A 70,866-nucleotide genomic window follows, 5' to 3' on the forward strand; every position below is an offset into this window, starting at 1 on the left:
CGAACTCTGCTATGAGATAGTAAGAATCTAATTTCCAAAGCTCTTCCTCCAACCTTAAGGTACCAACACATGTTCCTTGTGTAAATCTGTGTAATCATTTACATATGTAGAACAAGGATGTGTGTTGAGAGGGGAATGAAGCATGGGGAAAGCAACTCACCATTTCCTCTCACTTAGACATGCGACATACTGTCAACATGTTCCCAGAATTCTCTCTCTTTGACAAACTTAAGAGCAGAGACGATATAAGTGAACCCCACACAAGGAACACAAACAACACACTTAATCTACTTCATAGATTTCATTTGCTTCCTGAAAGGCTCTCATCTGTTATATGTATGCACATCTTAACTTAAGTGAGCAGCCCTTCCACAGCAGCAGTGTTACGTGGCCTTTTCTGTACAAGCCCTTCAGCCAATACAAACCCCAGCCATAAAAGATTGATGCTATTGTAATGTAGCCCCTCTATCCATACACAAAACATCTGCTGTTATTTAAAATGACAGGTTTCTTCAAAACACAGGGGTATGGTTGTGCATTTGGAGCAAGAGTTTCCCTTAGGAATCACTGAAGTGTGATAGCTACTGCAGATAAAAGAATTCCTGCCCCAGTCCCTAGGAAACTTCTGTGCCACCCTTTGGGGATACAAATACTGTGGCATTTGCTCTGCCTCTGAATTTACTCACAATACTGTGCTCCTCTTATTTTACAGCGGCTCAATAGGACATTAATAATTTTCCATGCAATTTAACTAATCCATTCAGACAGGGAAAGCTGTAAAGATCAGTACAGTGGTACCTCGGGTTAAGAACTTAATTCATGCTGGACGTCCGTTCTTAACCTGAAACTGTTCTTAACCTGAAGCACCACTTTAGCTAATGGGGACTCCTGCTGCCACTGTGCCGCCGCTGCACGATTTCTGTTCTCATCCTGAAGCAAAGTTCTTAACCCGAGGTACTATTTCTGGGTTAGTGGAGTCTGTAACCTGAAGCGTCTGTAATCTGAAGCGTCTGTAACCCAAGGTACCACTGTACTGCCAATGAGTCTCTGCCACCCCACCCCACGCTTTTTCTGCTGCTGCTGCTGTTCTATTGTTTACACACACACATACAGACACACACAAAAACAACCATGTGTAATATTTAAAGCTATGTAACAGGTAGCTGCTACATTTCTTTCAATTTTCTACAGGAAATTGATACATATTTTGTCATAAGGACTAGGAGCAGAATGATTGCATTTATGCTTACTGCTTTCAGGAAGAGAAACTGCATTGCCATCCTCAACTGGGTTGAGATTTCTTAAAAACTATTGTTTCATAAGACAAGATGAGAAAGGTTGCCTGACAGTTCAAAGCAAGAGGAAAGGAAGTGATGAGAACATGTTTTTAATCACTTAGAAGCCTGAGATTCTGTTACGTGGGTTCTGGGGCCACCTAGGGGAATGCCAGGAAGGCATAAAACACTGTTTAATATGGTTGCATCAGCATTAACCAAGCATTCTCCTTCAAATCAATATCTGAAAAGGCACAACATCCCGAATCCTTTTAAAGATCATCTTTATTGCTTTGGATTGTTAATTTACTAGGATTTTCAGACTACCCTTGCAAATTACCCAAAGAAGGTACAAAAATTATCTGAACAGACTACTCACAAGTTTTCTAGTGGAATGAATGGCCTGAAGAGAGCAACCATCTGGTGGGAATTTTTAGGGTCAAATGGGATATTTCACATCCTCAATCTCTAGGGATCATATGGGTGAAACTGTCTCATGTGCTCTTCCTACATCTTTGTCTCCACACTGACTTCGTATGAAACCTTATACCCAGGTAACTACATTTACTGACCCAGCTGTGTTTCCAAGACAAGCAGCCAGGAGCTGCTCTAGAATAGCCAGTTCTGATATGCAGTATATTTCTTTGCCCATCGCTTCAGCTTCAGTCAATGATGCCAAAGTTCTCTGGGTCCCTTGTCCAAGCTGTATATTTGAGCAGAATGTGTCCTTGTTCAGGATATTCCACAGTGCTGTTATCGGTTTCGGGGGCAGGGACCCCCTAATCCCTAAAAATTAATAAATGGTATGATTCTGATTATTTGGGATATGAAGGGAGTACAACCTGCTGAGGAGTTCCTGGGCTATCCTATGCAGAATGACTTGGCCAAGCCAGGGCAATGAAGAAACAATACAGGGCCTCTGAGGGCCATTGGCTATGCAAAATAACTGTCCTTCCCCCTCACCTTGAGGTGTGAACAGACACTGGAGATTTCGAAGGTTGCCAGGGTAACTAGGCATGATTTCACAGGAAGAGTTTAGGGCCTTTGGCAGGAGGCTTAGACTAGATGAAAAAGGCCAGAGCGATCTTGGCTGGCTGGCTGAAGGCAGAGTTGAAGAGATCCTTTGGGCTTGTGCTTCACTGCTGGACGTGTGGGGGAGCCCCACTTAAGGTGACAAGGTTGTAAGATCTGTACTCCCTCTGTACTTACATCTGTACTAAAGGTGTAAATATGTGTCAATTAAACCATATTTCTAAAAGTACGATGGTCTGTGCTGCGTCTTGATTCTCTCTGGAACACATAGCCTGGAACCCCCTGGAATCTTGCCATGTTTGGCAGAGATTGGGTGGGTGTGGTGTCTAACTTTTGTAACAGTTCTTTTCCAGGATTCTGTGCCGCTTCCAGCCTGCATGGCATGAGGGCTTTTCTTTATTCGTTTGTTTGCTTCAGAGTCTGGTGGATGTTCTCTTCTGCATTATTTTCTTGCTGGTAGAGGTGAAATACCTGTGAACCTACTTGGACTCTGAAATCATCATCTGATGCCCTTCTTCGTGTACCTCCTCCTTGAGAGGTCAAGAGGGTGGCAACATGAGCACAGGCATTTTCTGCATGTCTCCTATTTGTGGCAGTTCGAAAGCACGCAGTGCAAGTAGATAAATAGGTACCGCTCCGGCGGGAAGGTAAACGGCGTTTCTGTGCGCTGCTCTGGTTCGCCAGAAATGGCTTGGTCATGCTGGCCATGTGACCCGGAAGCTGTACGCCGGCTCCCTCGGCCAGTAAAGCGAGATGAGCGCCTCAACCCCAGAGTTGGGCACGACTGGACCTAATGGTCAGAGGTCCCTTTACCTTTACCCCAGGGGTGCTCACCCAGCATCTTCATTATCCACCTTTAGGTGCGAGGCAAAAACATTCCTCTGCAACTAGGCCTTTGGCTGATTAACATCCTGCATCCTTTTAAATGTTTTTGTGGGAGGGGGTTTTGTTTTGTTTTTGTTCTTGCCTTTATTATGTATTTTGTGTTTTTATCTAGTATTTTTATGCTGTGAACCACCATGAGATCATCAGATAAAGGATGGTATACAAATTAAACAAACAAACAACTAATGCTGTGCTGCCTCTAGCTAGACACCAAAAGGGGAAAGATTTCATTGCTTGCTTAGTAAGTATCTCCATCATAAAAGGAAGAAACAAATGCCAAGAGTTTGAGACAAAAAAGGCCAGATCCATAAACAAGGCCTTCACATAGTCAGGATTGCTGCACTAAATTAAAAAAAGAACTATCCTACGCAGGACTGTGTTCTACCAGAACACAACCAGGAAGAACCAGGAAGAACACAAACAGGCAGCCCTCCCCTGTTATTTGTCCCCAAAATCATGTATTCAGAGGTACACTACCTGTGAACATGGAAGTTTTATGTTAATTATCAAAGCTAACATAGCAAGCTTCTTGCTGCTCTCTTCCCAGAAATCCCCATTCTTAAATCCCATTCGTTACAGCTACAGTATCTCATCTTCACTCTTTGTTCTCCTCCAATAGTGCCAGCATTGCCAAACACACAACCAGACCATTACTCTTTCCATCCCTCCTTCAGTTCCTTCAGTCTCTCTCAGTATCTTATTTTATTAGATTTATATACCATATTTTTCGCTCTATAGGACGCACCCAACCATAGGACGCACCTTGTTTTAGAGGGGGAGAACAAGGAAAAAAAATTCTCCCCCTCTCTGCTTAGCGCCCCTTCAGTGAAGCGGCATAAGAAACGGAGCCCCTTCCATTTCTCCTGCCGCTTTGCTGAAGGGGTGCTGTGCAGAGAGGGGGAGAAATTTTTTCTTGTGCGTTCAAGGTGCATTCACCCGAAGCCTCCAGAGCGCAGCAGGAGTTCCTTGGAAGCCTGGAGAGCGAGAGGGGTCGCTGCTCCCTGACCCCTCTCGCTCTCCAGGCTTCAGTGAAGGCAACCCGAAGACTCAGGAGCACGGCGGGAGTTCCCGCTGGGCTCCGGAGGCCTGGGGTTCCTTTTCACCTGCTCTTTGGGGCTGGCGGGGGAGAGGGAGTGCTGCTCTAAGACCGTCAGCCTCAAAGACCAGGTCAGGGAGCAGCGCAAAGGCTGCGCGCCGCCTTCCTGCTGCCCCCCGAGCTTGTGGGGCTGGCGGTGGGGGGAAGCGCTGCTTTGCCCCACCGCCAGCCTCAAAGATCCCTGAAGCCTTCAGAGCGCAGCCCAAAGGAAAAATATGAAGAACAGAAGTTTTGACAAATGGACTATCAAAAACACGTGAGGCAAACGGTGGAAGTCTTTTAGAAATATTTTAATTAAGATAGATAAGAATATGATGAAAATACATAACTGAATATAAATATAGATTGGAAATGGCTGTGTATAGTGAATACTTATCTACTTTTAAAATTCTCATTCTTGATCTTATTCTTTATCTTCTTCTTTTCTTTATCTTCTTGTTCTTTTCTTTTATATTTTACCTTTCATTTCTTTTCTTTATTGTGAATATTGTTTTGTAGAGGTGCAAATAATTGTAAATATCAGAAGAGGTAAAATGTTTTCTAATTTTTTATTGGTTACATGTGTTTTCCTTTTTTTGTATATTTGTATTTTTTTCTAATTTGTACTCAATAAAATTAGTAATAAATAAATAAATAAATAAAGCTCATCACGTGTCCATCTCCTCGTCCCACTTGGCGGCGTCAGGCAACTTCACATTTTGTCACATGAAATCAAGGAACATGGAGGCCTGCAGTAACTGGCCCAGCCTCTGGAAGTGCCGTGTATGGTAGGAGAGACTCCACAGCTGCTTTGATCCCTTCGTATTGCAAGAGGCTCTCTGGCGTCTCATGCTTGAGGAGGGTTTCCACCACTGGCTGAGTCTTGAGGTAGTTCCACCAGTTTGTGTTCCACGTGATGGAAAACTTCAACACAGCCTCTGGAAGAAGGGGTTTGGGGAAGACACGTCAGGAAGGAGTGCAAGTTGCAGGCAGCGTGGCCACCTTGAACCAACACACCTCTCTTGCGAAGCGTGGCCAGGTCTGGGCACACATCTGACCTGCGCCTTCAAGGCAGGGAAGCAGATCCAACACCCCTCCCCACCTAGTAGAAACAATTAATGATGGGAGGGGTGACTGGGTTTATTCCAGACTACATGGCTTGCAGGAATGGGTTTTATAATATTTATAAAAGTACAACAACAACAATATGCATTATAATCGTTGCTCTAGTATTACAGAGCTGGGGGAGCTAATTTGAGGCTGTGTACACACCATACATTAAAAGCATTATCGCTTCTCCCCTGTAAGAATCCTGGGAACTGTTGTAGCACCCTTTACAAACTGCAATTCCCAGGATTCTTTGGGAGAAATGTGCTTTTAATGCCTGTTTTTCCTGCAGCAGGCATGCTCAGCTACCCTCTGGAAGCTCAATCCCACAGAAAGCTGTGACAGCCACCAACTTGGATGGTTTTATGCAGGAAAGGCTATCAATGGCCACTAAGCATGATGGCTATGCTCTACCTCCACAGTCAGTGGCAGTAACCTTTGTGAATAGTAGTTGCTGGAAGATGCAGGAAGGGAATACAGAATGCTCTTGTTTCCACAGGCCTCTGGTTGGCCACTTTGAGAACAGGATGATCGACTAGACAGGCCAATGTGGCCTCAACCAGCAGGCACTTCTTATGTCCTTACGTTGTTCAAGGGTAGAGATTGTGAGAAGGCATCTTCCAAAGCAATCCCACCCCGCAAATAGCTTTGGAGCCTTCTTGCCTCTAGCCTAGCCCTCACCCCTTTTCCTGTTCCCGCTGGAGTCTTCTTTTGCTTGCCACGCCTGCGGGCTCTCTTCCGGCCAACGCTGTCAATGACAGATCTTAAAAACTTGGGGTCGGTGAGATTCGGCAATCGCAGCACCTTGTGCCTGCTGGACCTCCTGAACGGAGCGGGTTGTGTCTTGCTCCTCGTGAAGTAGGGTGAAATGTGAGGAGTGTTGCAAGCCGGTGTAGAGGCAGAAGGTCTGGCCGAGATGGTAGAGCACGGCTTCTCTGTCAGGGGCTTCTTCCTAACCCAGTGGAACACCAGTATCATACGCCTCTTAGATGGGTTGGACATGCTGAAGAACGTGCTGGAGGCCCAAAGACCAGGGTGACTTCAAAGCAGAGGATGCAGCAGGCAGTTCCCTATCAATGGTGCTAAATCCAAGCAAATGTTAGCTCCAGTCCTGTTAAATCGATCCAGCAATTATGAATGTTAAATAAGGGATTAATTCCTCAGGCAGTATGAAAAGACTTTCTGTGGCTTTTGAGTAGATGGGAGCCCCCAACTACTGCCACTGTTGACAGCCTGTTGCCCCTTCACTCTGCTTGAATGGGTGATGTCACAATGGTTCCTTCATCAGGTGTTTGTGAGCATGAAAATGCTGTTGGGAGTTTCAGCAATGAAGGCTCAGGCATAACATACTGTTTGAAAGTCTGAACATTTCCTCTTTTTTTATTTAACAAAATTTATATACCACTTTTATAATTTATATACAAATTATTAGGAGAGTAAGTTAAAAATATACTGTAGTTTATTCACTTATAGGCTAGTTTACACACTTTATTCCTTCTTATGCTTCTATCCCACCTTTCCTCCACAGAGCATACACACTTCAGCCTCCACCTTCTCCATTTTATCCTGACAGCAATATTGTGAGCTAGGGCCATAGCTCAGTGGTAGAACAAGTGCTTAGCATGCAGAAGGCATCAGTTCAGTCCCCAGCATCTCCTGGTTGGACTGGGAGCGCTCCCTCTGCACTTCGGAGGCTTCGCGTTGCTATCGCTGAAGCCAAGGAGCCTGTATTCGCTCCATAGGACGCACACACATTTCCCCTTAATTTTTAGAGGGGAAAAAGTGTGTCCTATAGAGCAAAAAATACAGTACTACCCTTCATCACAAGATCTCAAGGCACTTCACAAGATAAAAATATAAAGTAAAAGCATAAATAAATAGTTAAAACAAAACAACACAATAATACACACGCACCGCAAAAACATTTAAAAGGCTGTAGAATGTTAATCAGCCAACGCCAGGTTGAAGAGGCACCTCAAGATATATAATGAAGATGCCAGACAAATCTCCCTTACACCAGAATGAAACAGATTAAAAAACCTCAAAGCTATCCAAATTCCAAAGCTCATGTTCTTGGATTATGGACTCTAGAATATTCTTTAAGGACTTCCTGACTTTCCACAGAGGACTGTAGGGCAATGAATAGGCAGGTTTAGTCCTAACAACTAGGAAAACAGACCTGCAAGTATTCAGTGTATTCAGAAGCCAACATGAACTGACTGTAGTTTTTTCAGCATGCACTGAGGTGAAATTTGTAGCATTAATCTCTGGCTATCTCTGGACTGTTATCCTCCCTAATTATCCATTGCCTTTGTGCAGCTAGTTTCCAGTTAGAAATGAAACGTTCTCTCTTCATCAACTACAAATTCTGGAGTCTGAATCAGAATATGTTGATTCAAGACACTGAGGGATAGCATGAGACTCTTAATCTCAGGATAGTGGGTTCAAGCCTCACACTGGAGAAAAGATTCCTGCATTGCAGGGGTGTTGGACTAGATGACTCTCATGGTCACTTCCAGCTCTACAGTTCTATGATTCCATGAAGTATTGAAGCCAACAGTGGGGAACATCAAATTGCAATGGGCTTCACTGGAAAAAAGAAAGGTACAATTTACAGGGAGCATGGAAATACTAACTCTCAGTTAGTACCCTTGCCTTGCAAGGGTAAAATAATTTAAAATGCAGAATGAACATTCCATTCACAGCAGGTATCCAAAAGTCTTTTTTTTAAAAAGCAGTAATGAGAAGACATGATCAGTACTTTTGAGGTCACCATCTCTGACTGTGGATACAGAGGACTTAATCTTTAGCCTACCATATCTTTAAAAATATTTTCAGCTAGCAGCTACAGAGGACATTCTCAGTTGCTTCTGGAAGAGGACATAATAATGAGTAGAGGAAGGAGAACTCATGGTAATGAGTTCTTCTTCCTGCGCAGATTACCTCAGCATGAAGCCAAGGATAAAAGAAAAAGTGGTGCTGAAGGCTACAGTTATTTCTCAATCAGCGAATTTGCAAAATCTTATGACTTTCCCGCATCTTTCCAAAAGCCGAAGGACAATTATGAATATCTGAGGTATATATCTTTAAAAGCAACCTGCAGTGTTACCCCAAAGAAGCCCTTTCTCTCAGCAGTTTGAACCCCAATGCTACAAATGGGCATCATGGTACCCTCCAAATGTTGTGGCTCAGGTTTATGAGAATTGTAGTCCACAGCACCTGGAGGGCACCGCTTTGCCTACCTCTGTTGTCCTGTACTGTTGGAAAAAAAAAATCCAAATTAATTTGATTTTTAAAAGACAAATAGCTTTTCCTGCTCTCACCTGAATTCCCCGCTGCATCTCTAATAGTGTGAGCCAGGGCTTTTGCCAACTTAGGCAAGGCAAGAGAGACAGAATTCTTCTTTCCTTTAGTTAAATTAAATACTACTGGCTTCAAAGAAACCTTTGGAAGATGTGAACACACAAAAAAGTCTGTCACTCGCTCACTCCATTTCCCTTTACCTAATACAGCTGTTTTACCCAGGAACTTTTACTGAGACACAACATTCCTAACCGCATCTCTAATCTTAAAACTTTCTTCCTTATACTACTGATGAACAATCTCAAAATTACACTATGAATTAAGGTTACAAATAAGCAGTGATTGTTAAAGGATTATTTTGTTGCCTTCAGTAAATGAAAATGCAGTTTCCAGCTTCAGACACAACAGCATACCAAGACTACTTATAAAATCAGACTTATGCAATAGTATAGTTCTGAATAACTTGACGGTTTTGACTTTTGATATCTTGGCGTATCTTCCTGGATATTTAATCAGGAAAAAATCAAGTACTGAGTAGATTCAACAAAAACATATCTTCCATTCCTGCATTGCAGGGGGTTAGACTAGATGACCTTTGGGTTCCTTCCAATTCTACAATTCTATGGTTCTATGATCCTATTCATATCAGAGTTGAGACTTGATAAATATTAAATAGGCATTGTCATAGCAAATTATGTAAGCAAAAACTCAATTTCTTCCTTTTTAACACATCATATGTAGATAGAATCAGGTAACATTTAAGATACGCAGATACTGACTATATCACAAATCTATGTACATTCAAATCCACAAAATAAACAGATAGTTTCTGTAACTACTAGAACTTCATATTGACTTGTCTTACATGGCTATTGTAAAGATTGCTGTGGACCCTGAAGAAGAGCAGATTTAACATTTAAGCCCTGGCATAATGCAGAGGGTCTTATTTTCAATCAGGGCTGACAAGGTGAGGCAACTGCCTCAGGCGGCAGGATTAACAGGGGCCTTTAATGAATGTACTGCCCACTGCTGCTGCCATGGTGCCACCAACAGCTGTTTCGCGCTCCTTGGAGGCTGGACCTGGTCCCCCATGCCACATCTACAGTGGTCTCTTGGTGACTAGGAGGCACTGCTGGTCTCCTCCACCCTTGCCCCCAATGTAGATCTTCACTTACCCCTTCTTGGCTGGCAGCAGGAAGACGCCATTTTGTGGTTTCCCTCAGGTGACAAAATCTCTTGGGCCAGTCCTGCTTTGGACACATGGTACACAACAGTTTGGTCAATTGCAATAACAAAATAATTAACTAATCAAATGAAAGTTACTCAAGGCAAGTCAGCTCACTTTTCCTTTTACAGTATGGTTACCAGATTTTTTTCAATGAATCCAGGGACACTTTTTTTTTTTTTTTTTGGAAGCTGAGTAGCAACAGGGAGTCAGTAGTGGGGCTAGTGAGGCAAAAGCACACATGCATATTGTATAAAGGTGCAAAGCCCTTCTTTCGCACCCTGTGAAACATAAATGCAGTTTTTTTCAAAACTGGCCAACAGAGCACTGCCCGCCCGTGACTCCCGAGCCTTCCCTGATCTCCTGCCCCCTTCCTCCTTTGTTTTGACTGATCAGGGGAAGCTCAGGATTCACAGGCGGGTGGCTGTTGCCCAGTTTTTTTAAAAAAACTCCGCACATTTATGTTTCACAGGGTGCAAAAAAAGGGCTTTGCACCTTGCCTGGCAGAGAAACCATGCGCCTTGCACCCCTCCTGGGCAACACCCGCCCGCCCGCCTGTGACTCCCAAGCCTCCCCCAATCTGTCAAAACAAAGGGGGAAGGAGATCTGTACCGCTGGACATCCCTGGTTCCTCTTCGGCAGTGGCAGAGGCAGCGAGCAGCTGCTGAAGCCAGCCAGAGCCAAGTGCGCTACCAGGCTGGCTCCGGGCTGCTGAGGCTGCCACTGCCACGTTTCCTGGGGACAGATTTGCAAATCTTGGGACACTCCCGGGTTGGAATTTTTCTGGGTACAGATTTGCAAATCTGGGGACTGTCCCTGGGAACCGGGAATGTATTTTACAGCACTTGGTAACCATTTCTAGACTAGGTGAAAACAGAAGACCACAAAAGATCCCCACCACACTCTCATTTAAGCTTGTAGAATGGTTTCTTGAATTAAGCCAATACAGACATATGGAACATTCATAACTTTTATTCTTGTAGCATGTTGTGTTGACTAATATGTTGTAATGTTCTTTGTTGGTTGTATAATTCTGTTGACCTAAAAAGGAATAAAAACATGTATATAAAAAAACAAAAGTCCTGGCTGGATCAGGCCCTTGGCCCATCTAGTCCAGCATTCGGTTCACAGTGGCTGCCAAGGTGCCTATGGGAAACCCACAAGCAGAACCTGAATGCAATAGTCAGCGCTTTTCCTGCTTGTGATTACTAGTCATTGGTATTCTGAGGCATATTGTCTCCATCAGTGGAGGCAGCCATTGTGGCTAGTAGCCTTATCCTCCATGATTTTTTTCTAATCCCCTTGTCAAATCCATCACTACATCTTGTGGTAGTGAATTTCAAAGTTGAATTTCAATGTGTTGTGGAAAGTACTTTGCTTTGTCTGCCCTAACTCTTATCTGTCTACCTGATTACTAGAAATATGTATCTACAAACACACACATATGATTACCACATTTACCCTTGGCCAAACCTCCATTTTTCTCATGTTGGTTGGGTGTTGCCATTTAACACTCTTACACAGCTCCTCAGCTTACCCAAGTGAAGGGTTGTTACTTCATCCTGGACATCAAATGATCAGTCTGATGATCATGGACTTACATTGGGGTGCTGGGCTTGGTGGAGAGGTTTAAATCTGCCCAACCTGGTGCAATATATTTGCCACCAAGATCTGTAGGGTCTTATCTTATGGGGTGCAGAAAAAAAAATCCTGGGAGTGGGGCATCAGACCTGTGCCAGGGGTTATTCATTCCTATATTATATAAATACTAATAATAATAATAATAATCAACAACGTTATCACTAATCGTTGTAAGAAAGAACTCTACAACTAGGTCACATTTCAGCAACTTGCACTATGTCTAGATGAGATATATGACAGTGAAATAAACCCACACACTGTTTAAAATCCGTATCCCTCTGGAAGGGGGTTGCCACGCTGTGGGTGCACGGCCAAACTGTCGCGGCGCTACGGCCGTCTGAAGAGATAACTACACGGCAGGGAATGAAGACGACAAAATCTCTCAACCTGGCCTACCTCGCAGGGCAGTTGTGAGGACAGACGTAGAAGGGGAATACGCCTTCGCACGCAGCCTTGGCCGATTAAAGCGAAGCGAAGCTGCTAAATAAAACTCTTCCCTGCAGGCGCTGCTCGCTATTTCCTCCGAGGCGAAGCGGCAGGGGAAAGAGACCCCCCGCTTCCGGCGCCATGATTTCCATCTCATGAGGAGACCCCGTGTAGGAAAGGAGGGAGGCGAGCATCGTGTGAATAAACTGCGCTCTTCGCAGCCTGGGGAACGGCGGAGCCGAGCCTTGCCGCGGAGGGAGGTGAGGGCGGTGCGCGGAAAGCAGGATAGGGGGCGGCAGAGAGGCCGCGGCTTCGGCCGGCCTCCAACCTTGGCGGGCGGGGGGGGGCGCGTGAAGGGACAGCAATAGACGCCATCATTGGGGACGGGGGTGGGGAGAAGTTCAGCGCCCTCGGTCGGAGGCGGGTGAGCTGACTCGCGGAACTCCCTGCCTCAGGATTTCGGCCTGGTTCGGAGGGGTGGGGATAGCCAGTGATCGCACCGGGGGGCAAGGAGTACATCGGCAAGCAGTACATCTGCTAGGTAAGCGGGAAGCTAGACTCCCTCCGGAGGTTTCAAAACAGAGATTGGGTGACCCTCTGCTGCGATTCCCCCAAACCCAGAGAGTGGCAAAGCGGCTGCTGCGGCTCTCCCCCTTCCCTCGGCTCGCTGTAGGCTTGGGGGTGGGGGCGCCGAATCTCACTCTCCTTTAGCCTGAAAGGGGGGGGGTCCACATTCGGCCCATAGCTGTCAACTTTCCCCTTTTCTTGCGAGGAATCCTATTCGGAATAAGGAAATTTCCCTTAAAAAAAAGGGAAAGCTTGACAGCTATGATTCTGCCCCGCTTCCACCCACGACTCCCCATGGGGCGAGTGAGGTGGTCTTGCCCAGCCACAGGATCTGCTGGGAGAGGAGTGTACCAACGTCCGGAAATGGGTGGGGAGGCCAAAGCCAAAACGAACTGAAGCAAAGGCTAGTCAGTGTTACCACAGCTTTAAAGCAGAAAGCTTCCAGGGGCGAATAAGCTCAATAGTGGCTGGGGAAAGAGCGGGCACCCCCCGCACCATGATCTGCTAATGGTACGGTCTGAAGAGATTGAGTCCCGCGCATGCGGGAGAGCAAAAACACGGAAATAAGAGAAGTAAAGAGTTAGTCCTAGGAGCTTCACTTCCCTTGCGCTGTGTTTGCGGCTCCTCTTTCCTCTCCTCAGCCTTCGCACTAGAGGAGAGGGTTGGAGGAGCCAGGCTGCAAGCTTATGCACACTTCCCCGCGAGTAAACCCAGTTGAAGTTTGTTGGATTTACTTGCTGAGTAAACATTGCTTGGGGCTGCGCTGATAATAGTCCCCAATTTAAAAGGAAGAGCCAGGATAGACAGCTTTCTCCTCTTTTCCTTAAAGAGAACTTAGTGCACCTTTACCAAGTGCACAATGACAACAACCACACACAAAAAACAACCAGGTGGGGGCGGAGGTTCCCCAGCCTGTACGCGCTTCACCTAAATTTCGTATTGTGCTGCTGCTGTCAAAAGTACGTACAAGCGCCCATCCCTTTAGTAAAACTGCTTTTGGCTAGTTGCCTTGTGATGGCTTTGTGGTACCAGATCTTATAACATTTCTTTTAAAAAAGAGAAACAGCACCCCAGTGTCCCCCTTCAACCAACCAACCAAAAGTAAATATTCCTGCAGAAAGATGCATATTATAAAAAGCAAACCATAGCTATGTCTATAGGAAGAATATTCCAAGCTCCACAGTTTTGCAAAAAAATTGCAAATGGAAAGCAGTGAGGAGTCATGGCCAGGGAGGAAGTGACAGCAGGTCATGAGCTTAATAACCTTTATTAGGGTCAACTTCAGAAGCCACAAAAAAGTGGGCAAGCTTTAGAATTTCCCGGATAATTTATGGAGAACTTAAAAGCACAGCTCGTTTCTGTGACACTCCCCCCCCCTTATTTTTTAAAAAACTGGTCTTTAAATTGCTTGCAACTTCCTAGCTGAAACAGGGTTTCAGGTATGACGGGAGCTGAGCTGGGGAGGGGGCAAAAGGAAAGGTTTTGTGGGAGCTCCTGAAACAGCGATCGGAGGAGTTGATGCACGTGCAGAGGAGGAAAAACACAGGGAGAAATAAATGGCAGGGCAGAGAAAGCTCTAAAAACAAAGAAAAAAATTGCAAATGGAAAGCAGTGAGGAGTCATGGCCAGGGAGGAAGTGACAGCAGCTTAAAATACTTTTATTTAATAAAAAGTAGTGTTCGGGATACTACTGGTGTTCTCTGGACAGCTATTTTGGAGTGGAGGACAAAGTCCAGCAGGGGCACCTGCTTCATCCCCCCCTCCACCAATGCTCTGCTTGTGGGCTCCCCAGAGGTGAGAAAACAGGATGCTGGCCTCTTGCTGGGATTCCTCAGAGGAGCAAGGGAAGGGGAAGAGGAATTGGAAGTCAGGCTAGGACCTGGGAGAACCAGGGTTCGAATCCCCACTCAGCCATCAAGCTGCCTGGGTGACCTTGGACCAGTCTCTCAGTCAACCTTGCAAGGTTGTTGTTGTGAGTGGGTGGGGAGAGCCATACAGGCCACTGTAACCTTGCAGGAGGTGGTGTATAAATGTAAAAAGTAAAAAAATAAAATAAAGGGCCGTCCCTCTTTGCGTGATTTCCCTCTCCCTCTGCCCAGCTTCATCTCGGACTCATGAAAATATTGCAAGCAAGAGTGCTCCTGAGCACATGCAGACAGCAGTTTTTCCTTCAGTAACTACAGCCAGTCCTGGCACATCAAGATTCAGGGAGGAGGGCTAACCCCTAGGTGAGGAGGCCGGGCAAATTGGAAGTCGCTTGAAGGCACCCACAATACGTTTTTTTCGGAAACCCGAGCACCAAGTTTACCCCGTCTCCATTTCTAATTATTATTATTATTATTATTATTATTATTATTATTATTATTTGTTAACTACCCTTCGTTCTAAGGCCCTGGGCTGGGTTGCAGCCATTTAAAATACAGTGTTAAAAGCAATTTTAAAATTACAATCATTAAAAATAAAAAGAAACAGTAGCATCTTATAAAAAATACCATTGCTGGGCTTTATTGGAAAAGGTTCTGTTTTGCAGGCGTTAAAATAGGTGTAGAATGTGATTCTATGTGTGATTATTCAGAAGCAAAACCCAGTATTAGTACTAATGTCTTATTAAAACTCCTGAAGCTGCTAAAAGAATGAAGAATCCAGGACCACTTTAACAAATTTATTTAGGGGTCCATATGGCACCATCATAAACGCTAAGCCATCTTTCTGACGCTAAACTAAAACTTGATGGATTATGATTAGCTTGATAATGGCCTATTTGATGAAATATTCTGCAGGGAGGGGGTTCAGCTGGGTCTCTTTATGGATTATTGAAATAGTGTTACTGAATTGTATTGTTACGGTTTTGTGCTACACCTTTGTGCCTTTTTTATAAGCTGTTTAGAGATTTTTTGTAGTAAGTGACTAATAAGTCATATAGGTAGCAATACTAATATTCAAAATGTTTTATACATTGGAGTAAAATGACTATGGGATGTTTTAAATATAGGCTGAGATTATTATGCATTTATTCAACAGCATTTGCATGCCAATTAATTGTAAAGAAAATCTCTTAAGTGGTTGAGTTTAAAGTATGCAACAAAAACACAATGATCATTCACAACAAAACTAATTAGTGATTACATAATCAGCCTTAATTTGCTATATTAATTAATATATGTAGTTAGATAGAAAACCACTACATTTATAGCTATAGATATAGACGTGATCTTCTTTTTTAACAATATTTTTATTCATTTTCAAGTTGCACATCACACATAAAACATAACAAACAACACATTAACTACATTGCTTAAAATATCAAATCAGATTCTTACAGTTCACGCCAAGAAAAATTCCCACATATTACCATGAGATATCTGGGGGTTAAAAACATGGTCTTCTCATTTAAGGTTGGCAGGGGCTGTTGCCATTGGACAACACCCCCCCCGCCGCCGACCTTGCCCCTGTGGCTTTTTGGAAATCAGGGACCTCTAGCAGCCTAGGCGCTACGTAGGGAGCTTACTTTCCCCTCCAGAACCAGCCCAACCACCCAGCCCAGGCAGGCGGGCAAAGCGCTGGATGCACCCGGATATTGCTGGCAAGGTACAAAGGTGCCTTTGGAGACTGGGCCAGTTCCACTGGGCGGGGGTGACAAAAAAAATTCTGCACTGGGTACCATCTGACCTTGCTACACCTCTGGGCTAGATGACCCATCAGGACCCCTTTCAACTCCGTGATTCCATAATTCATTAACTGCTTCCTGCACTGCAGGGGGTTGGGCTAGATGACCCTTGGGAACCCCACTTCCTCCCTTCCCTTTACGGCGACTCCCTCCCTCCAAGCCCTGCACATTGCTGCAAGGAAAAGCCATGGGTTAGCCAGGTGAGGTTTAGTCCCTTTCTGTAACAGACAACTCACACTCTGGTGTTAAGAGGTGGAGGAGGTGTGGAGGGTGGCGAAGGCAAGTACAGCATGGGCTTAGGAGGAGGCTTCACTCAGAGAGAGAGAAAGGAAAGATCCTGCTGCATGCCATGGGAATTGCTCCCTAGGAAGCATCCTCTCTTAAACCTCCTCTTTGTGGGGATTAGTTTTAGTTCCCAAATTGCATAGTAGTAACCCTGGGCTACTTGACCCTTTGATTAGTTCTGTTTTTCCTCCTGTAGAAACTACGCAATACCCCCTCCTTTAAAAGTTTACATCAACTTCCCAAGTGTCAAAAAAAGGTTATTTATGTATGCCATTACTGCAGCCTGTGTTTGTTAGCCCCAAAATGGAAAACGAGCGAGGTCCCAACTAAAGGAAGAGTGGCATCTTAAGTTGACAGAATATGCACAACTCACAGATTTAACATATAGAATAAGAGAACAAGAAGAACATACGTTTAGAGAAGATTGGGAAACGTTTATTGAATATATTGGGGGGGAATTGTGTACACTTGAAAACGTTAGCAGCATTAAGATAAATTCAGCGATGTAAATAAGTTTTGAATAATGGAATACTGAATGGTTTAGTTTTTGTAAAAATAAAAAAGCAGGGATTTATGATATGCAAAATGAACCATGGAAAGAGAAGAAGTGAATGTATTTTAAGAATATTTAAAGCAGTATTCTAAATTGTAAAAGAAGAAAAGTTACACACACACACACAAAATAAAGTTTGAAACAACACCTGACTTTTACTTAGCATACTTGCAGCTGCAGATTAAATAGGTGATGCATACAGTGGATGTTTCCTGAATTGCTAACACGGTCTTTCCATAGCTGTCAACCTTCCCTTTTTTGGTGGGAAATTCCCTTATTCCAGCGCCGTTTCCGCTGCTTCCCACTGTTATCCCAGATTGTTAGATATCCCGTAGACTGTCCCCGGGACAGGTGAGGCTACTGATCCCTTATTTTCAAATCTGAAAGTTGACAGCTACGTCTTTCGTAGATTAAAGTGTCACAGACTAACCGACTCTGAGGCGGCACAACAGAACATAACCTGCTGCTCTAACTGCTAAGATGTAACTGCCATAACGGTTCCAACTGCCGCAGGGTGTAGGACATCACAGGGTTCTGCAGCTCTTGCGATTAAACCTTTACGCATGCATTTTGGACACCAGCCTCCTGCCCCCCGCACTTCTGTGCACATGGGACTAAAATGGTCAGCAAAGGGTCTGCTTCGCAAGCCAAGATGGGCTGGAATGACAGCTGTTTGAAATACTGTGCTGTGTAAAATAAGAAGAAGGACATTCATGTGGTAGTTGAAGATCTCTGTGGCGTCGCTTAGGGCACGCCATTTTAGCGGGTGAGACATAGCTTTAGCAAATGTCCTCAGTGAGAAGAGGTCTTGAAAACATGTTTTTGGGAGTGAGGAGTCCAAATGCGCTGTTATTTTTGTGATTTAGACAGCATTTCACTTGGTAAACCTACAATGGAGGAAGAAGCCCATAAACTGCTTCCAGAAACCGAATAATTTCAATTTCACCTTCTGAAAAGTCAAGTCAGGTAGCTCTTAATAATAATTATATTACTACATAATATAACTGCAAATATTTAGCAATCATTTTTAATGTTTTCCAAACAATTTTCACACATTTTACTTACAAAACTAAATTATATTAGTTCAACTGAAATATCTTTTGAATTCCCAAGTCATGTTGCAGTTTTTGAGCACCCCTCATTTTTGGAATTTGGCAGGCAGATTCATGCAATCCCTGAACGCTTGCCGAGAGAGAATATGTGTTCCTCATTCTGGTTTTAAATTGTTTGTTTGGAAATAAAGGTGATGCAAGAAAGGACTAAAGAAGTAAAGAAGAATGAAGTTTCCCTGCCTTTCCTTCCGGCAACCTTATGCTGGGTTAGTTTTAAACGAAATAAAAACAATAGAGACCCGTTGGCGACCATTACTGGCCCAGTACGAGTCCTGTACCGTTGCTGTCCACATTGCTTTTAAAGACTGGGACGACAAAGCCTGGAAAGACATCCTCACAAACAGGCTTGGGATGACAGTGACTCAAATTGAAGAGCTATTGGATGCAGGTGAAAGGTTTGGAAGAGGTGTTGTGGCAGGTAAGTGACAGTAGCTCAACTTTTAAACTTCCAGTAGACATGAAATGCTGACTTTGTAGAGTACAGTCATACCTCGGGTTGAATACGCTTCGAGTTGAGTGCATTTGAGTTGCACTCCACGGCAACCTGGAAGTAACGGAGTGCGTTACTTCCGGGTTTCACCGCTTGCGCAGACACTCAAAATGACGTCACGCGCATGCGAGGAAGCGTGCGTGCGCAGACGTGCCATCGCTAGTTACATTTGCTTCTAGATGCAAACGGGGCTCCGGAACAGATCCTGTTCGTATCTAGAGGTACCACTGTATTATTATTGTTGTTGTTGTTATTATTATTATTATTATTATTATTATTATTATTATTATTTTACTTCTGCCCACCCCAGTCTAAAGAATCTGCTCATATTCTATCATGAGGATGGTGAAAGTACATTTGGGAAAGTATATCCTGCACAGAACAAGGGAAAGGGCAGAGAAACTGGAAGAAGGTTCATCAAATGGTGGGTTGTTACTGCAGGACCTTTCAAGGCTATGGCCATAAAGTAGGAAGCAAATGAGCTAAGACAGCCTAGTCCCCTAGTAAATATTCAGGTTACCTCCCTGAATCAAAAAAAAGAAAAGTTAACTTTTGAACCCTTTTACTGATGAAGATTCAAGAAAAAGCATGCAATCTGTATTTTAGCCAGTTGCACACTGTGAATTTAAAGTAATACACTTCTGTATTTTATAAGAAACTTAAAGAAGGCCTTTTGTCTTACCTAGCAAGGCTCATTTACCCTGCTGCCTCAGTGGCTAACCAGACTGAGAATCCACACGAGTGCAATAACACTCCCCTGTTTGTGATCTTTCTAATCCTCTCTTGAAGTTTCTCAAGCTGGCAACTAGTGCTACATCTTGCCATAGCAAATTTCATCGTTTAAGCATGTGCTGCATGAAGACGCACTTCCTTTTTGCCTGTCCTAAATCTCCCCAAATTTAGCTTTATTGGTGTCATTAGGAAACTTGGCCATTCTGTTGCTTACACCTAACTCCTGATCATTTATGAACAAGTTTAAAAAGGCACTGGTCCCATAGCACACTGCCTCCCTCTATTGTGAGGGCTACCTATTTATTCCTACTACTCTGTGCTTCCTGTTCTTTAACTACCGGTAGTTACTGATTCACCATAGGACCCACTCCCTTATCCCATGACTGCTAAGCTTACTACAAAGGCTCTGGCTGGAAGCACCATTTGTAGCAGGATACAAAGAGGACCAATGGTTTCTATACTCCTCTCATACAGACTAGTAAATAGGTTAAAGAGGGGAAAGGAAGCACTGGGGGAATGTCACAAAGCAAGGGAAAATGCGCGAGAGAGCTGGAACTATACCACAAATACCAATTCCCCCATCTGTTAGCCTATTGGGTATCTACTTATTGTGAGAGCAAGCAACTTTTCCAGCTGTAGGGTTCCATTTATGGAGTTTGTTCCTTGGGAAGGCTCATGTGGTGTCCACACTGTTATCGTTTACATTCCAGGAGAAGTCTGCCCACCCAGATCTTTTTAATCTCTTTTATCTCCTGACTTTTTAAAGTTTGATGCTGTCATTAAGCATTGTATTCTTCTTTGTCTTATTACTGTATTTTATTACATTCTGTAAACTGCCCCAAATGCTTCAAACTGAAGGGCAGGATAAAGTCCTGCAAATAAAAATAAATAGGCCAGTAATTTCATTTTTTTAGGAAGAAAATTATAGCAATATTTGTGTTTTAAATACAGGACTAATTGACATTGGGGAGACATCACAGTGCCCAGAACTCTTGCCTCCTGAAGACATTTTGGTACTAGAAAATAAAGCCATCCTCTCAGGCCTGGAGCAGAAATACCTGACAGTTATTTCAAACCCCAGATGGTTGTTGGAACCTATTCCTACACGAGGACGCAAAGATGTCTGGCAGGTGGACATCCCAGAGGAATTGATTCCTTCTTTGGACTATTCCTGAAGATTTTTTTCTTTATGGTCCCTTAACTCTACATTTTCCAAGCTACTGAAGTGGAATAATTTTCTTCTACTGACCTTAATGTAGACCACTATTATAAAGTGAGCAAGTGCCTTATACCTTGGTGTTATCACTCTTGCAAATGGAGAACATTAATGGAATAGTTGGGGTCACCAGTATAGGTATGCTTTGTTAAAGCTTCTTAGATGTGGATTATTGTGAATTATCCATCTTAGGTCCAAGCTATCTGAAAGACCGTATCCGCCCACACAAACCTGCCCAGATGTTGAGATCTTCATGGGAGGCCTTTCTCTTTGTTCTGCCACCTTCACAGGCATGCACAGGAGGGGATGTGGAGGGCCTTCTTGGTGGCTGCTCCCAGACTTTGGAACTCACTTCCTAGATAAGCTAGACTGGCTCCCTCCTTGTTGTCCTTCTGCCAACAGATGAAAGACGTTTTTGTTCCAACAGGCTTTGGGAAACTGACTGCTTTTAATGAAAGGGCTGGTGCCATGCTGTTTTTCTGTAATTATTGGCATGTTTCAAACAGGTCTTAAATACGTATGTAGTTTTAATTCTATCATTGTTTAATTGTAGTTTAATAATTGATTTTCCTGTTTTTAGTGGTTCCTGTTTTTATCTGTAAATCACCTTAAGTTCCATCAGGGGGGGGAAGAGGAGTATAAATAAATATTAATCATAATCATTTACATGCACATTATGGAATATTAAACACTTTTTCTTAATTAAGTGAAATAAACAGATCATCAGTTAATCCCACTCCCTCCCGCAGAGCTTTCACTCTTAATTCCTCTGCTCCTATTGGGTATATGGTCTCATCACAAAGGGCTAATCCATGCCCTCCACCCCTTTTTAGTTAACTCATTTAAATGCTCCATTCAGAGTCTTCCTCACTACTTTGCAACTGCCCTTTCAGCTTCCTATGCCCCTTGTGCTATTTGTGGATGTAATGCCGTACACAGTACTATGCTTCTATAGAAATGGATCATGTTACAGTGGTACCTCGGGTTACATACGCTTCAGGTTACATACGCTTCAGGTTACAGACTCTGTTAATCCAGAAATAGTACCTCAGGTTAAGAACTTTGCTTCAGGATGAGAACAGAAATCATGCGGCGGCGGCGCAGCGGCAGCTAGAGGCCCCATTAGCTAAAGTGGTGCTTCAGGTTAAGAACAGTTTCAGGTTAAGAACGGACCTCCGGAACGAATTAAGTACTTAACCCAAGGTACCACTGTACTTAGAAATGCTATGGATGTTTATTAAACCTGCTAAGGAGGATGTGGTCTACTTTTCTTTAGATCAGGGGTGAGTAGCTGATAACACTCCAGTTGTTCCTGGGGTAGAGTTCCCATCACACCTGGCCAGGAGTCAACCTGGCTGGTGCAGATGGGAACTGGAGTCCAGCAACATCTACAGTGCCAAAGGTTCACCATCCTTTGTTTTATTTTGCTGCTCAGCCACACTCCCTTTCCCCATAGGTCAGTGGTGGGCTCTGCTATGTTGACCAAGACTAAGGATGAGGACAGGAAATGCCACCTCAATGACCTTGGCACAATAGGGATGTAAAGGTATTTCTGCTTCCCAATGTGATGTTTTATTCTAAGAATGTTTGGCAGGTCACTTGGGCCTCTCAGAGGTATAAAGTGAGATTTTTTAGCATTCTGAATTTTCTTTGGGCCATTGCATTTTTAGTGTGCGCATATAAAATCATCTATGTAAAAAGCATTTATGAGTTATGACAGCTAGTTCAGATTCACATGGATTGCACCATTTTTAGAACTCCCCTACTAATTGAAATTGAAATACTTTATTGTCACTTGTACAACTTGTATACAGTGAGATTACACGATCACCCCCCACTCATCTCTCTTAATTCCCCTCGTTTACTGACACTCACCCCCATGGTTTTCCTCTGCAAAATGAGCTACAGGACTCTGCAGCTCCCAGCCCGGAGAACTACATTTTGGCACCTGAGGTGAACCACAAAATGGCGCCTTCCCTCCCCACCAGAAAAGAAAGGGTGACTGAAGATAGACATCAGTATCTGCTGCCCTGTGAATCCTGCTGCCTAAGGCAGTCGCCTCACTTTGCTTCATGGGTGGGCCAGCCCTGAAGTGAGCCCTGGCAAGCAAAGTATTTCAAAAAGTGATTATATCCATTCTTTCCTTCTTTCTGAGTAATTCTGGATATCTTAAAAGCTTGTTACATCTACAGGTAGATGTTAATATTTAACAGTCCAACTGCTCTTTTAGAATATGACAAATTATTATCTATGCTTTAATATTACTATGTAATTTACTTGCTATTATTGTAATTTTGATATAATGTGGCATCCAGTGTACCAGTACTTCTGAAATACTCCACAATAAAAACAGTAGCTACATTTCAATACAGTACCGTATATGAAAGTAGGATTATTAGAAACACTGGTTTTTGTTTCAAAACATTTGTTGTTCTTCCAGACATGTATTTGCCCAATTATCTAGAATTTAGATCTCATAACAGAAGCTGGCGCCATGACAGAAATCTGAAGCAGTTTATAGATGAATGTCAAACCTCATAATGAACACACAATATATTATTTATTATTGCATCATATTAGGATCTTTTGGGGGGGGTTCTGTTTCATTGAGTATCTGCACACTGTCCTAGATTTTAAAAAGAGCATATATTAAAAAAATATACAAAATAAACACATGAAAGAATTAAGTAACAAACATGAGGCTTTCACTGTAAAGCAAAATGCCGCTTTAAAGCTAGCTGAAAACTACCACAATAGTTTCTTTCACATCTTTCGTGACCTTAACATGTCAACTGTGCATCAGTGAATGTGGCAACTTCCCTGGCTTTTTATAAAATCCGATCATTGGTTATTCAATGTCAGAGCTGGCTTCTCATGCTAAATATTTGCTTAGGTTGGGGATGAGAGAAGAAGGCCCATATATGATGTGTTCCTTTACTATTTGCTTGGATGCATATTTATTCTAGCGCCATTTAACAAAAAAGAATGTGGAGAGCAAATTTCAAATTCCTTCAACAGGTACAGGAACGGCACGCTAAACTCAAACCCTTTAAAGATTCTAACTATCCTGTCTTTGATCCCTTCATAATAGAGCTTCTCAGCATTGCAGGTGCTGACCTGTTTAACTGCAATACAAACATGACAAACTGAAATGAGCAAACTGTAAATATGGCTATAAATGCAATAGTGGGTAATAATAAATGAAGTTTTAAAAGTTTGACTTGACATACCAAATGTAAAGGAGTTTCTTCAACTACTGGCACTGACGTCCTTCACAGGTTTAAGTAGCCAATAACACTCCCATGGTTTCTCCTTTTGGAGATGATTAATTAAATTTCTATACCATCCTTCATCTGAAGATCGCAAAATAGTTTACAATATAGAAACAAAAAAGTAACAAAGTAAACAAAAACACACACCCCACAGACAGTTTAAAAGGCCTTAGCCAAAGGCCTGCTTAAAGAGAAACATTTTCACCTGCTGCTTAAAGATATGTAATGAAGGTGCCAGGCGAGCCTCTCTGGGGAGAATATTCCACAAGTGGGGAGCCACTGGAGAAAAAGCTCATATTTGTGTTGCCACCCTCCAGACTTCTCATGGAGGCACACAAACAAAGGCCTCAGAAGATGATCTCAGGGTCTGGGTAGGTTCATGTGGAAAGAGGCGGTCCTTGATTATTGTGGTCCTGAGCCATTGCATTGAGGGCTTTGTAGGTCAAAACCAGCACTTTGAATTGGGCCAGGAAACTAATTGGCAGCCGGTGCAGTCAGGCCAGGATTGGCGTTACATGCTCAAACTGTCTTGTCCTGGTGAGTAACCTGGTGGCTGAATTCTGCACCAGTTGAAGCTTCCAAACCATCTTCAGAGGCCACCCCACATATAACATGCTCACATAGCAGCTATTTTAATACACACCAGACCACGCCTTTGGACTGTTAACTAGAACTAACACACTTCTCCCCCACCCCACCCCTCGTATCGTATTATTTAATTCATTATTTAATTATTTAATTATTTATTATTATTTAATATCGTTATTATTTAATACATGTCAATGAGGCCAACGCCTGTTCTTCTGCTCTGCTGCTTTTGTAGCAGTTATCGTTGACTCTGCTGAACTCTCAGTGTACTTTATTTTGGTGTAGAAGATGCTTATTGCAAACTTATCCTTTTTTGTTTTTGATTGCATATCAAACAAAACATGTGAAAGGTTTACAAAGGACAGTATTGAATGAGAGATAATTCAAGTTTCTCCATCAAAATCTGCCCTCTCCCGAAATAAGAGTGTATGTTAAGTATACCTGGCAAAGCCATTCCTTCTTAGGTTATAGTGCTACTCACTCATTTTTAGAACTTCAAACTAGTTTTCAAAACCATCTTGGCCACGTGTTTTCTCATGCCATCATAAAGCATGAGGTGTTCCTATTTTGCTTGGACTGTATAGTTCAGCTAATGCATTCCTTCTGGTGGCAATCCACTTGCTTCAAAATACTCCCATTGGATGACAGAGAAAACTCCCAAGTAAGTGTGCAATTACAATTTTCATCTGCAGGAACAGCAGAAAGCTGGCAACCCAAATAAAATTTACTATTATCCTACCATTCCCCTTTTAAAGTCTACACTTCACACAACTAGACCATTGTAGGAAGCAAGTTACTCCTAATCCCTCTATGATGAAATACAAACAGTTAACCTAGGTAGACAAGACAGGAGGAAAGGAAAGAAAGAGGTTTTATTCTTCAGTCCACGTCATTCTGATTTTCTCTATTTTAAAAAGGGGTGGGGGTTTTCCAGTCTGCCCTCTGTTTCATCGATGGTAACCACTGTAGTCTGCCGCTTTGGGTCCAACTCCTTTGGAAGCAGAAGTAGCATTTGAAGCACAGTTGCAATTAGGGCAATGGTGGTATGAAGGAGTTCGATGATGATGGGAAGATCTTGACATGGAAATGGCAGAAGCCGCTGCTATCATGGGCATGGAAAACCATGGGTTACAGAACGGGAGTAAACTGGCCCAATGAGCCTGCATGGCTGATAAGTCTGGGTACATGGTTGGAAAGGCTGGCAACCCCATCACCGGTGCAAAGGGGCTGTTGGGTACAGGAGGTATGACATGATACAAAGAGGTAGCAGATGTGGTGGTGGTCGAGTCAATCTCATGTGTGTTGACTCGAGCATGATTGGTGTGCTGGGGCAAATGGAAAGGAGCTAGCTGGTTCACTTTGTTGTCATTGTCCTCCGGGGCTGCCTGGTCAGAGGACCTCAAAGGGGTTGGAGGGGAAGCAGCGTATCCACTTCTCAGCCGGGCTGCTGCTCCAGCAAGGCCCTTCGGCATAGTAGGTTTTCGGAGTCCAGCTTTGTGCATTTTGTCCTTTGGGGAAGCTGCAAGGAAGTTACTTTCCCTAGTAGCAGGACCCAGAGTAGTTTGACCTTCTGGGCTTCTTGACCTGCTCTTCAAGCAGCTTTCACTGAAGTCCTCATCTAAGGAGAAAGCAATGGGTGGTGTGTTTTTGATCCCAACTCTTCTCTTGCACCTTGCAAGAAGGTGAGGACAGCCTCTCTTAAAATTTGGGTTGTGGTAGAACTGTAACTAGAATAAAAACAGAGGAAGGGATGGAGTTAACATAAGGTTTCAAAGAGAAATGCAACAGCGAAGCAATGCAAAATGACAGTCTCCATTGCGTATGTTTCAATTTTCACACAATGGGTCTGAATTGTGGGATTTTACATCCTACATCTCTATTGATTCAGTTCTGTAATCTTATAATTATGAACTGAGTTGGTGGAAACTGGCATAGAGTTTGCTACAAAGCAGGAGGAAGGAATTTGGTGGCGCACATGTTGTCAGCATAATGCCTTTGGGAGGCTTAATAAAAGGAAACAGTAGCTAAGTGATATATTTTCAAAACTTGAGTACAGATTTTGTTAAATGTACTAGGAGCTCAGAAACTACAAAGGGAGTGGATGTATTATTCTGAAGAATCTAGACTTTAAATCCAGAATATAGGTTTTTCAGATTCAGGTTAGTCTGACGCAGTCGAAATATATATAAAAAAATGTCCAGTAGCACCTTAAGCTTATACCCAGAAAAACATAGTTGGTCTCTAGGGTGCTCTTGGACAATTTTTTAATTTTTTAATAGGTTTTTCAGATTAGGGTCCTGCCCCCAAAGTAGGATGCTAGGATGCAAGGGATTAGTGTCATAGTGAATCTGTGGCTTGTTTCCCCATTAGGGGTAATAGGCATGGCCCTACTAACTCTACTCTGTCCTCTGTCCTCCCCCACCAGCCCAGGGAGTAGCACTGCCTGTCAGTTTTCTCCTTCTTAGTGTCAATGTTGTCCTTGCAGAACTCAGCAGGGAGGAAGATGGGAACAAAACTAGGAATAGTTGGCTCTGACTCCACTTACCGTTAGTCTCCCTGCTTCCCACCCTACCACATTCCAATGAGCACCAGCCACCACTTCATAGAATTCTTGAACAAGTGCACATATTAGTTGGTTGCTGTAGCAAATAAACCATTTTGTTTGTTTGCAACTAAATTGGAGTCTTTATACTAGACAGAAGCTTAATAGAAAACCCCAAGTCACGTATCCCACATGCCTTCTGCACTAAGAACTTTTTATCTGTTTGGGGAAACAGTTGCAAAACTAGATGGTTTTTGTTTGCCCATATAGGGACACCTTTAGCATCATAATTTATCTGAAGATGAAGTGCCTAGAACATTCCTGAAACAAGGATTGGCAGTTACTGGTAAAAAGTGTCTTTCTCCAGTCATGAAAGGTTCAGGATGCTTGGTTGTCAATTTGAATAAATGCCATATTTATATTTATTATTATTCCCCCTTCTTTAACTCAATGGGCATAGTCCAGGAAAATTTAAATGCTTCTATATCCCGTTGGTTTCAGTGAGAGATATGTACACAAACTGCATCCTATGCACATTTAACGGGGGGTAAGTCTCAACAGACACCCATAGGATTCTGTTGTAAATCTTTCATGCTGTAATAAATGGTTTAGGAGTGTTTAACTTTTAAGAGACAGAATGTAGATCTGAAATGCATTGATATAACTTCCATTTATCCAATCTAAATAATTTGCTGTTTTCTGCAGTCTGTGCACAGCATTAAGCTCACACAGAATGTGTTTTGCTGCTATATTTAGTATTCACACTGAACAGGCACTAACCTTACGATGACATTCCTGAGCAATTTCCATTTGCGTGAATAGCTCTTCTGGATATTGTACCACATAAGTTTCCCTCCCCCTTTATCCAGGCCTTTCAATTATTTTGCTTAGTTGATTTAGTAATCAACATTCATCTCTTCATGGAATTCTATGTATTTTAAGATTTTGAACATGCCTTCCCATCACAAGAGCCTTTACAGAACTAGCTTTCATTTTGTTTATATTTAATGTGCCTCAGTGTTCACATCTACAGGGGTACTCGGCTGGCTACATCCAAATTTGACTTCAAAAACGAAAATAATGGCCTAGTAATCTTTAAATGAGGTAGTGCAAAGATTCAGGGAAGTAAACTATCTTTAAGAAATATAACATTAAGGATTGCAAAGGCATCATAGAATTATAGATGCAATGCAAGAATAAGCAGGTGACCTGTTCGGGGATCAAACCCATGACCTTTTTATTATCAGCACCATGCTCTAACCAAATAGAGTTGTGCTCTTACACTAACTGCAATGTATAATAGCCAGCCAGCCATTTTTTTTCTGTGCAAGTTGCAGTCCCTAATTGCAAAGTACAATATGAAGTACTGTACACTTTTCCAACTTATCCAGAAAAGCCTCTTGTCACAGCAAAAGTTGGAGTCAGCTTTTGAGAAGCTGCCATAATGAATCATGAGCGGCCTGGCAGAGCATGACTCAGATGCCTTGAAGAGGGCTTGTGAGAATTAAGAGCAGATACAGAATGAACTGTATTCATTGTGAGTGGCATATAGTGAGGATGCTTTTTAGCTGATTATCTTAGGTTTCAGTGGATTTGTAAGTCCCATGTTGAATGAATTTATCTATTTCACATGACAAATTAACCCCTCCTTTTCAAATATGTTTAGCGGCTTAAAAAGAAAAGGAGGTAAAGCTTTGAAGTAGGAATTATGATGTTGTATTTGGGGAATGGGGAAACATTAGCGACTTTCTGGATTAATCTAATTACTAACACTATATACATTGTCTCAGTTGTGTCCACTCAATTGTGTCCTGGCCTTGAAGAAGCTCAATATCCACTAATTTCCTCATTCTCTTAAGTACCCGTTTCCATTCTGTGTTGCTTTTTCCCCTTTTCTGGAGAATGACTGATCTTGCACAGTAAGCAACCTGTGAACTTAGAGCAATGTCTATCTTTTAAAAACCACACCGTGGTCTTACCTTGCTAAATGCATAAGCAGCTTTTTCTTCTGCTAAAAATTCAACAAGGGAGGCAGACCTTTGAAAATTCTGTCTCATCTTGCTAAAGCCATAGAGATTGAGCTGACGAATGAAGCTTTTCATACAGTCAGTTTCAAAAATGCGCAATGGTCCTTTCCTTTCTAGAACCTCCTTTTTAAAAAGTTCTTCATCTATCACAACACAATTCCCATCGTCATCCCACCACAGTGACTTAAACTGATCACTTTCAACAATTTTCCAGAGTTTCTTTGGGAAAGTGAGGGATAGGAAATCATTGTCTTCAAGAGAACCATCATCACAGAGAGTAAGCCGTGGTCTTTTTGCCCAGGGTCCATCATTCAAAGCCTGAAAAGCATTTTCTTCTATCATAGACCTCAAGACTGTGTCACCAGCTGCAGTTTTATCATGCAACGGAGTAGATGAAATTGAGATTGCAGAATGAACTATTTCATCTTCAGCTGAAAAGTGTTGAGTCTGTGCAGCAGGAAGGTCCATGTCTATTTCTCTCTTCTCAGTCTGGTAATTTTTTTCAGTTGTAGCCATTAGTCAAACCATGCTGATAAGGCAGCAGCAGGCCTATTAAAAATGATGCTAGCTTGTAGGGAGCTTCAATAGGGAGTTCTAGAACATCACAATGAGACCTATCTTGTGCAGGTGTGACATCACAAAATGAACTCTGGTTTCCTAGCGAACGATTTCATAATGACTGAACAGTATTTATGCATCTTCACTGAACAAGGAAAATTAGGACAAAGCCTATCAAATATTTGCCTTAAAATATGCACCATAAAAGCATCACATACCCACTGGACTTTAATTCCAAGAGTGAGGGCACAAGCAAGTTCATACTTCCATTTTTTAAAAAAGAAAATTTGTTTGTGTAATTTCCTGCACTTAAAGGTGGTTTTACTCGAGGTGTTGCATGAATGCTATACAAAAAACCCCACGGCACACTCTCTTAAGAAAAGTGAATTGTGTCAATACCACCACTGCATGTAACACAGTTCAGAACAAAATTGGGGTATAATAACCCCAGAAACTGGAGTTATTCTAGGCTATTTCAATCTGTAATTTTATAGTAAGGAACAGAAAGCCAAGAACCCACCCTTCCTGCTCTTACAGAAAAGGAAGCATGTTTGACTTGCTAGATCCACCTTGTTGTTCTGTGTAGCGTAATTGTACATCCTCATTTACAAGCAAAAGTTCATTAACAATTTAGGTGTAGAGTGCCAAACACTACTTCAAGTCTCCACTCCCTTCAGCTAATACTATTTGCCTAATACATACACTAAAGTTAAACACTAGATGCATACTGAACCTTGGTTAAATACATAGCTTTATGAGAAATATGCAAATGTGGTTACATGTGCTTAAAATTTGTCACCTGGTGAAGAGAAAATCTGTTCCAGGCAAGCTTGTGAATAAGAAGGAAGCAACTTCTCATTTGCTATTCCAGTACAAGCCCTGCCTGCACTGAATTTTCTATCATTGTAAATAAACCGTTCCTTTTTCAGACAAAGGAAGTTTTATGCCAAATTTCAAGCAACTTTGTTGTACAATAACAGAAAAATGGCTTGGGTTAAAAAGTGTACTTCCATACATGGAATGGCTGTTTCCAACCTAGCTGAAGAATGGAGCATGAAAAAGTGACCCTAAATGCAAGGAAACTCTTCCATGTAGTCAAGAGTCTTTCACAAAGCTCTTTTAAAGATCTGCTAGTGTTCATCACATGGCTGTGTCTTTATCCATTATGTTTTTGATATTATAATCTGAATATTCTAATGCCCCCTTGAAAAATTGTGGCACTGCCCTGCTAGAAGTCTTCTGCAAGTGTTCACAGAACAGAACCACTAAGTTTTTGCTTTCTGCTCAGTTTTTGAACCGAGCACAATAGGACTTAAGTTGATTTTTACTATTGTTGTCATTTAGAACCTAAATGGTAAATCTAGAGAATGCCCATGTCATCACGAAATGGCTTATAAATGAATCCTATGTCATGTATTTTTCTTCCATTAAAGATCAGGAATTTTACCAAACAGAATATGGTACTTCATCATGGGCACATCCCAACCCTGGTTCCTAAACAAATCAGGGAGTTTGGAAGTATGTCTATGAAACTATAGAGTTATTATATGCTTTGTAGAAAATAGAGAGCTAAGCAAGCAATACAGGATACTTTATTGACCAGCCAAAAATTTGGAGACTGAGAAATAAGATTAACGAACAATTACATTTTAACAAAAGTGGAAAAGCAACTTTTCAAAAAGCTAGTACTTTCCCTTTTCCTCTACAGTACAAAGATTGTGGTTATTTACACAATAATTTACATATCTTTATCAAGGTAATTTGATCCATTAACAGTGGAAGAACCTAGAAGTCCTACCTGAGAACATGCTTGAAGCACAGTGTTCATGGTTTAATAGTGAAATTAAGAGGCTAAGGAGCATGCTGATATACCACCGTGTGACTATAATAATAATTATTATTATTATTAAAACTCCCTGACTATGGTATATTAACATAAATGGAAGTTGAGTGTACAGATTGACACAAAATATGTCACTCACAATAGATTATGCATTTCACACAGCCCTTTAAAAAAATACTTTTACATATTTATACTGTACAGTTTTAAAATATATTACATTGCCAAAATTCACATAAATACTATACAGGCAAGCTTTAATTAAAACAAAGCAGGAAGATTAACAAATAAAGCCACATTTTCCACTTCTCTAAAACACTGTGGGTACAATCCAGCCCACAAGTTACATGTGTGCAAAGGCCACTGATTTCAACATGCCTTGCCCATCTGTAACTAGGCAGGTTTGATGCTCATTAGGTAGGATAGTTATATTAAATTCTTAATTGTACTGTGTAAAAACTTGGACTCCGTAGCTAACAGACTCTACAATGATGGTTCAATGCTCACGGCCAAACCAAGAGTATATGCCATAAACATGAGACCTGATAAAATGCTTTCCATTTGTGAACCTTATCCCAGCTATTGCATTCTCATTTGTTTTACTGGCGTGGTATTTCATATGCAAATACACTGAAACTCTCTAATTATATTAAAACAAATCTACATTATCTACATTACAAGCCATTAAAGCAGACACTGCTATCCATAAACAAAAAGGAAGGCATGACATAAAAGTTGGCCACTGATTCCCAGTTATGATTTAACAGGGAGTAGTCAGTCCTAGCTATGTGCTACATGACCGAGTTCACTTTTAATCTGGCATATCAATGTTTAATTTGGGAGGCGGTATAACGTATTTCCCAGGACTCTGAGTAATGACCACTCCAGTCTTCTTCCGAAACATTGGAGCTATTTTCGGAGGTTCTGGGACAGGGGTTTCTTCTGCTTCTTCATTATCTTCATGATGCAGATCGTAAGAAATATTGCCGTACTCTCTTAGGAATGGGAAAATTTCAAGTAGAAACTGACAGAAGTCTTTGCGGATTCCAAACCACCCTGTACAAACAAAGGATTATTGAGACCTTCAGTCTAAAATGAAATTGACCAAAAACCAAGAAGCAAAACAAACAGACCTCTTTCTGCTGCACGTAAAAATGAAAGGATGTTATTTCAATATGAGAAGAATAAGGAGAAGGCTTCTCTGCAGAATACTTACAATGATTGCCTCCTTTCTGTCCAAATGTTGTTGCCATTAAAGTTATCAGTGAGAGCCAGAGAGGAACAAATATGGGTATATATGAGAATGTATTGTGTCCATCCAATCTGTGCACAAGCAGGATCTAGAAAGACAATTAGAGAGTTTCAGTTTCAAGCTTAATACATCCCCTTCCTTAGGAACACTAGATTATTTTAATGTGAAATTTTTCCAAACCTAGTAGGAACCCAATTCTAGACATTATCTTACATTCACAGGTCTCATAGGGCTAGCAATCTTTTCAGACAGCCATGTGTCTGTTTTCAAGAAGGCCTTTTTCAGTCATGACTGCATATTTGACACAGTTTGGTACTGGGTGGAGAATACTGACAGCCTCAGTAGTTTCTAGCACTTGCAACTACAAATATAGTTTTGAAAATGTATTTGTAGTCGCAAGTACTAGAAACTAGTTGCAAAATAACTCTTTGCAAGTAGAAGTGAAAGAAGCTATGCAAGATGCCTATGCACAAATGTGCTTAGTATGTACAATTTACAGAGATCACAGAATTCATAATCCTCTCACACAACTATCAACACCGCTCTAGAAATCAGGCACTCAATACTCATTGTTATGCCCTCCCAACACTAAGACACACTCCCCATTTTGATGTGAAAATCTTATTCACAACAGCAGCTCCATTTGCAACTGTGACTGCCTCTCTAAAAAGGCACACTATTAAAAGAACTGTGAATGATCTCCCAGACAATATTCCAACCTTACAAGGTAAATAGTTTTTTGCCTACTTCAAAGGTGAGTAATGGAACTACGATTGTCATCCAGCTGATGGCCATTGTTATGTGAGTTCTTCTTTGCTCAGCAATCACATCCATTGAGCGTAAGAATAGGACTGACCAGACAATGTAATAGAGCACAACCAAACACAGAAAGGACATCAGGATCCACAGAGGGACACAGACAACCTGCAAATAAGTAGGGAGAGAATGCTTTCACTTATCAGTCAGAAAAGCTGCCCAGTTTTCCTATGAAGGCAGTACCAGTTCTGAAATTTGTCATTATGTTTGAAAATCCTTTCAGTGCAGCTCCTTTAAAACCAAACAGAGACTCTTTACCTTTAACAACAGTCATGCAATCAGATGAACCTACCTCAAAGAACACACAGTACTTGGAACTATAAATCTATCTCCTCCCCACCACAGCTTTAAGAAGTTTTGCCTTAGTACAATACTTAAACAAGATTTATTTTAAAAGATGAACTTTGCTTCACTTGAAGTCTAAAACTTAGAGAGGAGTTTCTTCATGTACCCATATACTAGAAAGTGGTGTAGGGTGAGGGGTATAATATAATGGAGATATCAGTCCGGGGGGGGGGGGACTGGTTTCACAGAGCTTACAGTGTCAATATTGTCTTCATATGGAAGACGCATTATGAAGCAGGAGACTAAGATAAAACCACCACTAATGTGCTCAATGTCTTTCAATGTAATTTGCACCTTACATTCTGAAGACCATATCAGACACACATCTGAAAAGGAGACCTTTATAGCTTGTCCTTGCAGCACAGAAACCCTTATAACGTCTTATGGACGTCACGGCAGCTGTTTACTGTTTATTCTGTTATTCTGTATACTGTTTATTTACTGTTTATTCTGCTCACGTCTTTCTTCATCTTCTCTGCATGAAGCGTCTTCCAAACTCTTTGTTATTCATCCGAGGCCCTCTGAATTCCCACCACCACCTGAATAAGTACATGGTGACCACAAAGAGAGCTTTCTCATCCACCATACCTTAGATATAGAATGCCTGGGACTTACTTATGGATTTTAGAAAGCAGGCAATTTTTAAAAAAAATTGCCATGGTATTCCATTATGTTTTTATCACAAGTTTTAAGGTTGCTTTATGATTTTAGTGATATTTTTGAGGGTTTTGCTACAGCTTATGTGCTTTCCATTATGATTTTGCCGTACTTGTTTTTTAGTTGTATGTCACCCTGTTAATAAAAGTGTGGCTTGTAAATTGAAGAAACAATAAATACAGAAGGCTCACCTACTATTTACGATGCATCTTAAGGTTTGTTAAAACAAGTGGTCAATTTGCTTCGTGGATTATTGCTCAGGTTTCCGTGTATGCCATAATTAAAAAACCCATTTTCCTGAGATAGCCATCACACTTAGCATTTGCATAAAACCTTAAAGCTTTGAAAATAGCATTAAAAATGAGCACAGTTTACGTACAAGCCATGGCCACTTGATAATTTCATCCAGTCGGAGTGCAATGAATATGAACTGGAGAATATTGACAGAACACAGGATTTCCAGCTAGGAAACAATAAAAGCAGGCATGTCAGAATCAAATAGGGTTTTATCCCCACCCCCCTAGAATGCTACCACAGTCAAAATACACTCAACACAGCATCTGTACATAATTTTTGAGCTAAACATTTTGCTCCTTGAAGGCAAATTCGATAATATATTATGAGTGTGCCACCACAACTGAAACATAAACAGGAAGTTAATAAGGCCCTTCAGGCATTCTAGCCTAGGGGCCAAATCTGGCCCAGTGTTGTTGTTGTTTAGTCGTTTAGTCGTGTCCGACTCTTCGTGACCCCATGGGCCAGAGCACGCCAGGCACTTCTGTCCTCCACTGCCTCCCGCAGTTTGGTCAGACTCATGTTTGTGGCTTCGAGAACACTGTCCAACCATCTTGTCCTCTGCCGTCCCCTTCTCCTTGTGCCCTCAATCTTTCCCAACATCAGGGTCTTTTCCAGGGAGTCTTCTCTTCTCATGAGGTGGCCAAAGTATTGGAGCCTCAGCTTCATGATCTGTCTCCTCCAGCACCATAATTCAAAAGCATCTATTCTTTGGCGATCTGCCTTCTTTATGGTCCAGCTCTCACTTCCCCATTTGGCTCATGATGCCATTTTTGGGAAGCCATGCCCACCCTGCACCTGACATCATACATCATGTCCTGCCTACCTGTCAAATTTGGCTCATTGGGGCCAGGGCATGCTGAAACTAAAAGTGTGTTCTGTGGTTTTCCATAGAAAACCTGTCTGGGGCAGATAAACCATATGACTGAATTTGGATGTAACACCCAGCCAAAGTATGGTATAGCTCAGGGCAGCAGGCCTGAAGTTGGAAAGCCACCCTGATCAACTCTCTAGGAGCCAGCACAATTACTTTTCCATGCTAAGCAATATAATATGATATAATATATACATCTACTAAAAATTTATTTGCAACATGATTCAAAAGAAAACTGAGATAGAAACAGAAATTTTCAGTTTATAAACTTCAATTATAAATTAGAGCCCTCAACCCCCACCACAGCACTAACCCACTCATCCAGCAGTCTCACCTCCAGAGATCTGTCATGCCGAAAGCCCCAAACACAAGCTGCAACGGATACCGGAGACACAAAGAACAACGGCATAAAGACTAGAAGCCAGAAGCGGGTTCCTCTCTCAATCCCATCACAGACTAGCACTTCAAACATCAGCAGTAACAAGTGGATGCCAACTGCAATTAACATGGCTTTGAACTCCACACATGTTTCTCCTTCTGCACTAAAGGGGGGCAGAAAAAATATATATACAGTATTATGTTAGATGAACAATACAACTTTGTCCACATATTCACGGGGATTTGCCTTAGCCTGCTCTCTACATATTACTTATACTTTCTGCAAAGATGCTATACCCTTAGGGGGAAAGGTCACCTGTTGTGTTCATGGGATGTACATAGATAAGTAACCACAGGATAATTGCTAACATGCCATCTTCCAAAGTGGCACTAACTGCATAGAGGACTTGATTTTTTGGTTAAGGTCATCTACTAAACTACCATGCTCCTATCCCCATCTGAAAAGCAGTACTGCGAGGGAACTAAGATTGTGTAGCAACAGGGCCCACACAAGCACTCTCAGTGGTTATACAGTGGTACCTCAGGTTACATACGCTTCATGTTACACATTCTGCTAACCCAGAAATAGTGCTTCAGGTTAAGAACTTTGCTTCAGGATGAGAACAGAAATCGGGCTCCGGCGGCGTGGCAGCAGCGGGAGGCCCCATTAGCTAAAGTGGTGCTTCAGGTTAAGAACAGTTTCAGGTTAAGTACGGACCTCCGGAACGAATTAAGTACTTAACCTGAGGTACCACTGTACCACAAATTTTACATGAATTAACCTACAGATTATTTAAATACATAAAAAGTATATTACTCTTACCGATACTGTGGGTTTCGTGCCCATACTCCAGTTCCTACTGAGGCGCCCACAATTACCATCAACTTCCACAGCCATATTGGAGCAAACACTGCCCAGTAGCTCCACTGAATCTTGTCATCCAAACGAAGAGAAAGCAAAACTGAGAAGAGCAGCAGGCAGGCATAGATAAGAAATTTGCTGGGGGGCGGCGTTAAAAAAGAGAGAGAATGATTTATTTATACACACTAGAATGTAAAAAAATCTAAGCAGTTTACAAAAGATAAAACAGTAGAACCAAAAAGAGTTTACAACCCTACTTTAAAACATGCAAAACTTAAAATACTAAAACAGATTAATATTACCTCAACTTTCCAAGCATCTGGGTAAAGATAAAGGTAAAGGGACCCGTGACCATTAGGTCCAGTCATGACCAACTCTGGGGTTGTGGCGCTTATCTCGCTTTATTGGCTGAGGGAGCCGGCGTACAGCTTCCGGGTCATGTGGCCAGCATGACTAAGCCACTTCTGGCAAACCAGAGCAGAGCACAGAAACGCCGTTTACCTTCCCGCCGGAGCAGTACCTATTTATCTACTTGCACTTTGCAGTGCTTTCGAACTGCTAGGTTGGCAGGAGCTGGGACCGAGCAACGGGAGCTCAACGGGGATTTGAACCGACGACCTTCTGATCGGCAAGCCCTAGGCTCAGTGGTTTAACCCACAGCGCCACCTGCGTCCCACATCTGGGTAGGCTTGTCTAAATAGGAATGTTTTTAGCAGGCACCAGAAAGGGCACATTGAAGGAGCTTTCTTCATCTCAATAGGCAGGGAGTTCCAAAGTGCAGGTACTGCCACACTAAACAACTGAGATCTTAGAAATGAGGAATGGGTATGATATGGCACCTGTAGTAGTGCCATTTCCACCAATCCAAGCCGTCAAGTAGGCACATGTAGGGTAAGACGATCTTGTAGGTTAACTGGTCCCAGGTTGTTAAGGGCTTTATACTAATAGTAACACCTTGAACTTGGCCAGTAGCACATCAGCAAGCAGTGTAGATCTGTAAGCACAGGTGTTATATGTTGATAACGCCTCGCTCCAGTCAGCAATCATGCTGCAGCGTTCTGCACTAACTGCAGCTTCCGGATCAAGCGTGAAGGAAGCCCCACATACAGAACATTGCAGTAGTCCAGTCTTCTAGTAACAAACACATTAACATCAGGGAATTTACATTTTTAGGGTATGTATGTTGCTGTCCTAGGTATCTTTATAAATTCAATATACATCTAAAGCACTGAACAAATAAAGATCCAAATGCACTCTGACTCAATCTACCTGCACACCTAGGTCCTATCACATGAGCACCAAAATCTTCCAAAAGACCCATATATTATACATTGGTAAGACTGTACTAATATGCTAAGGAGCTATTTCTATTCCAAGAACATAGCTCAGCTATCTGGCACTACACACCAGGTATATATGCCTTGGGAAGCTTCCTGCATTACTTTTTAAAGTTCCAGGCATGCTCTTAAAACTCAACAAATTAGCTGATCTATCAAAACACTTTTGCTACAACAAAACCACTTGCCATAGAGCTGTAGAACCAATTGGGCCAGACTCAATTATCTTATAAGAGAACGTTTTAAGAGAATTCTTTTATAAGAGAATGTGCTGGCCACATGACCTGGAAACTGTACGCCGGCTCCCTCGGCTAGTAAAGCAAGATGAGTGCTGCAACCCCAGTCGTCCGTGACTGGACCTAACGGTCCGGGGTCCCTTTACCTTTAACCTGATAACAGGGTATGTATTTGCTTTTTCCCTACTCCATCCCAAGGAGTTAGGCAAGTAATGATGAGTCATAAAATTCAATTCACAATAGATTAATTCCATTTTACCTTGTAAAAAGCAATATGTTTTTAAAACCCAGCTGTTTCCCCACAATATTCATACTTTCCTGGCACTAATTCTATTCAATGTTTTTTAAAAACCCAAAAAACACTTTTCTGGTTTTCTCTTTATAAGATTTATGCCTTCCATAATTTATATGTCCCAGTTTTCATTTGTTGCTCCAAAGAAGTAATAGATAGGGTGTGATGTACAAGCTAAGTGACATAAAGCTCTACTAGCAACTTAGTCATAATAAGAACCTCGGGATCCAGAGATAGAAAACCTTTGAACGCTAGTTGTCACGAGACAAACAAGGCAGGGTTCTTCCTTTCAAGCAAGTCTGTGGTCATCCTGGAAGCATCTGGCTAGCCACTAATGGAAACAGGATGCTGCATTAGAAAGACCTTTGACTGAAACCAGTGCAGCATGTTTCAAAAAGTCCCTGTATCAAATCTCACCTCTTTAAGTTGTTTTAGTCAAATCACTCTCTGTCAGCCCATAACTACAATATTGGAGAACCTGAATGCTGGCTTGCCTTACAGGGCTGTTGTAAAGATTACCACTTTGAACTGGACTATATTAACAAAAATCACTAAAATGCCGTAACCACACCTACTCTACAACCGAACTTTGTATTTAAACCACAGCCTGGCAGCTATGACATAAATAATGAATTCCATGCAGGTGAATAAGCAGACTGACAAAAGAGGGATGGAGCTCTTCATTCATCTGCTGTCTTCAACACAGAAACCAAGCAGGCTGCCAGAAGTGGGATGCCACCTGCTCTGCACCTACTACAGAAATGCAGATGTTGAAGGAAGGATGGACCCCTGGTTTCTTTTCTGCCCGCAGACTAGTAATTTTTATTACAGGCAACCCGCCCCTCAATTTACATATGTTCAGTACGTGCACAACTGTGCATCGCACTGAACCCAAGTGACCCAAAAAAAGTATCACAAAAAGGGGCTAGACAGGGCGACGTGTTTGCAGGCTTTTCCAATGGTGCTTAAAATTTACGTGATTTCACTGTGCCTCAGAAGTAATCTCCATGTAAATGGAGGGTTGCCTGTACTCACCTTATTTACAAGGCCAGTGTAGCTGACAGCATGGCCTTGAATCAAGCTGGGCTGGGTCTCAAGTCTCCCTTCAGCCACAATGATTCCAGGATGGCTGCAATCTCCCAACTTCATGTGGTGTCCATATTTTTAGGTATTTATAACTCACACTTGCATCTTCCTATGTAAGCTTCTAGAAGGAAGATGCAAGTGTGAGTTATAAATACCTAAAAATATGGACACTGATGGCTTTGTACTAGAAGTGGAAAGCTCTTCCAATCATGCAGGTCACTCAATTTTCACTGATCCCCCTATAACTACTACGGTCTGCTGTGCAATATTCCATGCTCTTCCAGGGAGTTTCCTAACCCTAAAGTACCGTTTTTCAGGGGTCTGAAGCTGGCAGAGAGACTGGCAAAAGACATGTGCTGCACCTTACACAACAAGTTACCCACTCTAATAAAGCTACCATTGGTTTTAACCTAAGGAGATTCTCCTTCATGTCACTGCATCCATGCTTAAAAGGAACTCTCCTTAGGAATGCAAGCACATGAGCCCTGCTGATCAAACCAGAAGCCCATATAGTCAAGCATCCTGTTTTCCATGGTAGTCAACCAAACGCCTATGGGAAGCCCACAAACAAGATGTGAGAGGAGTATGTCTTTTCACCTGCTGTCCCCTAGTAACTGGTATTCAATGGTAGGTAAGCATACTAGCAGCCACTGAAAGCCTTATCAGCTCCATGAATTTATCTAATCCCCTTTTAAATAAAACCGAAGTTGTTAGTATGTCATACATAAATGGGGCTAAATGTATTGCTTTTCTCCCCAGCAGCTTAGCTATGGGAAATACTTCTCTCCTGCATTCCACTACCCCAGATACTTGCTTCAAGTTCAGGAACACCTTTTACCACCCCTAGGCTCCATGCAGCATCCACAGCTACCAGCCAATAGACCATGGAACTTCCAGCTGCAAAGGCAGCATACTTTTCAATGCCACACACCCAAATACTATCCTGTGCTCCTAGGAGAATGTTATGAATGTGTATATGCATAGTGTGTGTATGTATACACACACACACACACACACACACACACACACCGTCAGCTCATGCCACTCATGCTTAATGAGAGATTCTCTCCCCCACACAAAAAAATTAAGTTGCTTTGGATTGCCCCTGGGCAAGATAAAGCAACTAGTAATTTTATTTTATTTTAAAAGAAGAGATGTCATGTGGAAAGATTCTAAAACATGATTTTTGTGCTGATTGCACTTCTGCCTGCCTGCCTGAATGTGCCCCTTAGCAGGCCAAACCATTCAGACACCTCACCCTCACTATGTAACCAGCATCACCAAATGTCAAATGCAGAAAAAAGCATTTATAGTCCTGTGGTTCCAGCCTGTGCACTCTGCCACATTCAAAGGAAGATATCTATCTCCACATACTTTGTGAAGTGGAAACTTGTCCATGTGGAGGCAATGTTCCTGAAAATCTACCAGGCTACTAACTGGTTTAGACCAATCCACAAGGACCTAAGAGCAGGTCTTGTTCAAAGGTTTAAAGCTCTAGGTTTTAGGAGGTCAACTGTGTATCTGATTTAACTTTGTATTATTGGGGGCACTCTCCCAACAGTTTGACTTCACTGTCAGAAGACAGACAGATGTCAACAATTGGGGGGACGTAAGCAGCCTGCTTTGGAATTTGAAAGCAATTAATAATAATAATAATAATAATAATAATACCCCACCCATCTGGCTGGGTTTCCCTAGCCACTCTGGGTGGCTTACAGTACATAAAAAAAAGTAAAACGTCAAAGAGTATGTGGGGATGTTATGTTAAAATCCATCGGGAGAAGCGGGTTCACTCATCTGACAAAATTTTCTGGTTTCCATTTCGTCTGCGTATTTTATCTTCTGCAATAGCTTCAGCGGGACGAGACAGATGAACAAATAATGCCACACACACACACACAGACACTTCTGTTTACTTTATAAGGTATAAGCACTGGTTTATGGTTTGTTTTTTAAAATGCCATCCGTTTTATTTTATTTACTTCGTAAGACTTATGCACCACTTGATTGTTTTAAAAAAGGAGAGAGAGACACCCCTCGAGGCGGTTTGCAACACTCTTCCCTTCCCCGCCCCCCGCCCCAGTAAAATCGAGGAAAAATTCACAACACGCGGAAGCCGAAATGCCAAAAAGTGTTTAGGATTCGCCTCGGCTTCCTCCTAAGCACCTGGGTGGGCTTCCCAACACCCCCCCTCCCGATTAGCAGGGGCCGAAAAGAGTACAAAGCGCAGCGAAGGCGCCTCCTTGACCTCAAGGGGCAGGGAGTTCCGACGGTGCGGGCCAAGGAATAGCAGCCATGAAAAGAACAATAGGGTTTCTCGCGAATAACAATAGCCGCCCCTCCGAACCCTCACAGAACCGGCCTCCGCCTCGGCCCCTTTCGGCCTCACCTGGGATTGAAGTCCTGAAACAAGCCCCTCAGGTTCATGGCGATCCGCCTTCCGCTGCCCTTCTCACAGGGGGCGCATCGCGGGACCCCCCCAAAAAATGTCCGCCGCCCGACAGCCGCCCGCCCTGTCCCGTCCCCTCACAGCGGCCGGGCCGCACTGCGCCTGCGTCGCCGCTCGGACGCGCACGCGCGGGATCTCGGAGGCTGTTCCCAGCTACCCCTCCTCTCCCTTGCGCCCAAGGCTGCTTTTTTCCCCCTCCTTCCCCGCCCACCACCGAAAGCTCTGGGCCCCGCCCACCTCCGCCGGCTAAAGGAGTTCGGAAGGCAGTGCGCGTGCGTGGCGACCAGGCGCCTGCGCCGTAAGCGCCGTCGAAGCTTTGCCCGGTTGCAGCGCAGGGAAGGGCAAGGGGATAAAAGCTTTTTCTAAGGAACTGGGGAGGGTATCGCAACATAGGTTAAGGGACCACAATCCAGCGCCCAACCCCGTCGCCGTGCAATGCAGGAATTTTTTTTGCCTAACTTGATGCCGGAATCCACGACTCTGAGATTAATGCTCAACAGGGGGTCTGGGTTAAAGGCGGATCTGCACGGATCCTCAGGGATCCTCCACTTTTTAAAAAATAACTCCAACAAATCCAGTGTCAAATCGCATCTGGAAGGCACGCCTACAGACTGGACTATAAAAAACGTGGATCCAACACTTAGCCGCCCTGCAGCACCACAAAAACAGATCCTCATGAATTCATTTGATTTTTATATTGAAACAAAATAAAAACACCATGATACTATACACCACGTGTCTGTAGGCAGAACCATGGTTAAAAAACATGGATCCTCATGATTTTTGCACTAGATCAGCCCAAAGTCACCATCAGATCAAATATCATGGCCATGGTCACAGATTGCACCACAAAAATCATGTATCCACGGCTTCCTGGCAACTCCATGGCCCAAAAACATGATTTTGAAGCACAGATCCTCATGGATCCTCACGCTTTATGCGTTGAGCTACCCCAAACTCACCATCAATTCACACATCATAGTCAGGGGCATAGCCTGCACCACAAAATCATGAGTTGCACTACAAAAATCACAAAATGCCCTTAGCAGCACTGTTAATGTCACCACTGGAACATTATTATCAGAGCCGAGAGGAGAATGTATGACTATATATTGTACCAAGATATGGTTCATCTTCAAGAACAGATCAAATACATGCTGAAGTATTAAAGAGGAGAAAAAATATGAAACTGCTTACATACTGTCAACTAATATCCAGATTCAAGAAAGACTGTATGGCAAACAGTTAAATCAGTGAAAAGACAGAATTTGAGTCCATCATAACAGAGGTCTACCTTTTGGGTAAAATTTATAAACTAATACTCAAATATGACACCGAGCCCGAACAAGCAAAACATTATATGACAAAATGGATGCAAAAATTTTAAGAGCAGTTTACAGTGGAACAATGAGAACAATTATGAATAAAGGAATAAAATTCACTGCAAGTTAAGCTCTAAAACAAAACTGGTACAGTGAAACCTCGAGTTGTGGACGTAATCCGTGATGAAGGCATGTCCGCAACCCGCAGCGTTCACATCCTGAAGCGTTGCATATGCACAGGCGCCGGCACAGTTTGGCGCTTCTGCGCATGCGCGAGCGGCGAAATCCAGAAGTACTTCTGGGTTTCCCGCAGTCTGCAACCCGAAAACACGTAACCCGAAGTGGCTGTAACATGAGGTATGACTGTACAAAAATATTCTTTCAATGGTATATAACTTTGAAAGACATACAGAAGATGAATAATGAAATGAATGGACATTGCTGGAAATGTCATAGACCTCAAGGAACTTTCTTCCATTTATGGTGGATCTGTGAAAAGACCAAAAAGTTTTGGAGAAAAGTTCATTTTGAAATGAAAAAATGTAAAAAAAAACCCCAAAATTTGCATTGGACCCCAAAACTATGCCGTTGGGAATGACTCCTTCAGCTACTGTATTGTGAAATCATCAGTGGAACTATTTAGTTATATGACCACAGCAGTCAGAGTGGTGTTGGCTAACGTATGGAAATCTGACATATGTCCTGGAATAGATGCATGGAAAGGGAAAGTATCAGAATATGCAGTAATGGCAAAACTTGCGATAGACTCATGGCAGAACATAAAAAAACTTGGAATCTTTATAATTTGTATACAACTTAACAGAACTGTAACAAAATGAACATCTGTATGGATTTGTATAACAGACCTTAGGTTACAAAAATATTTCCTGTTTAAAAATAGAAGCTTTGTGTGTATATAATAAAGAAAGAAATATATAGTAGAAGAAATCTTGTCTGTCTGATCTAGAAATGAAATCATATTTTAAAATAATTTTTGCTTTAGATTTTTATAATCATATATGGTATTTCTCCAGTAGAAAACTACCTAGAATTGGAAATAATATTTAGTACACTAACCTTTGTTTAACTCTTGATAAATGTCAGCTTGCTGAGTTATTTTGTACCATTGTGATTCAATGTTATATTTGCCAGCAGGCAGACCCAGCAATACAGAGTTTTGCTGCTTAGCAAGAGATATGGGGAAGTTGCTACCGTTCTTCACTGAGATAAGATTACACACTGAGTACTCATCTCCTGTTTACTGTGCAAGCAAGTCAGCCAGGCCATAGCATGAGTACCTGCCAGCAGTCTCATCCTAGGTCACCTCCTATGCAGTATCAGGCAGGTGAAGTCACTAACATCCATGAAAAACTATACCTAAGGCAAATTCTGGGACTCCAGAATCCACAGATACCTGCATAGTCTCTAGCTCAGGTGTGGGGAACCTCTGGCCTTCCAGATGTTGCTGAACTCCTGCTTGCTGGAGTTGACAGGAGTTGCAGTCTAGCAAGAGCTGGGGTGGCCAAAGGTTCCCCACACCTCACCAGAGGAAAAGGATTCTGCATATGCTCAGGAGCACATTTGCCCTGCGGTCTTTGAAATGCTACATCCCCCTTGGAGGTCAAGGATTTCTGTGCATGCTCCAGGACACTCAGCCAAGGTGCCAGGATTTTAGTCAGCCAAAAGGTAGCTGCTGCACTCTTTAGACACAACGTCTGCTGAAATTGCTGATAAATTTGCACTGGCTTCCTCGCCCTTTGAGACTATCTGAGGTGGGGACTGGAACAGGCCTGCCTCTTTGAGGACTTGTTAATTGATTTTAGCACTCCTTTGCAAAGAAGCAGGTATGTGCTCTTTGCGACTGGGCATATTTCCAAATGTGAATTCTGCAAAAAAACAACAGACTGTGAAGCATTCATATGCCCATGGCTCTGGAATTCATGTGCTCCCATGCCAGAGAGGTTTTATGAGCGAATTTGATGGTTCCTTTCTCCACTTAGGCCCAACAGGTCCCCCACGCGCCTGCCTTTAATGTTATGGCCCACCATTAAACTTGCATGCACCACGAAATGTGCCCCCCGCATGGAAAGAGCAGGCTGCATTTACCCTTTTCTCTCCCGATTTGAGTTCCACCTGAAAATTATGTGGCAGAAGTTACAAATGCTTGCAAATCCATGCCCTGCTTAATTCACAGAGTGCAGAAGGGTAGTGATATTCTTAAGCCCCCTGCAGCAAACGTAGAAAAAGAGAGCCACCAAGCACCTTTGAAACAAATGGATTTATCGTGGCAGAGCCAGTCGTAGGGCTAGAGAGTTTGGGATTAGAGCATTCTGCAGGCGGAACAGCAGGTGCCTCCAAGTTCTGACAGAGGAGCATCACCACTCAGGAGGGGCCAGGTGTGGCCAGGTCCTGGTGGGGGGGTTGCCACGGTGACAAGGACCCGCCCTCCTTTGGGACATCTCTTGCTTCTCCTTTAAAAGCCACTGGCTTGCAGGCGGCCATTGTGGGTTAGTGAAGAGAGGTTAGAGGAGAGAGGTGGTGGTGGCAGTTGGTGGTGGCAGTTGGTGGAGAGTAAGAGGAGGATTAGTGATTTGTTCTTTTTTCGTTTTCTTATTTTGATTTTGATTTAATTTATTACTTTTATTTGATTTATTTTATTTTATTTATTTTGATTTTCTTTTATTTTATTTTAACACTTTTATTTATTTTATTTTATTTTTTGTTCTTTGTTTTAATATTTTTGTTTTTTGTGCACACCTGTGCATATTCTGTATATATTTTTATTTTTTAGATAGAGGAATAGTTAGGGTTAAGTGTAGGGTTAGGGTGGGGGTTAGGTATAGACTTAGGGCAGGGGTTGGGGTCAGATTTAGGCTTGGGTGGGCATTTTAGATAGTTACTTTAGATAGGAGGGTGGGATCTTTTTGTTGTCAACATGGGCAGACTGTAAGTAGCATCCCCTTCTCTTCATCTCTGGGGGTGTGTGTGTGTCACAAACTGGGAGGTTTTTCTGGCAGACACCTGAGTATCAGGTTTGTCCCTGTCCCTCCCTTCACCTCCACCTTACACCCATTAAGTAAAACAAAGAAAAATATATACAGTACATGGTCCTGTTTCCCAGCCAAGTTGAGAACCCCCTATTGTCCTGGCCAAGTCCCCAATCCATGTAGGTTGGATCCACTCTTGTCCTTGAGATGGCTATCTGTCTGGCACTCAGAGACCAGGAGGGGCAGTGATGATCACCCCAGCAGAAGGGTTGCTGTGTACGTGGTCTCATGCTTCAGGGATGATGGCTGCCCCTAGCCATGTCCCAAGTGCCTTCTCTGGTAACCATCTTCCTTCTGAGCAGAACAGCATTGGAACGGTGTCAATCCGATGTTGGATTGCTTTTATATGAATATTTGAAGGTTTTCCCGCTGCAAGAGTAGGCGAGTGCTACGACCAGATTTCTTCTTCTTCTTCTTCTTCTTCTTCTTCTTCTTCTTCTTCTTCTTCTTCTTCTTCTTCTTCTTCTTCTATCACTCGTAGCAGAGTAAGATTGACTTCCATGAACAGTGGGTTTTAACCGTGAGTCCATAAGTGATTGTGGAGGCCAATTCTGGATCCACACGTCCTTCCACAGTGGGGACATAGTTTTCTGGGCGGGAGTTGATCACAGTGAGGGTTTGCCAAGCGTGCTTTCCTCTTAGCTCATTTCTCCCTTGCATCCTGAGTTCAAGTGTCTTCAAAGCCCATGACACCTTTGGTAAAGGCTGTTCTCCTATTGGAGCCCTCGCAGGCGAGTGTTTCCCAGCCATTGGACATGACCAGTCCAACGAAGTTGATGTTGAAGAATCATTGGTTCAACACTGGTGATCTTTGCTTCTTCCAGGACACTGGTATTAGTTCGCCTGCCTTCCCAAGTGGTGTGTCACATTTTTCGGAGACACCATTAATGGAATCTTTCAAGGAGTTGGAGATGGCGTTTATAAGTGATCCATGTTTCACAAGCATACAGCTGGGTTGGTAGTGCAAGAGCCTAGACTGAAACTTGAAAGACTAGTTTCAATGGACCAAGAATGGTTTTTATGGCTGGTTCTGACTTTTCCCTTTTCCCAGTGGAAATTCCTACTTGTAGAGCAGAGGCCACGGCTGGTTGGCAGCTGCAGTGCCTGTGTGCTTTGTTCTGTTGTTGTTGTTTAGTTGTTTAGTCGTGTCCGACTCTTTGTGACCCCATGGACCAGAGCACACCAGGCACTCCTGTCTTCCACTGCCTCCCGCAGTTTGGTCCAACTCACGTTGGTAGCAACGAGAACACTGTCCAGCCATCTGGTCCTCTGTCATCAGCTTCTCCTTGTGCCCTCAGTGCTTTGTTCTAGAGGGTGCTGTTTCGTGGCGCTCACTGGTTGCTATTGGACAGCTCTTTGGATAGTCTGAGCGGATTGGTTGAGTGCCTTGTGAGCGAAAGGCTCAGCCTTCATTAGGGCAAATGTTCTACCCTTATTTATGGGAGCCTTTGGAATAGAAAAAGGAAAGGACTGTGTCAGAATGTGTTTTGTGCGGACATTTGCAGAAGTGAAGGTGTTGATTTGGGGTACAGTCGGAGGGGGGTATGGTGTCTGCTGGAGGGGGAAACCCCCCACCACCCTTTCCAAAAAATCTGGTGACAATGTTAAGAATGACCCAAATTTTATTTGCTTCATGAAATTTATATACTGCTTGACTGCATGAATGAGTGGGCCAGGCTCTCTGGGTCCTGGCATGGCCGTAGCTCTTGAACCCAGAGCACTTGGGACCTCCTTTCTCTCTCTGCCAGCCCTTCATGCTCTGGGCTGCCTCTTTCAGGCTCTGATGATGCCCCTTCAGGTCACTGAACTGCAGAGAGATGGAAGGAATTAGTCATGATGGGCCGGGAAGGTTCAATTAGGCTCCACATATGTATTTCTGTTCTGCCAATTTGGCAGTGGTTCACTGTTTTCTCCAGACTCCCCTCCTCACACACAAACACCACCCAAGAATTGGGGCTGCCGGCGTCTGAGTCGCTTTCTCTGCTCATCTCTTCTAGGAACAGGTGCTTAAGGCTGCCACAGGGTGGCCCGCCAGCAAGACCCACAGCAGCCCGTGGCGCCAGGTGAGCCAGTGGCCCTCCTTTTTTGGATAGAGGAGGGCAGGAATGGGCATGGGGGGCAACTAGGCCAAGGATGCAAAAGAGGACTCACCTGTTCCCATGTCCTTCTGTTTGCAGTTCTGCTGCGGTTCCGCATCCCAGCCCCAGGGGTGAGTATTGGAGGAAATAAGAGCAGGGACTGGATCCCTCAGACCTGCCCCCCGCTGCCTGGGCTCTTTGCCCCCCACTCTGCACTCTCAGATGCACAGAAGCCCTCCCCTCACGAGGAACTGACAGCCTGACTTTTCCATTTCAGCTGCTGGAAGATGAACAGGTCTACCTCCTGGGGGTCATCCAGAGCTGCCAGGCAGCTGAGCTCAGGGGGCTCCGATCCCTGAAGTGCTCCAAGCAGGAGACGGCCCAAGCCATTCTGGTGAGTGATGGGTGGTGTTGGGGGAAGGGGTTGTGCATCTGTGGAGAGGAGGACCCTGCTGGCTTAGGGCATGGGGTTGCCATTCCCCTGCAAAGCCAAGCCTGGTGTTTGGGGTCAGAGCTGATTTTCCTCCTCTGTTCTCTTCCAGAACATCTTGGGGCCCTTGGAGCACTTCAGGGATCACCCCCTGACCCTGGCCCTTGCCTTGGAGGCTCTCCTCCTGCTAAGGTGAGTGGGGTCTTTGGCGTGGATGGGGTTGTGGGTGGGGGGTCAGAACTCCAGGGGGAAAGAGCAGGCGGGAGGGAGAAGGGGCAAGGGAGATTCTAACCCTCTCCCTTTCATCTCTGCAGCACGATGAGGCCCAAATTCAGCTGCAATATGATCAGTGTGATCCTGCGCAGGATGTTGGAGGCCGTGCTGAAAGGGGCCGCCGAGGAGGAGGAGAAGAGAGAAGTATGTCCTTTGTTTTGACTTCCCTTCACGGCTCTTTCTTCTTCTTCGTCACACACTTGCAGAATCCAACCCAGCATTCAAACTTTCTTCTCTCTTTTCCCGCAAGAACTGAAGAGGCACTTCCAGCTCCTGTTGGGCAGTCTCCTTATGGAAGTCCCCAACCCTGGCACCCTCCTCCACCTTCTCAGTGTAAGTGTCCCAATGACAGAGAGAGATCCAAAAGTTGTTAACTATTTTGCCTCAAAAGATCTCACGGAATCTTGGGTTTTTCAATTCCTTAGGATATATGATCTACTCCCTGTGTAACTCCACGTGTCAAGAAGAAAAAGAATTGGAAGAGAATGGAATAAAAATAAATATTTTTAATGGATTTTGAATAAATGCACAATAAATTGTTACTGTTTTGAATTTCATTGTGTTATTGTCTTCCATTGATCTGGACGCTTTTGTTGTTGCAGCCTAGAATAACATTAGCATATTTTGCTGCTGCATCACTCTCAGGTTGACTCATGTTAAGCTTGTGGTCCACTAAGATCCCTAGATCCTTTTCCCTACCAGCAAACCAGGTGTCCCTCATCTTATATTGGTGCAGCTGCTTCTTCCTGCCAAAGTGCAGAACCTTAGATTGGCTAGAGGTCCTCTTTGCTCATCTTCAGGATGTGACCATGTCGCAGCCAGTGCTGTGGTAGCTCCGTGTGGCATTAACACAGTTCAGTGCAATTGCTTGGTGACAATCCAGTCCAGCTGGTGCCAGTGACCTGAGATCTAAGATGTCTGCCAGTCCAACACAGAGGGGAAGATACTAACGATGCTTCAAACAACCCCACTTGGGTTCACCGGACAGAAGTGGTCGACCTTCTTCAGCTCAGCCCCACTTTGAAAACAAAAACCACCCTGCAAGACTCAAATCTTCAAGTTGTTTCTGCCCCCAGTGCTATTCTACGAGACGACCAGGCTCTGCCATCCTCACTTAACCTTCATCTACATCCATCGACCAACACACTTAAGGACGAAACTCTGATTTCCCTGCCTGACTCAAATTCCTCTTTAACTCACTCATCTATGCCAGAGCTAGAATCTTCTTCAGTTTCGACCAGATATAGAAGTAGTCCACAAGTGATGCCCCTGAGAGAGTCTTCTGCAATCACCGCCCCCGTGATGTCCCCTCAACTACCTTCTTTAAAGGAAAATGTGAATGTTACACTTCGGGACCCGTCGTCGGAAACGACTGAAGACCCGATGGGACGCATCAATAAAATCATCCTAATGCCTGATGATAAATCTGCTAGAGGGTTTCCTCCGACGGACTTAATCTCTCCCTCTCTGGGTATTTCTCTGTCAAGTTGTACAAAGAATTTCGAAATGAAGAGACTTCCTGTTCAGGGATCTATTTCTAGTAGATCATCTTTGGTGTTCCAACAGTCGAACCAAATTGTTAAAATTTTAATTTGGAGGGCTCCTCACAGTTACCATCTTCCCAATGTAAAATAACTGATTTTTTTGTTACATCTTCTGTCTCTTCCAGAGAGTCTGCCCCTCCTTCGCTTTGACTGTTAAAAGAACAACACAGAAGTCCCCAGCTAGCAGTCCTAAGTTGGAATATTGCTGGCTGGAAAAGGAAAAGATTAGATCCCGAATTTTTGTCCTATATAAACTCTTTTCAGATAATCCTTTTGCAAGAAACATGGGAAGAAGATAAAATAGATATAAATGACTTTGAACTGATATCACTTCCAGCTAGTCCCTCCCAAAAAGGTGGCCGGTCCAGAGGTGGTCTTGCAATCGCCATATCGCTTAAAATGAGCGCTAAACTCTCGCTAGTTCAGACTTTTCCTCCTTTTGCCTTTACAGGTCTGATTTCAAGCGAAAAATTCTCCCTATTAATCACCAATGTTTATCTTCCTCCAGGTGGTCTTATATCGGACCTCCATTATAGATGGGATTCTGTGGAAGATCATTTATTGGCATGCTATGTTATGTACCCTAATATTCCATCAATAATGGGTGGTGACTTTAATGCACGTACTGCCGCCAATTGGGATGGGATAATCAAGGCCAAGTGGTGGGTACCTCCCCCCTACCCAAAATCTGATTTAATCTCTTTTACATCAAGAAGATCTAAGGACATCAGAGTGAATGAGGCGGGAGTCCTTCTTTATCAATTGGCCATTCGTATGAATTTGAACATTCTGAATGGCAATTGCCCTCCGGACGTGCCAGGAGAATTCACTCATTTGGGCACAACATCAAATAGTGTCCTAGACTACCTTCTAGTTTCAGAAGACCTATTCTCAAACTTCTTTTATTTTAAAGCAGACAATGTACAATCCAGTGACCACCTACCTCTAGCGGCCAAGCTAACGCTTGACTGGCACCCGGTTAGCGGTTCACACCCAATTCATGTAGGTTTAAATGCCGCAGCTCAAGTAAGAAGCATTAAATGGTCTATGAAACAGGCCCCAAAATACGCAGAATTCTTCCAGAGGAATATCTCCAAACCCCTTATTGTTTCAGTGGCGGAGTTGTCTGAACCAAATAGGATATTGGAGTGGTTCTCCCACCTCTCTGCAGATTTAACTAGCTTCTTTACGATGCCGACTCACCTGGTTAACCGAGATCAACCCAGGTTCGGTGCACCTTGGTTTGATTCCAAATGTAAGCAAGCTAGACTCTCTCTCTGTTGTATCTACAACAGATATAAATCTTCTGGAGCTGAAACTCTTCCCCCAGAGTACTTGCAGGCCAAAATTGCTTACAAACAGGCACAGAAGTCAGCCAAGCATGAATGGCAGCTAAGACGTTGGCAAGCGCTGATTGCTGCCTCTAAGCTTCGCAGCTCTCGTGGTTTTTGGAATTTAATCAACAAAAGATCGAGGAAATACCCATTGACGGTTATACCAGCCCCGACATGGGAACAATTTCTAAGAAAATATTTCTCCCAGACAGTTATCTCTAACATTCATTCTGATACTCTTTCATGTCACTTGCCCATATGGCCAGATACTGACCCGGAGGAAATAGTTGATTTAATTGCTAAACTGAAAACTGATAAAGCCCCAGGGCCCGATCTGATCCCGGCGGAAGCTATTAAACAACACCCAGCATGGTGGGCCAAAATTCTTGCAAAAATCTTTTATGCAATTAATGCCACGGGCCAGATACCTAGATCATGGAAGGAGTCCATCATAATTCCTATATATAAAAAAGGACCACCAGAGGACCCAGGAAACTATCGTAATATCAGTTTATTATCAATCATCGGAAAAATCTACACTCGCTTCCTGCTAACCAGACTAACCCAATGGGCCAAAGATTCCACTCTGATAGGCCATGAACAGGCCGGGTTTAGACCAAATCGTGCTTCTATCGACCATGCAATAATTCTATATCATTTGTCGCGGAAGTATTCTTCCCCCACTCATGGTCTTCTATGTGCCGCTTTTATAGACCTGAAGGCGGCTTTTGACAGTATCTCTAGAGAGCTGCTATGGGAAAAATTGGCAAAGTGGGGCATAGATAAAAGGCTGTTGTGACTTATGATCAAATTACATGAAGGGACGGCCGCTAGGGTGAGGTTAACACCTGAGGGCGATCTCACAAACTCTGTACCAATAAATAAGGGGGTACGACAAGGGTGCATCCTTGCCCCCTATCTCTTTAACCTCTATATTAGTGACATGAGAACTCCCCTAGTTGAGGCCCAAACCACCATTCACGCACCCAGGCTTGCAGACTATCGCTGCCCCTTACTATTGTACGCTGACGATGTGGTGATCCTCTCATATTCAAGAATCGGTTTGAGGAGGGCCTTTAAGATCTTCGCCTTATATTGCCAAACAAATTTACTTACTATTAACCATTACAAATCTAAAGTCCTAATTTTTTCCAGGAGTCGTAAATTGTATAGGTGGGAACTCGAGGAGAAGCCAATTGAACAAATCTACAATTTTCAATATCTAGGAATTTACTTCCAGCATAATATGGGATGGAAAGCGCATATCACATACTTACAAAATAAGGGCAAAGCCCTTATCTACGCTCTATTACGCTTTTTCTTTACAGAGGGGGCTATGCATGTTCCATCTGCCTTAAAAGTTTATAGTGCAAAAGTGGTTGCAACTATGGCCTATGCGGTCCCTTTATGGGGCGCTTTTGTAAACCTCATGCCTCTGGTGATATTGCAAAATCTTTTTCTCAGACGCCTTTTGAAACTACCCTCCTGTGTAAGCAACTCGGCTATTCGCTTAGAACTTAAGACCCCCTCCTTAGAGATCCTGATGTGGAGACATGCCTTTAATTACTGGCTGTCTCTTTGGCATAAATTGCCCAATTACCATCTTATTCAGTGCCTTTGGAGAGATGAATTTACCAGCCCATGGGCAACAAAAAATCCATTCCAAACTGTTGTCTTATGGAATCTCGCATTCTGATATACTAAATTTAGATCTAATTACAGCAAAAAAGGTCATCAAACAAAGATTGGAGGAGGTTGATTTGCAACAAAATCTTACTACAGGTGGAGGTACATGTTCTCCGATAAATCAGGGCATTACATTTATGTCCCAGATACCTTGATATCTGTCTACCTTATCGGTTGCGTCGCATAGATTCGCTTTTGTTAGAGCCAGATTTAATGTGTTCCCCTCAAATGTGCTGAGCAATAGATTTTCTAACGGCAAAACCTCTGTTTTATGTGCATGTGACAACAAATCAATAGAATCCCTTTATCATATCTTGTTTAATTGTCCTTTATATATTGTTCCCCTATCAAGGATTCTGAGTTCAATCATTTTGGAAACTGTTGCTAAACCACCTGAATTACATCTAGCCTATCTACTCCAGGACATTGACTCTTATAGAACATTACAGGTTGCCAGATTCCTGAATTCAGTTCTTTCATATAAAAGACTTCATGGAATGCTGCATGACTATTAAAAATCTAGTAAACTATATCCACCATCTTTATATTCAAGGCCACAATATGGTACATCTAGAGATTGTATGTAACGTGAAGGAGATTATGCGTTGAAATATTTTAGTTGATATTTTAGAATGTAAAATGCTATTTTATTTATTGATTGTGGGCCTATAGCCGAATAAAGTATTATCTATCTATCTAGGGGTGCAGAGCCTGGGCAGTACTAGATACAGCAGCAGCCTCCTCCTCCTCTTGGAAGGACACCGGGCATGCTTGCGTGCAGACATTAACCTCTGCTCCAATACAGCCGAGGAGGCAAAGAGAGAGAGTGCTTAATCACACCGCCCAAGGAGTTTAGGGTGTATCCCCGCGCCCTGGCAGTCGAAGTGTTACACGGCAGAAGAGTCCCGAGCCCATTCCGAAACAGAGACTGGGCAGAACGCATGCGCGCCCAGGGGACTCAGCTGCGACTCCTGGTACTGTGTGCAACTTTTCTCCTGTCTCTTCTCTTTTAGTCGCACGCCGGTTGTGATGTCTAGAGGGGCAGAGCGCTGGAGCGATCCTTCTCTCTTGTTCCACTCACTGCCTCGTGGTGAGAAAGAGGAGGAGGAAAAAGAAGATGCAGACTTTTGTCTCCCCAGTTGCCAAGGCGATCTTCGTGGCTGTCTTCCTGTTTGCTATCTTACTCATTCTCTGTGTGATCCTCTGGTACATTTGCAGGGACCCAGACCACGGCGTCGTCTGAATCGATGAGGGACAGAGGAGCGCCTCGCTTTCTTGCAAGGTATTGACGGGCTGCGCGTCTCCTCCACAAGGGTAGAAGGGCAATTGGCAAGGTGACAAGCAGGGGCATAGGAACCAACTCCTAGGAACCGAGGGGTCTTCAGCCCCCCTCCATAAAATATTTGAACCCCCCCGTTGATGCTGTGCGTGCACCGTGTCATGTGATCGATTATGTTGGACGGGGCTTACCCCCCATATTTTATTCATGTTGGCCCCCCTGAGCAGGGGGCAACAAGCTCAAATCTTGGATTCCCATAAAAAGTTTTTGTATGGATCTGTTAGCATAGGAGCCAACTCCTAGGGGCTGAGGTCCCTTCTTGCCCCCCCCATAAAATATTTGAGCCCCCCACCCCCAGGTTGATGGGTATTGCCATTCAAATGGTGTGTGCGTGCTGTGGTTTGTGATCGATTATGCAGAGTGGGTCCATCTGGTTCAGCACTGTGTTCATTGACAGGCAGTTTCTCTCCAGGGTTTCAGAAACGAAGTCTACTGGGGACTGAACTTGGGACCTTCTGCATGCAAACATATTACTGCCCTCCCTAATATGTTTGCTATTTTTAATTGAGCCACCTTCTTTACTAAAGTAACTTTTAGTCCAAAACTCGCTGAAGCTTAAGGGATAGCATAGCAACATGTGCAGTATTCTTCTTAGAAAGCCTACTTTATCACATTGGATGCATTGCCTATGGGAAATGAATGTCACAATGAATTCCTTAGGCTTTAAAGTGCCACTGATTTTCTTTTCTTTGCTTTGCTTCCGGAAGACAAACAACATAATCATTCTTTTTATCCATCTGTGATATCTCCCAGGGAGTGTCTGCATGGGGTTAGGAGTGGTGGTGGCCTCAGAGGACTTGATCCCTCCAGCTCACCTTTGCAAAAGAGCTCACAGACCCCCTTTCAAACTGCATTGTTTCTGTGTCAAGTGGAACCTGTAAACAAAAAGTTGCAGTGTGGCGTTCTGCTGTTCCAGTGAGGCAGCACCATGTCTTTCTTCAGAATATTCCAGACCACTTCTGCTCCCCACCTCAACAGTCATAATTATGTGGATCACTGGTGTGATTCAACCACATACTAGCAAATTCAAATTGCACAACTGTAGTTGATTGGGATGTCTTATAACAAACCCACTTCCTCGAAAGATTGGATTTCTTTTTTCCTTTTCTTTTTGCAATAAGGAAAGTGATGGGAAAATGCACTGGAAAGTGTGGGATAACACTTGCTTAGATGCAAAGTTGTTTAAGCTCCCAAGCAAATCATAATCATTAAGTAGCCAATGCTACCTAATCTCGCTGCAAGCAAAGCAAGATGAATGCCCAATAAACTGGTTGTCTGGAGGGGACATCAGTCCTCATTGGACTGTTTTTTTTTTTGGATGTTCCTTTCTCAGGTTTCATTTTTGGACTTCCTTTCCCTTTTCCCAGTGTGGTTGATTCATCTTCTTTGTGCATGGAAGGTACTGTTTAGGCTGTGCACTTGCACTGGCCCCTGAACATTTGAATTAGATGGAGTGATGATTATGTGGCCACACAATCCATCCATTCAGGGACAGGAGCAAAACAGTTGCTCAGAACCATGTTCCACATCTCCCCATGCTACTGCTTTTGCCCAAAGCCTTTCCAAATCCTCTACGTCTTTGTTTCCAAACTCTCTATTTTCCAGGATCCTTCTCCATATTAACATGTCTACTATGAATTCCAGAGGCTTCCAGATCACTGAAAAGCTGGGTGCTGTCATTTTATTGTTTATACAAAAAACAATGCAAATAAAGTAATGTTCAAACAAACTAACCAACAGAAATAAGATAAAAGGGAAAGTTAAAGGAAGGAAGGAGGACGATGGGAGATTTTGAAACACAAGCACACTGGATTGCTTACTATGAGGCATAAATCTCAAGAAAAACTGTTTGTTTGGGCCTGCTACTCATGCTCATGTAGCTCGCCAACCCTACCAAACCACTTAACCAACCACCCCTCTCTTTACACCTCACTCAGCCGCCCCATATCCTTACAGCTCCTCTGTGTTCCTCCATCACTGCTTTATTCAAACCTCTGCTGTTATTTAAAACTGCAATTCTAAAAAAAAACCCCTTTCTTTTCTTTCGCTCCCCTCCCCTTGCCCTGACTTCTTGCAAATCCAGGATTGTGCTGCAATGCTACAGATTTTCTAATTGGTGCTACCACTTTGCAATGACAGCCTGACATTTGTATGTATATAGGAATATTTATATACTGCTTATAAGCTGAAATGTGTTCTGAGTGGTTTATCTTCTTCCAGTTCTCATTCATATATTGCCAGTTCAGATATGGGAGATTAAAAACCCATTATTATATGGAAGGTGAAGACTTCTTCCAAGTGGAATGGGTTTAATAACATTCAAGTCTTAATTTGAGCTGAGTTTTACCAGAGCTGGAAATCCTTCCTCTCAGTCTCTCAAGCCTGGTTGTAGTGCCATAATTCTGCTCCTGGATATGACAGTAACAATGGAAAAAAAGGCTTCTTCTTTTTTAGTGTTTCTGGTCTTTCTTCAGCAAACCTTGGGCATTCTCCCAACCAAGCTGATTCTTTCCTCTTATTTCTAAGTGGTGCTATTTTGGCTACAATCCTTTTGGCACTCATTACCTTAGTTCACTATTAGAGGGAGTGATAAAGCTTAGTATCCATTCACAGAAGCAGTCATTGGCAATTACACAAAATATCTTCATTTACTGTGCCAACTTTAACTTTTGTAGAAGAAGAGAAAAGTGCACCATGGTCTTGGTTGATTGATTAAGGTTGTAGACCAATAAACCATGGTATTGCTTTAGGGCCCAGTCAAGACCCATCTCCACTATAAGGGCTAACTAAGGGCTCATCCAGACTCCTTTTGTGCTGCATTTCTAGGCACAGGTCTGGACTTTGAAGCTCTGTGTCTGAGCACTTTTTATTCGCCCCAGCTCTTTCTCCAGGAAAACCCAAATTTCATCGCTGAATTGGAGCGAACAGCAACTGGGTTTTCCATGCATAGCCATTTGCTCTGATTGAGCGGTAAAACACTGTTTTTCCTGGGAAAAGCACCAGGACATTAAAACGACAACAACATGCCATACCCTCCAACATTTCTCTGATGAAAATAGGGATGTCCCATTCCATAATGATAATTTTGCTATTTATACCCCACACACTTTACTGGGTTGTCCTAGCCACTCTGGGCAGCTTCCAACACATATAAAAGCATAATAAAACAAACATTTTTTTAAAACTTCTCTATACAGGATTGCCTTCAGACAGCTCAGGGTCAGATAATTCCACACCCTCCAACATTTCTCCAATGAAAATAGGGATGTCCTAAGGAAAAGTGGGACATTCTGGGATCAAATCAGAAACTGGGATGGCTTCTGCAAATCAGGGATGTCCCTGGAAAATAGGGACACTTGGAGGGTCTGACATGCTTGGACATGGAACTTTAAAGTGCGGACCAGTGCCTGGGAAACGTGGTGCTATAAGAATTCTGAATGAGCCCTTAATGTAGCAAATCTGGGAAGACAGTGCTATAATCAATTGCTGTTTGTGAATAATCACTGCGTTCTTGTGCATATTGAACCCTTGCACAATGCTTTCATTAACTATAAAAGGTAAAGGGACCCCTGACCATTAGGTCCAGCCATGACTGACTCTGGGGTTGCGGCGCTCATCTCGCTTTATTGGCCAAGGGAGCCGGTGTACAGCTTCTGGGTCATGTGGCCAGCATGACTAAGCCGCTTCTGGCGAACCAGAGCAGCACACGGAAACGCCGTTTACTTTCCCGCCGGAGCGGTACCTATTTATCTACTTGCACTTTGACGTGCTTTTGAGCTGCTAGTTTGGCAGGAGCAGGGACCGAGCAACGGGAGCTCACCCCATCGCGGGAATTCGAACCGCTGACCTTCTGATCGGCAAGTCCTAGGCTCTGTGGTTTAACCCACAGCGCCACCCACGTCCTTTTCATTTACTATACTTGGGTTCTATTGTTTACAACATTTTTCTCTATACCCATTTATTTTATGCTTTTGATTCTTATCCTGCCTCCTGCACGACTTCAGATTCAAGCACAGTCCTGACAATCCCCCTTAATGGAAACACTCATCTACCCAGCAGAGGCTGGTGTGTTAGGACAAATGGGGCATTACCTCACCAACCTCAGTCTGCCTTTAGCCAGCCTTACTTGCATCCAGACCAGGGGGTGACCTTAGCTGTCAGTTTCTTCCTCCTTATTCTCAGTGCTGCCCTCACAGAACTCAGGATGGGGATAAAAGGAGAATTAGCCTGTGCTTCCTGTCATTGGTTCTGGCTCAACTTCCTGTTTGGGCTCCCTGTCTTAGGTGCCACCAGCCCCAATAGGTACCAAGCACCACTGCTCGGTTCCTTTGAAATCACTGCATCACCACTGTTCATTTTTGTTTGTCACCTGCTAAGCATTTCTTCATTTCTTTCCCCCCCAAAAGGTCATCTTTTGGCTTTTAAAAATGGAGTTTATCATCTGTCAAGCATCACTAATGCTCCGCCATTTCCTAGGATTTGCATGCATTAGGTTTAACATTAATTATGCAAATCTGTTCCCTCCCATACTCTGGTTCTCAGATTATATGTCTGTATCCATTAACACCAAATAAAAAGTTAGGGAAGAAGAAGAAAACTTATTTGTTTGTTTTTTACAACCCCCCCCCACCACTGCATCTCTGAAAGAGCTTCAGGAAGGCTCTCTCCTTTATTCTTTCTTGTTTTTAGGTTGCTGCTGCAAGGCATATATTTGTGTTCGTTTTTGCTTGTTGATTGTGTATTTGACAGCCAATCCTATCCATACGATCAAGGAAGTAGTCAGTAGGACTTGCTCCCTGGTACATGTGTTTAGGATTGCTGCCTCAACCTTAGCTGAAATCTGCTTGAAAAAAGAATGAGGTGATATTTAAAGAGAGAGCCAGTGCCGTGTAGTGGTTAAAGTGTTGGACTTGGACCTGAGGGTAAAGGTAAAGGGACCCCTGACAATTAGGTCCAGTCACGGACAACTCTGGGGTTGCTGCGCTCATCTCGCTTTATTGGCCGAGGGAGCCAGCGTACAGCTTCTGGGTCATGTGGCCAGCAGGACTAAGCCACTTCTGGCGAACCAGAGCAGCGCATGGAAACGCCGTTTCCCTTCCCGCCGGAGTGGTACCTATTTATCTACTTGCACTGGTGTGCTTTCGAACTGCTAGGTTGGCAGGAGCAGGGACCAAGCAACGGGAGCTCACCCTGTCGTGGGGATTCAAACCGCTGACCTTCTGATCAGCAAGTCCTAGGCTCTGTGGTTTAGACCACAGCGCCACCCGCATCCTTTGGACTTGAGGGAACAGGGTTCAAATCCCCACTCAAACATGAAGCTCACTGGGTGACCTCAGGGTTGTTGTGGGGAATAAACGGGGAGGAGGAGGAGAATTATGTATGCCACCTTGAGCTTCCTGGAGGAAAGGTGGGATACAAATGCAAAAAAATAAATCTAACAATAACCTTGAATGGTAGGATAGGCTGAGGAATAGGGTCTGGCTCAAAATTCCCCACTGAAGCTTTCAGCTGAGTGGTGACTTGGGCCCAGACCCGAGTTCAGTGCTATATCATACTATTTCAATGAAACAGAGCCCGTTTAGCTATGAAAGTGAAGAGTAAACTGAGTGGTTTAAAAACAAGAAAAGTCCTGTTGCAGCTTAAAAGGTCTTGCCAAATATTCTCTCAGGTCAAGGAACCACAGAGGAAGCTTATACCAGCCTCCCGCAAGCTTACTCCATTTATAGAATCATAGAATTGTAGAGGTGGAAAGGGACCCCAAGTGTCATCTCGTTCAACTTCTGCAATGCAAGAATCTCAACTAAAGCATACCTGACAGATGGCCACCCACCTCTGCTAAAAAAAAAAATCTGCAAAGAAGCAGAGTCTGCCACCTCTCCTTGGAGTCTGTTCCACTGTCAAACAGCTCTTACATACCCTCCAACATTTCTCCAATGAAAATAGGGACATCCTATTCCATAATAATAATTCTACTATTTATACTCTGCCCATCTGACAGGGTTGCCCCAGCCACTCTGAGTGGCTTCCAACACATATAAAAATATAATAAATCATTAAACATTAAAAAAATAAATCCCTATACAGCGTTGCCTTCAGATGGCCTGGGGGTTAGATTGCTCCATACCCTACAACTTTCTCTGATGAAAATAGGGACACCCTAAGGAAAAACGGGACCTTCCAGGATCAAATCAGAAACTGGGACGGCTTCTGTAAATCTGGAACTGTCCCTGGAAAATAGAGAGACTTGGAGAGTCTGCTACTGTCAGAAAGTTATCCTGATGTTTAGCCAGAATCTCCTTTCTTGTAACTTGAATCCTTTGGTTTTAGTCCTACCCTCTGCAGTTGGAACCTAGTAATTTTGGACCACGAATCCCATCAGCACTGGCTAGCATGGCTGATGGCTGAGGCCAATTGGAGTTGTAGTCCAAAACAACACCCAGATTTGGAAAGGCTGATTATATCATATGTTTGAAGGTGGCCCAAGGCTATAGTACTTGTGGTGGTTTTGCTACAACACTTACAGGGTTAATGCTTCTGAAATTTCATTGACTTTTCAGATTCATTGATGTCAATGATTCAGGAAAGCTAATGAGGTCAGCCATAAATGTTTCTGCTTACAAAGAACGATGTGAAATTCCTTTCTGTCATTGTCCATTCAGCTTTGTTTGCAAAGATGTAAGAAGTGACCCAGCCCTGCCTGTTAATTTGGAAATAGCTGCATTATGAGTTATACCCATAGCAGCAGAATTTACAATTGTTTACTGTAAGATCATTCACTGACAGTCCAATCCTATCTATGCTGTTTACTCAAAAGCAAATCCTATTATGTTCTATGAGACTTACTCCCAAGAAAGGGGAGTAAACCCTGCACAACTCCAGAATAGTGTCCCCAAGACAGATGGATGGTGCCTTGTAAGCCTCCTTCTGACAACTCCTGCAGTCCAAGCTGGTGCCAAACATCTGCTTTCCTTTGGACCACATCAGTGAGACCGAGAGGAGGGTCTCGTCAGGGCAGCCCAGAACCTCCATATACACTGCCCAGACTTGCACCCTTGATGGAGGCAGACTCCATTGTCTTTCGAGACAGACGGATACCAACAAAAAATGTGACATGTAAGATGGAGCAAGCTTGATTTCTCCTATTCTGGGAAGTTAAATCCAAACCAATGGCTTCAAGTTACAAGATTGGAGATTTTGACTGAACATCAGAAAGAGCCTTCTGACAGTAAGAACTGTTTGACAGTGGAACAGTCTCCCTCAGAAGGCGGTGGACTCTCCTTTCTTAGAGGTTTTTAAGGAGAGGTTGGATGGCAACTTGTCATGGCTGCTTTAGGGCTACTCTACAATTCTATAATTCTATGAAATAAACACTTATCTCACCAGGAAATGCTGGCTTTTTTGTTTAGAAATTGATTGTTTAGAAATAGCTAAATGTTGGTTGATTCTATAGGACAATAGCCCTCTTCTGTTCGTGATACGCAGGATTGTGATATTCATGGAATGTTTGCCAAGTCCCAGAAGGCAGAATGTACATGAAACATAATGTTATAAGATTGGGGTTTTAAGCTGGGTGCCAGACCCCTCTAAGACTTCTCATTATTGGAATGGCCAGGCTAACCCCCTGATGAGGTGATAAACTGGGTGATGAGCCTTTATGGGGGGGGGGATTAAGGAGCTTGGTGCAAGATAGCAAATGGGTGGGTGGGTGGGGGGCTTCCCTCAACAGATAAAGCCTGAATTTAGAGAATAGAGTTTGGAGCAGTGATGTGACCCAGAAGGAAAGCAGCAAGCTGGTGAGAGAGTCAGAGAGCAATGTTTGACTTCTGTTTGAATCCAAGGCTGAGGCTATGGGAGAAACAAGACCCTTTTGAGGTGTTGATGCTGTGGACCCCTCCATTGTAGCCACAGTCTCTGTGGTCCTCATTCCAAAAGAAACCAAACCTTAGGTAAGTGCCTGGAACCCCTGGGATCTAGCAAGGCTCAGAGGCTGGAGCTGGTGTGCAACAACAGGAACATGGGAAGCTGCCTTAAAATGAGTCATACCTTTGGTCCATTTAGTTATACTGACTGCAAGTGGCTTTTCAAGATTTCAAAGAGGGATCTCTTCCAGCCCTACCTGGAGATGCCGGGGGTCAAATTTGGGACCTTTTGCACGCAAAACAGGTTCTCTGCCACTGAGCTAAAGCCCTTTCCTTAGGGGGTACAGCATTGTTGCTTAATAAAGCCCTTTCCTAAAGGGGTACAGCCTTGTTGTTAACCTCGACAAAACCCCATCAGCCAATGTGTCCTTTGATGGATACAGCATTAGCAAAACTTGTGCTCATTCTTTTTAATGGCCCCACTCCCATGTTACGTATTTATTGTTTTATTTATTACAATTACATCCTGCTTTTGCTTCTATGGAACCCAGGGCGGTGCCCATTTACTCATGACCTCCTTGTGCTGCTGCCGATGACTCAAAGATGCATAATAGGACGGTGTCGGTAATAACAATGGTGCGTGCAAAACGTAAGAATTAATTGGCTTCTGTAGATGATGAATAAAATAATTCTGGCAAGGAAAGGCCTACTAAGCAATTATAAAAAGAAGCTATGTTTTCCCCTCCTGTGCTGTTTGCATTATCTTACTGGGATTCTGACTGCATTATGTATCACAGCAGCGTTTAGGTGCCTCTCTCAGCCTTGTTTTTAAATACACAGAAGTTCCTGTTTAGATGATGTATTTATGCTGGCTATATTCACGGAAACAGGAGGAAGAGGAGGAGGGTGAGGCAAGATTGCACCTGTTGGCCAAAACTCCCCTGTGCATGTTCCCAACAACTTCTGAACACAGTGATGCCGCTAGGGTTGGACCTCAGGGTAGAAGTGCAGGGTCCTGCAGTTCAGGAACACCCCTCCCCCAAGTGACCACCCAGGGAGTGGCAGGTGATGGGGCATGAAGATGCTGCTGCAACCATGCCAGGGCCCCACAAGACCAGTGCCGGTGGTCAGAGCTGCCTCCTCCTTGCTTGCATGCCATAGAAACAGAGTCATGAGCCAAACATAGGCAGAAGAAAAATGCTGGAATGTGTCTGCAGTTTCTGCCTCCATCTGTCTCTGTGTGATTTTTTCCCCCAGTTCTTCAAGTGTTTTGATGTTTCAGATTTTTTAAATAGTTAATTGTAGGTCCATGTTGTGTTTTAATGTATTTTACAGGTTTTTTTTTTACTTTTGTCGTAAACCGCTTTGAGATAATAAGTGGCCTATAACTTAATTAAATAAAACAATAAATAACAGCACCATCAACTAGTACCCTGGAGCATGACGCTTCTGATTCCGGAGGTAACGTTTTGACACTTTTTCTTTAATATTTGTAAATATATATATGTGGAATGTGATTAATAAATAACCACATTATTTGTTTTGTTCTTAAATTCATCTCCTGTTTTCCCCCCCTCTGTGTGTGCTGCTTTTAACTGTTCCTATTATATTTTGTCCACTGCCTTGGGACATATGTGGAAGGCAATTAATAAATAACAATAGCAATTCAAAATTCAAAAAACTTTTCACAAGTAGCACTGTATGGCTGAGTCAGAGAAGTTATAATGTCTGATTTTTGTGTGTGTGTGTTTCTTATATTCTATTGGAAGCTGCCCAGAGTGGCTGGGGCAAGCCAGTGAGGTGGGTGGGGTACAAATTATTATTATTATTATTACTATTATTATTATTATTATTATTATTATTATTATTATTATTAACAGGGGCTGCCTGCCCTGCTTTGCCACCTGAGGCAAAACAGGAAGTTGCCATCTCCTGCCCCCACTCCCAAAGCCTTACTTACAGGGGTGTGCAATCCTGGCAGGGGTGGAGCACCCGCAGGAGTGCTGCCCCATGGGATTCTGCTGCCTCAGGTGGCTGCTTCAGTCTGTCTTATGGGTGGGCCGGCCCTAGGCCAAGTCCAGCTGACATTTTCCACAATGACCCAGGGTCATGCTCTGTAAGGAGAATTGTGGGTGATGATTATGGCAGTTCTAACCAGGGAACTGATGATTGCGTGCCACCCCCCAACATTTCTCCGATGAAAATAGGGACACCCTATTTAATAATAATAATAATAATAATAATAATAATAATAATAATAATTTATTATTATTTATACCCCACCCATGGGACGCGGGTGGCGCTGTGGGTAAAACCTCAGCTCCTAGGACTCGCCGATCGCATGGTCGGTGGTTCGAATCCCCGCGGTGGGGTGCGCTCCCCTTGCTCGGTCCCAGCGCCTGCCAACCTAGCAGTTCGAAAGCACCTAGCAGTTCGGGTGCAAGTAGATAAATAAATAGATAAATAGGGACCGCTTACTAGCGGGAAGGTAAACGGCGTTTCCGTGTGCGGCTCTGCCTCGCCAGGGTAGCTTCGTCGCGCTGGCCACGTGACCCGGAAGTGTCTCCAGACAGCGCTGGCTCCCGGCCTATAGAGTGAGATGAGCGCACAACCCTAGAGTCTGTCAAGACTGGCCCGTACGGGCAGGGGTACCTTTACCTTTACCTTATACCCCACCCATCTAACCGGGTTGTCCCACCCACTCTGGGCAGTTTCCAACATGTATAAAAACATGATAAAAGATCAAACATTTAAAAAAACCCTTGCTTATACAGGGCTGCCTTCAGATGTCTTCTCAAGGTTGCATAGTTACTTATCTCCTTGGCTCAGGAGTCAGATATCTCCATACCCTCCAACATTTCTCCCATGAAAATAGGAACATCCTAAGGAAAAGCAGGACATTCCCAGATCAAATAAGAAACCGGGATGGCTTCTGTAAATCCAGGACTGTCCCTGGAAAATAGGGACACTTATGGCTGTTCTAACCAGGCCTGCTTGTTTATTTACCTTTCCATTTACTGGGTTTGGGGCATTGCTTAGAGCACCACGAAAGTGTACATTTTACACTCCTCATTAAAACTGAAGGAGTCTTGGCTGTGCTTTGCCTTTCGACTTGCACAGAAACACACTCCCCACAACTGCGCCACTGTGTAATTTGTTCATTGATATTCCCCTCAGACCCTTTGTTGTAATCACCATTGAACTCTGGGCTGCCAGAATTAGAACAGCACAGATTTTTGAATTTTCCTTTCCATTCACAGTTTGTTCGGTTACTTAATTGCTCAGACTAAAAAAGCCTATCTAAATTCTAACCACAAGCCAACTAAACTGCCAGCCAGACAGCTTGCCCTCCCTTTACTTAATTCACTCTCGAAAGCTAAATGAGAATGGATTTTTAACCAGGAATACAAACTGACCTATGAGGTACCTGTGCTGTACCTGAATTGGCAGGCTAGTGCTTAAGCCAGGCTTGTAACGACCAGGCTTGTAAAGCCTGACGTGTGTGTGTGTGTGTGTGTGTGTGTGTGTGTGTGTGTCTTAGATTTGGCCTTGGAGGAGGATAACAAAAATCAAGGATTCAGAGGTCCGAGTTATTCAGTTTCCTTCCTTCTCGTAAAATTGATAAGGTGGCTGCACCACTTTCATTTCACAGAGACTGCTTAGAATGTACCCTTAGCATTCATTCTAGGAGACTAGAGGCTTGCTTTTTAAAAAAAAAAGGAAAGAAAGAAAGCTCAGCGTCTGGGATCCCTGCCCAGGGGTGCCACCGGAAGACTGAATGGGTGCTGTGGCACCCATGGGCTGGTGACTGCTACTGAATAAACTGGTCCCTGTCAGTGGTCCAGCTGCAGTATTCTGGAATCAGCTGAACTGCCTCTGTCTGGAAGACCAGGCTGCGGGTTATAACTTCTGATCTAGCAAAGTGGCTTTCAGGCGTTGCTGTGGAGGTTCTGTAATGCAGGACTGTTCCCAGGTTCCCCTGTCTGGTGCCCAGGGAGCCTGAAGAAGCAGCCATCAGGAGGTAATTAACGGAGCAGCTGAATATCATTTAATAAACCTAGGACAAAACGAGAGAGGCTTGCTAATGAATAACTTAGACAGAATACTTGCTTCTTAGCCTGAGAAATTGTTACCGTCTTTTGAGATGATGTCTTGCAAGGATTATGTTTGAACCAGGAATATATTATTGAATGCTTTCGCATGTACTTTCCAGGGCTTTGCTCTTGGGAAACGATCTGTATGGGGGGGGGGGCCAAGAGGGAAGGCGACAGCAAGAGTGCCTTGCCATTTAATTATTAGAATGCTAATGAAATGTGGCAAATTTATGCAAATCCGCCTCTCCGCTGAAGCTCTGCCTTTGGCTCAACCTGGGGTGCAGAGGTTTATGAGAATCTTTGCATGCTTCTCCTGCGGTTCTGAGCTCAGGGCTCATGAATCTTTCAGAAACATTTTTTTTTAAGGAAACCACCCCACCTCCTACACACAAGTACTTTACGATGTGTCTTAAATAACAAAGACAGCAAAGTTTGAGCAGCATGGGTAATGAGTGCCGGCCTTAAAATAAAACGAAAAACTGAGCTGGAGGGATATTCCTTTTTATCGCAAGCAGGGAGGTAACAGGCTGAGGCTGCTGGATCAGACCAATCTGGTGGAGCCTCCTTCTTCCTATAGCAGCCAGTCAGATCACTCTGGGAATCCCTGGTATTCTGATCTGGAGCCTTTTCCTCCACGCATCTGCGCAATCCCTTTTAAAAGCTGCCTGTGACCTGACCACATGCTATTCCACTGAGCTAGCAGACCACCCCAAATAAGACCTTGGCTCAGATATAGCCAGGGGCAGCTCTGCTATGAAACAAATGAAGCTTCAGGGGCCCAATCCTAGAGGGGCCCCAGGAGCAACTTTAGTCCACATTGCTTAACGTTTTGGGGTCTAGTAGACCCAATTTGAGGGATTTTTAATGCTCTGTTATTGGAGGCAGCTTCTGAGGACTGGTTGCTAGGAATCACAAGTGGGGGAAATGCTGTTGTGCTCAGGTCCTGCTTACATGCTCCTCATAGACATCTGGTTGTCCACTATGAGAGGATATGATACGATAATCTTTATTGTCACTGTCCCATACAGAACAATGAAATTGAAAAAAATCTACATCAGACGTTCAAAAACCAACAAGCCTGCTATCCCAGCTATCTCTGCCTGGTTAGCCCCCTAAAAACTCTGATACCCCATAATTAAATACAATATACTCCCACAGAGACTACCTTACACTGTGTTTAAAACCAAAACCATTTGGATAGAAACTGTTTCTCAGTGGCTAGTCCTAGTCTTTATAACCCTGTCCCTTCTTCCAGAAGGCAGAAGCTGAAAGAGATCATTTCCGGGGTGCGCACTATCCTGCGCTATCTTTGCAGCTTTCTTATGGCACCTGGAAGCATAGATTTGATCCAAGGATGCTAGACTAGGTGGTCCTCTGGCCAGCATAGCTCTTCTTAGGTTCTTCCCATCCTGTGTTTGACCTTTGGGTTCATGCACTTCAAGGGGGAAAGAAGGTATGAATTCTTCTGTTGCGCTACGCATATCAAGACTAAGGTTTGGATTTGTAGCAATGGTGCTGAGCTGGCCCTACTATTGGGTGAAATGAAGCAATTGCACCAGGCTGCACAATTCCTGGGCCCTAATCGGCAAAATAAGCAGGAATGTTTTCATGCAGCAGTGTCCCAATTTGAAGTATCACTACATCTTATGGGATGTTAGGACCATAGTGGGATGGAATAACTACTGAAGTTTTTCCCTTCCACTCTGCAGTCAGGGAATATCTCAGGTGTCAAGATATTCCCTGACTACAGAGTGGAAGGGAAAAACTTCAGTAGTTATTCTCTGTTCACTTTGTCTCAGAGATGGTGCTCACATTATGGGGGGGAACAAATGTGGCCCTTAGTGAAACCCACAATCCCTCCCCCTAATTTGGTCAAAATCACGCCCCTTTTCCTTCTAACAAAAGGGTCACTGGAACACCCCTCCTATTCAAATGGCTGCCTGAGCCCAACATCTGGTTCCCGGCAACTGGTATCATTTGATCAAAATTCTTTGCTGGATGCATGAGACGAACCTGTAAGATCTTGCCTTCCTCTCCTGAGACACCATTTCCTACAAATCAGACCCCCTTCAATGACACGTATGGAAGCTCATCGCAGGGCTAGGCTGCAAGTCATAGTTAAATATGAGATCAGAGTATGCAGGGAAGGCCTGTTTATTGGGGCATTGCTGCCACCTGGTGGACAATGCTGGTATGAGGGAAAAGATGTTTCACCTAGGGGAGTTTCTGGCTGGCTGCTTCCAAACCCAAATAGTGCAAAGAGGGCCTGAGGGACTGGAAGACTCTTTGAGTCTGTTTTTCTTTTTTTTATCTTCTGTGGTTTATTTTTTTTTTCAATGCTCGAAATTAGTTGTTTTAATTGATTTTATCAAAAATTTTGTTTTATTATTTTTTCTTTCCTTTCCTTTTCTTCTTTAAGCCTCCTTCTGGCAACTCCTGCAGCCAAGCTGGTGCCAAGCGTCTTCCTCTACTTTCCTTTGGACCACACCAGTGAGGCTGGGGGGGCGGGCTCTTGTTGTCTTGGCAGTCCAGGACCTCCATACATGCTCCCCAGGCTTGCGCCCCAGGAAGGTCACTTCAATACTGCTAATGCAGTGGTTTTTTTCACCTGGGGAGGTGCCATGGACATAGCAAGGATTTTTGTTGGGGGGGGGCAGGACTTTTGTTAGCGCGGGGGGAGGGGGGAACCGACGTTACTGGTTACAGTGGTACCTCAGGTTACAGATGTTTCATGCTAACCCAGAAATAGTACCTTGGGTTAAGAACTTTGCTTCAGGATGAGAACAGAAATCATGCAGTGGCAGCACAGCAGCAGCAGGAGGCGCCATTACCTAAAGTGGTGCTTCAGGTAAAGAACAGTTTCAGGTTAAGAACGGACCTCTGGAACGAATTAAGTTCTTAACCCGAGGTACCACTGTAGTTAGTTAGGTATTTCTATTGTTTTACTTGATGGGGGGCAGCTCCCCCCCCCCGGCTATGCCCAGGGCTGGATTTAGATTTGATGAGGCCCTAAGCTACTGAAGGTAATGGGGCCCTTTATATGTCCAGCTGTCCTTTGTCAACAACAAATTGTTGCTGTTTTTTGTGTTGAATATATGCTATATGGTAATTTATGGACCTAAAAGGTATTTAAAGCCATTTGCAAATAACAAAATATGTATTTTATCAAAGTAATTGTTGAACTGAAATACAATTAGGGAGAAGTATATTAATAGTGAATTTTTTGGGGGGTCCCCTAGAGAATGGGGCCCTAAGCTATAGCTTGTTTAAAGGTAAAGGGACCCCTGACCATTAGGTCCAGTCGTGGCCGACTCTGGGGTTGTGGCGCTCATCTCGCTTTATTGGCCGAGGGAGCCGGCGTACAGCTTCCAGGTCATGTGGCCAGCATGACTAAGCCGCTTCTGGCGAACCAGAGCAGTGCACGTAAACGCCATTTACCTTCCCTCCAGAGCGGTACCTATTTATCTACTTGCACTTTGACGTGCTTTCGAACTGCTAGGTTGGCAGGAGCAGGGACCGAACAAGGGGAACTCACCCGGTCGGGGGATTCGAACCGCCGACCTTC

The 70,866-nt window shown here is 43.5% G+C and overlaps 3 protein-coding genes and 1 long non-coding RNA gene across 9 annotated transcripts; 1 reads left to right on the top strand and 3 right to left on the bottom strand.

The window, feature by feature from the left end:
• Positions 1-5,995: 5,995 nt before the first annotated feature.
• LOC128406755 (uncharacterized) lies at positions 5,996-12,044 on the bottom strand. Its single transcript, XR_008328604.1, has 3 exons — positions 11,939-12,044; positions 9,852-9,923; positions 5,996-7,962 (listed from the first exon to the last, which is right to left on the bottom strand). It is a non-coding gene; the product is annotated as an uncharacterized LOC128406755 (long non-coding RNA).
• A 77-nt stretch (positions 12,045-12,121) lies between these two features.
• Positions 12,122-22,961, top strand: LOC128406754 (protein EOLA1-like). Of its 5 annotated transcripts, none has more exons than XM_053374408.1 (3): positions 12,122-12,228; positions 18,284-18,570; positions 20,326-22,961. In XM_053374408.1, the coding sequence occupies exons 2-3, from the start codon at positions 18,318-18,320 to the stop codon at positions 20,547-20,549; spliced, it is 477 nt and encodes a 158-aa protein (XP_053230383.1). In that variant the 5' UTR covers positions 12,122-12,228; positions 18,284-18,317; the 3' UTR covers positions 20,550-22,961. The 5 variants fall into 5 exon arrangements, with proteins under 5 accessions (XP_053230383.1, XP_053230381.1, XP_053230384.1 ...); XM_053374406.1 differs by having other exon boundaries at positions 12,123-12,228; positions 18,199-18,570; XM_053374409.1 differs by lacking the exon at positions 12,122-12,228 and adding an exon at positions 17,410-18,001.
• A 2,342-nt stretch (positions 22,962-25,303) lies between these two features.
• Positions 25,304-29,764, bottom strand: LOC128406751 (heat shock transcription factor, Y-linked-like). Its single transcript, XM_053374401.1, has 2 exons — positions 28,972-29,764; positions 25,304-26,177 (listed from the first exon to the last, which is right to left on the bottom strand). The coding sequence occupies exons 1-2, from the start codon at positions 29,533-29,535 to the stop codon at positions 25,398-25,400; spliced, it is 1,344 nt and encodes a 447-aa protein (XP_053230376.1). The 5' UTR covers positions 29,536-29,764; the 3' UTR covers positions 25,304-25,397.
• On the bottom strand, positions 26,069-42,398 carry TMEM185A (transmembrane protein 185A). Of its 2 annotated transcripts, none has more exons than XM_053374403.1 (7): positions 42,236-42,398; positions 36,857-37,033; positions 35,990-36,197; positions 34,867-34,950; positions 33,417-33,593; positions 32,634-32,757; positions 26,069-26,177 (listed from the first exon to the last, which is right to left on the bottom strand). In XM_053374403.1, exons 1-7 carry the CDS (start codon positions 42,271-42,273, stop codon positions 26,149-26,151), a joined length of 837 nt encoding a protein of 278 aa, XP_053230378.1. In that variant the 5' UTR covers positions 42,274-42,398; the 3' UTR covers positions 26,069-26,148. The 2 variants fall into 2 exon arrangements, with proteins under 2 accessions (XP_053230378.1, XP_053230377.1); XM_053374402.1 differs by lacking the exon at positions 26,069-26,177 and adding an exon at positions 31,153-32,473.
• Between the last annotated feature and the right edge of the window lie 28,468 nt (positions 42,399-70,866).

The sequence above is a fragment of the Podarcis raffonei genome, chromosome Z (genome assembly GCF_027172205.1).
Source record: "Podarcis raffonei isolate rPodRaf1 chromosome Z, rPodRaf1.pri, whole genome shotgun sequence".
Classification (NCBI taxonomy): Eukaryota; Metazoa; Chordata; class Lepidosauria; order Squamata; family Lacertidae; genus Podarcis; species Podarcis raffonei.

Bases quoted from the DNA above. Each gene is read 5' to 3' on its own strand.
- LOC128406754 (XM_053374408.1), top strand. From the start codon at position 18,318: ATGAAGTTTCCCTGCCTTTCCTTCCGGCAACCTTATGCTGGGTTAGTT. The intron at 18,571-20,325 runs GTAAGTGACAGT...TTTTAAATACAG, and splicing joins TGGAAGAGGTGTTGTGGCAG to GACTAATTGACATTGGGGAG.
- LOC128406751 (XM_053374401.1), bottom strand. From the start codon at position 29,535: ATGGCTACAACTGAAAAAAATTACCAGACTGAGAAGAGAGAAATAGAC. The intron at 26,178-28,971 runs GTAAGACCACGG...TTTTTATTCTAG, and splicing joins CTGCTTATGCATTTAGCAAG to TTACAGTTCTACCACAACCC.
- TMEM185A (XM_053374402.1), bottom strand. From the start codon at position 42,273: ATGAACCTGAGGGGCTTGTTTCAGGACTTCAATCCCAG. The intron at 32,758-33,416 runs GTAGGCAAAAAA...TTGTCTTTCTAG, and splicing joins TTCCATTACTCACCTTTGAA to ATCCTGCTTGTGCACAGATT. The intron at 32,474-32,633 runs GTAAGTATTCTG...TTGTTTGTACAG, and splicing joins ACAGAAAGGAGGCAATCATT to GGTGGTTTGGAATCCGCAAA.